This window comes from Diuraphis noxia, unplaced genomic scaffold, assembly GCF_037042655.1.
Source record: "Diuraphis noxia isolate RWA-SAM2 unplaced genomic scaffold, SU_Dnox_SAM2 contig0004, whole genome shotgun sequence".
Lineage (NCBI taxonomy): Eukaryota > Metazoa > Arthropoda > Insecta > Hemiptera > Aphididae > Diuraphis > Diuraphis noxia.
The window spans coordinates 32,383,696-32,451,583 of NW_028301714.1; the positions used below are offsets into that span (position 1 = coordinate 32,383,696).

General features: G+C 28.4%; 2 protein-coding genes across 2 annotated transcripts; one reads left to right on the forward strand and one right to left on the reverse strand.

Moving 5' to 3' along the window:
• The first annotated feature begins 21,204 nt into the window (after nucleotides 1-21,204).
• Nucleotides 21,205-24,933, forward strand: RtcB (RtcB RNA ligase). Its single transcript, XM_015521350.2, has 10 exons — nucleotides 21,205-21,383; nucleotides 21,444-21,639; nucleotides 21,814-21,944; nucleotides 22,024-22,150; nucleotides 22,216-22,322; nucleotides 22,658-22,817; nucleotides 23,778-23,953; nucleotides 24,019-24,153; nucleotides 24,240-24,404; nucleotides 24,478-24,933. The coding sequence occupies exons 1-10, from the start codon at nucleotides 21,288-21,290 to the stop codon at nucleotides 24,703-24,705; spliced, it is 1,521 nt and encodes a 506-aa protein (XP_015376836.1). The 5' UTR covers nucleotides 21,205-21,287; the 3' UTR covers nucleotides 24,706-24,933.
• Nucleotides 24,934-25,979: 1,046 nt separating this feature from the next.
• On the reverse strand, nucleotides 25,980-55,333 carry LOC107171120 (sodium- and chloride-dependent GABA transporter ine-like). The gene is made up of 12 exons (XM_015521351.2): nucleotides 54,788-55,333; nucleotides 49,507-49,984; nucleotides 35,571-35,773; nucleotides 34,843-34,977; nucleotides 33,953-34,166; nucleotides 32,351-32,621; nucleotides 28,638-28,866; nucleotides 28,111-28,223; nucleotides 27,539-27,679; nucleotides 27,210-27,410; nucleotides 26,238-26,414; nucleotides 25,980-26,159 (listed from the first exon to the last, which is right to left on the reverse strand). The coding sequence occupies exons 1-12, from the start codon at nucleotides 54,924-54,926 to the stop codon at nucleotides 25,986-25,988; spliced, it is 2,475 nt and encodes an 824-aa protein (XP_015376837.2). The 5' UTR covers nucleotides 54,927-55,333; the 3' UTR covers nucleotides 25,980-25,985.
• Nucleotides 55,334-67,888: the final 12,555 nt, after the last annotated feature.

Consider the following 67,888-nt stretch of genomic DNA (forward strand, 5'->3'; position numbering starts at 1 on the left):
TATTAAAATACACGATGAAAACTGCACTACGTATTTTCAAGAAAAATTAATGAAATTAAAAATGAACGATAATTTAATCATGATAAAATAATGTTTTTTAGTGGCAAGTAGCTAATAAAGTTTAAAAATGGTGACCACAAATAAAAACTAGAGGTATATTTTGAAAATAAAAATGGAAAGGGGGTATTGGCGCCCACAGGGCTAATGAATTTAAAGGATAAAAAAAAGAAATCTGGAAGAACTTATAGTCCTTGGAAATACACTATGATGACTGCAGTATGTATTCTCAAGAAAAATAAAAAAAGGCTAATTAGATGTTGATAAAATTATGTTTTTTAGTGGCAAGTGGTTAAAAAAGTTTGAATATTGTGTCCACAAAAATACAATAGAGGTATATTTTAAATATAAAAGTGGAAAGGGGGTATTAGCGCCCGCAGGCAAATAGTTTTTAAGGATCAAAAAAGAAATTGGAAAAAACTATGATCTTAGAATACACAATGAAGGCTGCACTTTGTTTTCTCAAGAAAAATAAATAAATAAAAAATGAAGGATAAATAGTTTAAAAATTGTATCCACAAAAATACAATAGAGCCATATTTTGAAAATAAAAATGGAAATGAGGTATTGGCACCCGCAGGCAAATGAATTTATAGGATCAAAAAAAGAAATTGAAAAACATTATAGTCTTGGAATACACAATGAAGACTGCATTATATATTCTCAAGAAAAATAAATGAAATAAAAAATGAAGGTTAATTAAATCATGATAAAATTATGTTTTTTAGTTGCAACTGGTTAAAAAGTTGGAAAATTGTGTCCACAAAAATAAACTAATGTCATATTTTGAAAATAAAAATTGAAAGGGGGTATTGGCGCCCGCAGGCAAAAGGTTTTGAAGAATCAAAAAAAAAAAAAAATATAGATCAAATTATTGTATTAAAATACACGATGAAAACTGCACTACGTATTTTCAAGAAAAATTAATGAAATTAAAAATGAACGATAATTTAATCATGATAAAATAATATTTTTTAGTGGCAAGTAGCTAATAAAGTTTAAAAATGGTGACCACAAATAAAAACTAGAGGTATATTTTGAAAATAAAAATGGAAAGGGGGTATTGGTGCCCACAGGGCTAATGAATTTAAAGGATAAAAAAAAGAAATCTGGAAGAACTTATAGTCCTTGGAAATACACTATGATGACTGCAGTATGTATTCTCAAGAAAAATAAAAAAAGGCTAATTAGATGTTGATAAAATTATGTTTTTTAGTGGCAAGTGGCTATTAATGTTTAAAAATTGTGTACACAAAAATAAACTTGAACTATATTTTAAATATAAATGTGGAAAGGGGGTATTGGCGCCCGCAGGCAAATAGTTTTTAAGGATCAAAAAAGAAATTGGAAAAAATTATGATCTTAGAATACACACTGAAGACTGCAATATGTATTCTCAAGAAAAATAAATAAAGGATAACAAAACATGACAGAATTATGTTTTTTTAGTGGCAAGTGGTTAAAAAAGTTTGAAAATTGTGTCCACAAAAATACAATAGAGGTATTTTTTAAAAATAAAAATGGAAAGGGGGTATTGGCGCCCGCAGGCAAATGATTTTTAAGGATTAAAAAAGAAATTTGGAAAACATTATGGTCTTTGAATACACAATGAAGACTGCACTATGTAAACTCAAGAAAAATAAATGAAGAATTATTAAATCATGATAAATTTATGTTATTTAGTGGAACATGGTTAAAAAAGTTTGAAGATTGTGTCCAACAAAATAAACTTAAGGTATATTTTGAAAATAAAAATGGAAGGGGGTATTGCGCCCGCAGGAAAATGATTTTTAAGGATTAAAAAAGCAATTTGGAAAAAATGATGGTCTTTGAATACACAATGAAGACTGCACTTTGTATTCTCAAGAAAAATAAATGAAATAAAAAATGAAGGATAATTAAATCATGATAAAATTATGTTTTTTAGTGGCAAGTTTGAAAATTGTGACTAAAAAAATAAACTATAGCTATATTTTGAAAATAAAAATGGAAAGGGGGTATTGGCGCCCACAGGCGAATGATTTTTAAGGATTAAAAAAGAAATTTGCAAAAAATTATGGTCTTTGAATACACAATGAAGACTGCACTATGTAAACTCAAGAAAAATAAATAAAGGATAACAAAACATGATAGAATTATGTTTTTTTAGTGGCAAGTGGTTAAAAAAGTTTGAAAAATGTGACTACAAAAATAAACTATAGCTATATTTTGAAAATAAAAATGGAAAGGGGGTATTGGCGCCCGCAGGCAAATGATTTTTAAGGATTAAAAAAGAAATTTGGAAAAAATTATGGTCTTGGAATACGCAATGAAGACTCCACTATGTATTTTCAAGAAAAATATAAGAAGTGTAATTAAATCATGATAAAATTATGTTTTTTACTTCCACATTGTTAAAAAGTTTGAAAATTGTGAACACAAAAATAAACTAGAATTTTTATAGTTTATTGAACTAATTATGATCAGAGGACACATTATTTACCGTGATTGACAGTAGTTCATATGAAATACTGGTGTAACATTAATACTTGTATGGCTTTAAAACCGTGATCCAAATTATGTCAATGTTAATCAGGTATATATAATATTTTAAGTATTAAGTATTCATTATAAAAGCTAAAAAAAAAGTATTAATAATTCACAAATATTATATTTTAGTATAAATGTTGTATTAATATTTTCCTCGTTAATTTTTAAATATTTTTCATTGTTATGTTGACAATTTCGAATACCTTGTTAGTTAGACTATAGAATTATGTTTTTTAGTAGCGAGTGGTTTATAAAGTTTAAAAATTGTGTCCACAAAAATAAACTTGAACTATATTTTAAATATAAAAGTGGAAAGGGGGTATTGGCGCCCGCAGGCAAATAGTTTTTAAGGATCAAAAAAGAAATTGGAATAAATTATGATCTTAGAATACACATTGAAGACTGCAATATGTATTCTCAAGAAAAATAAATGAAGGATAATTAACTCATGGTAAAATTATGTTTTTTTTTTGCGACTGGTTAAAAAGTTTGAAGTTTGTGTCCAATAAAATAGACATACGATATATTTTGAAAATAAAAATGGAAGGGGGTATTGACGCCCGCAGGAAAATGATTTTTAAGGATCAAAAAAAGAAATTTGGAAGAACTTATAGTCCTTGGAAATACACTATTCTCAAGAAAAATAAAAAAAGGCTAATTAGATGTTGATAAAATTATGTTTTTTAGTGGCAAGTGGCTAATAAAGTTTGATAATTTTCTACACAAAAATAAAATAAAGCTATATTTTAAAAATAAAAATGAAAAGGGGGTATTGGCGCCCGCAGGCAAATGATTTTTAAGGATCAAAAAAGAAATTGAAAAATATTATAGTCTTGGAATACACAATGAAGACTGCACTTTGTATTCTCAAGAGAAATAAATGAAATAAAAAATGAAGGATAATTAAATCATGATAAAATTATGTATTTTAGTTGCTACTGGTTAAAAAGTTTGAAAATTGTGTCCATAAAAATACAATAGAGCCATATTTTGAAAATAAAAATGGAAATGGGGTATTGGCGCCCGCAGGCTAATGAATTTAAAGGATCAAAAAAAGAAATTTGGAAGAACTTATAGTCCTTGGAAATACACTATGAAGACTGCAGTATGTATTCTCAAGAAAAATAAAAGAAGGCTAATTAAATCATGATAAAATTATGTTTTTTAGTGGCAAGTGGCTATTAATGTTTAAAAATTGTGTACACAAAAATAAACTTGAACTATATTTTAAATATAAATGTGGAAAGGGGGTATTGGCGCCCGCAGGCAAATAGTTTTTAAGGATCAAAAAAGAAATTGGAAAAAATTATGATCTTAGAATACACATTGAAGACTGCAATATGTATTCTCAAGAAAAATAAATAAAGGATAACAAAACATGACAGAATTATGTTTTTTTAGTGGCAAGTGGTTAAAAAAGTTTGAAAATTGTGTCCACAAAAATACAATAGAGGTATTTTTTAAAAATAAAAATGGAAAGGGGGTATTGGCGCCCGCAGGCAAATGATTTTTAAGGATTAAAAAAGAAATTTGGAAAACATTATGGTCTTTGAATACACAATGAAGACTGCACTATGTAAACTCAAGAAAAATAAATGAAGAATTATTAAATCATGATAAATTTATGTTATTTAGTGGAACATGGTTAAAAAAGTTTGAAGATTGTGTCCAACAAAATAAACTTAAGGTATATTTTGAAAATAAAAATGGAAGGGGGTATTGCGCCCGCAGGAAAATGATTTTTAAGGATTAAAAAAGCAATTTGGAAAAAATGATGGTCTTTGAATACACAATGAAGACTGCACTTTGTATTCTCAAGAAAAATAAATGAAATAAAAAATGAAGGATAATTAAATCATGATAAAATTATGTTTTTTAGTGGCAAGTTTGAAAATTGTGACTAAAAAAATAAACTATAGCTATATTTTGAAAATAAAAATGGAAAGGGGGTATTGGCGCCCACAGGCGAATGATTTTTAAGGATTAAAAAAGAAATTTGCAAAAAATTATGGTCTTTGAATACACAATGAAGACTGCACTATGTAAACTCAAGAAAAATAAATAAAGGATAACAAAACATGATAGAATTATGTTTTTTTAGTGGCAAGTGGTTAAAAAAGTTTGAAAAATGTGACTACAAAAATAAACTATAGCTATATTTTGAAAATAAAAATGGAAAGGGGGTATTGGCGCCCGCAGGCAAATGATTTTTAAGGATTAAAAAAGAAATTTGGAAAAAATTATGGTCTTGGAATACGCAATGAAGACTCCACTATGTATTTTCAAGAAAAATATAAGAAGTGTAATTAAATCATGATAAAATTATGTTTTTTACTTCCACGTTGTTAAAAAGTTTGAAAATTGTGAACACAAAAATAAACTAGAATTTTTATAGTTTATTGAACTAATTATGATCAGAGGACACATTATTTACCGTGATTGACAGTAGTTCATATGAAATACTGGTGTAACATTAATACTTGTATGGCTTTAAAACCGTGATCCAAATTATGTCAATGTTAATCAGGTATATATAATATTTTAAGTATTAAGTATTCATTATAAAAGCTAAAAAAAAAGTATTAATAATTCACAAATATTATATTTTAGTATAAATGTTGTATTAATATTTTCCTCGTTAATTTTTAAATATTTTTCATTGTTATGTTGACAATTTCGAATACCTTGTTAGTTAGTAAGAAAGGTTCTATGCAAAGGTCACGACCAGTGATGATAGACATCTATCATCACTTGAGCTCAACTTACCATTGTGTATAGGTACCTAACCTAAACTAACCTCCTAATGACTTAATTAACCATCTACTTGTCCGCGGGGAAGGCAGTGCCGTAGCCAGGGTTAGGATTTGAGGAGGGAAAAAGTGTATACAGTACTATACACCCAATACCCCTCGGGAAGGCTGACTACGACACTGGGTTTAATAAGTATCAATCTAAATGATCGTATAAAAATAAATGCTATTTGGGTAACGCGTGACAAACGGATGGTTAACTAGGACACTTTGAATAAAAAGATCCTTAGTTGATTTCCGATATAAGTGTTTACTTATCAAGTTTTTCTATTGATTGTTAACCTCTTAGAAATAGCTCTTATTATTAAGATGTTGAGCCTCTTGAAATATTTTTCTCCCTACCAGATTTTTAGGACTTCGGAGCAACTACTTCTTAGATAATATATTTCCTATGGATAGAGCCATACCCATTTTTTTTTTATGTATATAACTTTAAGCAAATATTTATATGACAACGAGTGTCTGGCCGCGATGAATATGCATAAATGAGTATACGTGAGGGGAACTGTTGTTAACACATCCATAACACACTCTATCAAGTCATAATCAAAAATTGTCATCTAAACTCGCAAGTATGATTGGATGTAAATTGTACAAGTAATAACTAATAATTATTAAAGATTTATGAGTTTGTATTGTCTCCGACTTACAAAAGTCCTGTTGAAGAGAATGAGAGTGCGACATCCTCATTAAAGCAAAACAACTTTTGTAATATTACTACGATAATGATGTAATATCTAAATTATTTCCCCTTCCAACACACTAAAATTATAGTTATCATGCTTTTCTGGGCTCAAAAACGTTGGGTGGTACTATAATGGTAATTTAATTTTTATTTTTATATGGTACCTAATAAAAACGACCCTAGACACCAGAAATTGAATTATTACGATTTTGAATATTTTGTTAAATGAAACGATCTAAAAAATTGTTTACACAATCTTTTCTACAGTAAAATATTATTATTTATTATTTCAACATAACATTTTGCTGTGTGATTGGTAATCTTTACATCACAGTGTCTGTACATTTTTTGTGACAAAGATCAAGTGTCCAGAAGAAAATTTAATCATCTAAAATATCTCAAATTACATACTTATTGTTAATTATTATTATTGAAAAGTTATAGTATGAAGTATAATATCTCATATAGACTTAAACAATGTACAATTGGTTTCTTATTATTTTTATTATTAGATAATATACTTTTTTTTTTTAAACAAATCCTTCGGCAATTATATATCCATATTGCGTGTGTTTGTTTAGTAACACGTGAGTATGTGGGGTAAGGATTCGTCACTAAGAACCCAGGTGGTCACCCATCCAGGAGCTAGTGACGCCAGGCGATGTTTGACCACGGCAAACCACCGCGCCACACCATACCCCAAAATACAGTATACGACTAGTGTGCTGTGCATATACCAGGCCAGAGGCAACTTTTTTGTTTTCAAGATAACTGCATAACCTGATTTTACTGTTTGGTTTTAAACACATGTAAATAAGATGAGGATTCGTCACTAAGAACCCAGGTGGTTGCCCATCCGGGAGCTAGCGACGACAGTCGATGTGTTGACCTTTAGGTCCAAAATTGATTTTTGTAACATATAGAAACCATATCTATTATATGAGATAATTAGTACATGTAAGTCTATTTTTCATCAAGTTCAAGAATGTTTTTTTTATTTTTATAGCGGATAATAACAACAACACGTATGCCACTTAAAATATTGAATACCTAGTTTGTAAATACATACGTGAACAACAAAAAATTGTTTTTTATTTCTAAAATCTTAAATTTAAAAATTCCATTAGACTAGTCGAAAAAGTATACAATTAACACTAGTATAGATTCCAACACTCAACTAAAATAATACTTTAAAAATGATTGTATTTCTCAGAAAAATTATCTATCACCAGATCTTATTTCTTCTTTCCAACATTAGAGATTTGGATTAATTTTTAAAAAACTAGTAATATAAGTTGCTTTCAATTTCATAATGAAATTCTTTTAACTCTTAATCACCTTCAAAAGTTGTTTTTCTTTTATCTGGACAAATTACTATTACAAATTTTTATTTTAAAACATTTTATGTTTTTATAGCAAAGACTTTATATGCATTTTATATTTTTTTAATTTTTTGTAAGCTTTATTGTATGCTTATTTCTAGATTAGTAGGTACACTTTATTGCTCATTAAACTGTAAATATCTTTAATTCTGTTTGTTGGACTTTAAACTAGACAAATCAATCAAAAATTCCTATATGACTTAAAATTCTTATAAGTCATGTAATTCTTCATTCTTTTTAAATGGGAATCCCTATTTTAAATATCATTTTTGGATATCATGAAATTCTCATACAAGGAAGGGCTCAATATGATCATACCAATCTAGTATGTTGGACTACAAAAAAAAATTTAATTTTCAATAATTTACAAAATAAATAATGCCTTTGTACACTATAAAAAAACCAAATTTACTGGATACCAAACCAAAAAACTAAGAAGTATAAATAAAACATAAAAAATCACACAGAGATGTTTAGATTCAAATAAAATAAAAATATATTATAACTATATTATAGTCCAAATGATGACTAATAATAAATAAAATATAAGCCAAAGAAAATTAAAACATTTTTTATAAATGAATTAAACACATAGATGTTTATATTCAAATAAAATAAAACTCTATTATAACTATATTATAGTCCAAATGATGACTAATAATAAATAAAATATAAGCCAAAGAAAATTAAAACATTTTTTATAAATTAATTAAACACATAGATGTTTATATTCAAATAAAATAAAACTCTATTATAACTATATTATAGTCCAAATGATGACTAATAATAAATAAAATATAATCCAAAGAGGATTAATACAATTTTTATAAAATAATTAAACACAGAGATGTTTAGATTCAAATAAAATAAAAATATATTATAACTATATTATAGTCCAAATGATGACTAATAATAAATAAAATATAATCCAAAGAATATTAACACATTTTTTATAAAAGAATTAAACACAGAGACGTTTAGATTCAAATAAAATAAAAATATATAGTCCAAACATTGACTAATAATAAATAATTAATTATTAACTATTATAATACAAATAATTCTGATTTAAATACAAAAGAAAATAAATAATGATAAAAAAATAAATGTCCAGAAATAACAACAATGATCAAATAACAGAAACAAACAACAAAGTTTACTTAACATAAGTGTTCATAATCATGGGCAAAATAATTTTTTCAATAATATCAAACTAATGTTTCTTTTTCAAAAATAATATCGAACTATAAGATATTACCTTTGTTATATACACATAAAAATGGTAAAGAAAACAGAGTATCAGACGGGCTATAATACAATAACATAAATACAAACGATAAAAACATTGGAATCGACAAATCACTTAATTAGGTACGAATGTACGACATAAATCCATCAAATTCCAAAGATCAATTTTTCATTTACAACAAAAGCGATTAATGAACGAAAATATAAATAAAAACATATTGGAAATCACGACAATTTGTCATAATAAATAACATATTATATTATCAAAGTTGCACACCATATTATATACAGATTATAGCATTTTTTTTCCTAATGCATGATTTTGAAACTTATTTTCCAATAGATATTATACTAATACCAGAAAAAGCATGCCTTACAACATATAAAAATTATTAAAGAAACTAAACGAAATAAGGAATGAAATTCCGCAAATAATAAAAAAAAATGGCACAAATTAAACGAAAAAATTATTTATACAAAAGTCACGGAATAGTATGCTTTAATCCAGCTGACCAAGAATTAATAACCTAACCTAACGCCTAAACTAGTATAAAAATACAGAGGCCAATTTAAAGTAATTTAAAATTAATAAATATCAGAATTAAATTATAAAGTAAAATTAATCTTCGATAAAAAACTAACTGAAAACATCATTCATGTTAGAAGAATAAAATCATATTATTACAAGTTAACCATACAACAAAAATACAAATTTAACATACTAACCAATTAAAATGTCATAATTTACAGATTTCTACAAGACTACAGGTACCTAAATATAATACTAATAATCTAATTACAAATCAATGTTCAAAAACAATAAAATAAAAATTTTTAATTTATAAAAATAAATAAATGTAAGCTACAAGAAATTAAATGGATTATCCATTCAGATTTCAGATCATAATCATGAAATCCTTATACAAGTAAGGGCTCATCTGATCGTATTAAACCACTACAAAATCAAAATTCTAACTTTCAATAATTTACCAAATGAATAATGCCATTGAACACTATTGCCACAATCAAGCAAATATTCCAAAAGTCTAAAGAAAAAGACAACAAAACATCAAATAAGAATAATACATTAGAGATTCTAATATCCTATCTCATACATATTAAGTAGGTACTTCATAAAAAGACGTTCGATATTCTACTACATAGGTACCTATTACCTACAAGTTATCAAGAGAAAACATTTCTACGATAAATAATTATGCCAGGAAACGCTAGATGCTAACTTCATCATAAATATAGACAACAACAACAACATAATATACAAATATTAAAAGTCATCTTCACAAATCTTACTCAATTTATTTCGCATATACAGCATGAAAATGAATTAAAAAAAAAAAAAAAAGACTAAAGATAATAAATTTAAAGAAGACGTAACATTTTAACACTCATCACAGCAACAAAATGCGTTGATAAAACCAAAATCAAAAACATTCAATGAAACATCACCATACTAACCAATACTAACTATACTAACCATACTGAATATTTTGAGAATGAGAATTTATAATATTAAAATTTTTTTACTTATCAACCCACAACTCTAATAATTTTTTTATTGAGCATTACAATACTTTTAATAATAAGACTATTAACTATAATATGTTTAATGAAATTGTAAATTTGTATATAAAAATAACATTTGTTATTTTAAAGATAATCTTCATTTGATTGATGTGATATTTTAACAAAATGTGTAATGACAAAGTCATACTTTTTACAAGACTTATAATAATGTAAACAATCAACAATCAAGAGCTTTTTTGACTTGATAACACTTAAGAGGATGTCAGTGCATTTATTTTTTTTCTCTCTGACCCACGCACAACATAGCAAATATTACGTTCACTATGATCATAATAATTTCTAAAATTAGAGTGAAATGGCCTCTTTTAAAATTTTAAGATACTTATGATTAATACCTAGAGCATCTTATAGGCTATATTTGAAGCGAGTTATGAATACCTTAAAATAGTCATAACTCACTTAATAATTAAAGTATAATAAACCTATGATATGCCCTACATAAAAATCTAACCATTCATTTTTATCTAATTTTAGAAATTATTAAGATTATTGTGAACAAAAAATTTGCTATATTGCGCATGAGACGAAGAAAAAAAATTCCACTGACATCCTCTTAATCGGCCTAACCAACCTTCTCTTTTTATTCTATCCCATAAGTCGAAGGTTGTAAACCTTACCTAACCTGGTAGTATCACTCAAAGGGTCGAGTGACCTTTGCAATATAAGATCCTTTCCTACATATTCAGAATTGTTAACATAACTATTCTACCTAACTACCCCCCTTCCCCCACCTAACCTAATCCTCTCTCTCAACCACTACCCCTCTTTCTTCCTAACCTTACCTATCACGCCCTCCCCTTCACCTATCTCACCGTCTCTCACAACCTCTCACAATTCTCTCTCGCTTTTTGTTCTGTTCCCCTACCTAACCTTATCATCTCCCTTTGACACTACCTCTCTCTCACCCTATCACTTTCACACCATCCCCTCTCCTATCTCTCTCACACTCACTCGTCTAACGTTCCCCCTCTATCCGTTTTTCTCACACTTGCACCCTCTCATTCACTTTATCTCCTTATCCTTCATCCTATCTACCTCTCTCACTCCCTCTCACACTATCCTTCACTCACCCTCTCTTTACAAGTCACTATAATACCTATCATACCTAACCTAATCTAATCTAACCTTACCTCACACTATCTATCTCTCGTACTATCCCTCCTTTTTTTCTCACCCTTTTTCTCTCGATTTTTCTTCTGCTTCTCTACCATCTCTCTACACTACTTCTCACTATCTCTCTCTCTCTCACTCTCTCTCTCTCTCTACACTACTTCTCACTATCTCTCTCTCTTTCTCTCTCCACCCTATCTCTTTATCCTTCTCTGCCCCCACTCTCACACTCCCAGTCCCTATAGTACCTACAGGTCATCGTACCTGATAATTGGAAAAATATTTAAATATCATTGAGGAAATTATTAAAAAAAAAATTTTTAAATATTATACCTGATCAATTTCCTAATTTTTATCACGATTTTATTGATAACTTGAATAGTGTTATACCAGTGGTTAGAAACGAATAATTTAAAAATTGCAAGTAATCTATCCCCTGATCAATTAATAAATTAATAAAATAAAAATAAACCTACTGAAAAATAGAAAATCACTTACCTAATATCTGAATCTACTATAAAACTTCATCTTTGAAACATTGTTAATACATTTCACACAGGCTTCACAACGAATATGATATTTAGTTGACAAATCTTCACTGACGAATACCATCTCTGAAATTTCAATAAAATATTCAACAATATTTTCTGACCTATTCATTTTAGATTCTGAACGAAGTGATGAATGTATTGATTTTACAATGATGTGTGTGTGTTTTTTTTTTTTTTTGTGTGTCTGTACAGCATAACTAGTCGAAATAATGCTTCAACTTCAAAAGTTGGGTGTGATTTCCGATATAAAAGTGAATATCCTTGGTGCATTATGGAGGTCAGAAGTAAATATTTTCCAACAGTTAAGTTTTCAAAAAAATCGAGAAAAACAAAAAAAAAATGACACAAAAACGGAATTTTTACGCAAAACCAGTTTTCGACCAAATCGATTTTTTTATATGGTTGTAATTCAAAAACTAATCACTGTAAATACTTGAATTTTTCACCAAATGTTTATGTTAGTGTAATCTATGTATAGTTTAATTTTAGAGTTAATTATAGACCACTGAAATTTTAGATTTTTCTGGGTGTCGATAAAACTTTTTTGGCCCAATAAAAAACTTGAAAATGTAATACAAAGTTTCTCATAAGTTATTCTTATAGTGATTAAAAAAATATAAGAATACATAGGGACAATTTTTTTTATAAGCGTTTAAAGTTCAAATTTTTACGAAATCTGTCGAAAAACCGAAAATTTGCAAGCAATTTTGAAGTTAAAAAATCAAAAAATGTTTGTGTTATATAACTAAGGATTAAAAATACAACACTAAGTTTTCCATACGTTTTCCATCAAGTAGCTATAGAGAAAACTCAAAGCATCATTAAAGGAAAAATTTTAAGTGCGTTTGAATTTTAAATTTTTACGAAATAGCGTAACGATAACGATTTATCTTCAAACGATTTTAAATATTTATCATTCAAAAAGTATAAGTCGTAGATACTTGAAAAATTTACCAGTTATTTAGATTGGCATTTTCTTTACACGATTTAATTTTCAAAATATTTTAGCTTTTTTTGAGATATTTATAGATAACTGAAATTTTCAATTTTACTGAAAGTGTTTCGATTTTTGAATTCAGTACGTTATTCGATCAGAAAGTGAATCTAGTTGGTGGTCAAAAGTATTCTTAATATTTTTGTAAACAATCAGGATAAACAAACTAAAAATTAAGGGAAAAACGGGAAATTTTACGCACAATCAGTTTTCGATTTTGATTTTTGATGTAACTTTAAAACAAATTACCATTGATACATGAAATTTTCACCGAATGTTTATATAAGTATATATTCTAACCACCATAAAACTTTCAAAAGTGTTTGACTTAAGTTGAACTATTCATAGGTATATGCAATTTTCGATCATTATTAGTTTTTCTTAAATTAATATCGATAAAAATTTATTTTTTGGTTAGAAAGTCTTGAAAGTTTAATACAATGCTCTTAACATATTGTTACAATAGCAGTTGAAAAATAAAAATAAATTCATAGTCACAATTTTTTTTGATAAGCATTCAAATTTTGAATTTTGACAAAATACGTAAAAATCACAAAAATTCGCAAGTTGTTTTAAGCTAGAAATTCATAAAAATGTTCTGTTTAAATCTAAGATTTGAAAATTTAATACAAGATTCATTACAAATTTATCAATCTTTATCACAAAAAAAATGTCTCCCGGAAATTCAAATTAAATTTTTATTAACATTTGAATTTCAATTATTGACAAAAATTCGTCAAAACCGTGAATATTTGCAAATTATTTTGTAGTTCAAAATTTATGATATTGTTTGTATTTATATCTAAGGTTATAAAATTTAACATTAAGTTTTCCGTAAGTTTTGTTTCAAATAGCTATGAAGAAAATTTGATGCGTCATTATATGAAAAATGTTTTGAGCGTTGGAGTTTTAAATTTTGATGAAATCGCGTAATGATAACGATTTATCCTCAAACCAGGTATATGTATATCTATGATAATACAAGGTATTATGAATTATGATAACTACATGCAATGTTTTTGGAAAAATTGATTAACCATGCCTTATGCAAAATGCGTCTTAATTGAAAAATAAAATATTTGTTTCAAAATAGAATATTATATGATAATATTTAAATATAATATATCCTAGACTGACAAATCATCTCCGTTCAGAATCGTTTTTCGTATACCTACAATGATACCTATCATTGCATTCAAATTTAACCTTCCCTTGTCAGAGGTCCACCCCACCCCCTAATGTACAGCAGAGCGACATCCACTTACCCGCTTTTTTTATCATTATAGATAATATATATAGCTAAACAATCCGTTTAATGTTGTTATGTGTTTTGATTATTTTATTCAAGAACTTATTAATTTTATATGACTATAAAAACATTATACCTACTGTATGGCTACTAAAACTATCTAGTTACTTATAGTTTGTTTATTTATTTTATTTCAAGAATTCATGAATATTATAATTATTATTCTACTCGTATATTAATTTTTGAAAGATTGAGTTTTAGAAAATGAATAAAAATTCGATTGCAATAAATTAGAGTTTGGTTATTTACCTACCTAACCTTACGCAATTTCATAATAAATAATAACTGTACACTTTTGATGAAAATACTAACTCCTGTGTGTATGTATTAGGTAGATACACTATTTTAACAGATATTTATTATATGCATGATAACTAAGTTATAATATATTTTTCATAACCGCTTAGTTCACCACCAGTGATCAATTCTTTTAGCCTTTAGGTCATAGGGCTTTATAGGTGTACCTACAATGTAATAACTTAATAAGTACCTATGATATTAGATGTAAGATAAAGAATAAAGGTTATAAATAACTATAAATATCTATAGTATACATAATTTATTGAAATAAAATATATTTTATTCTAAATTCCTGACTTCTAACGTTGGATTTCGAACAAATTTACCATTTACGAATTAAAATTGATCCCTATGAGTTTTGGAGACTGGAGTTATCAGTTAAAACGGATATTACAATTAAATAACTAAACAAAAATTGAAAAATGTCGATTACAAAGACATACATAGGTTATAATTATGAAATTATAATTATTATACGTCTGGTAACCTGAAAAACGACGCAGCGCGTTTATATTATTCGATCTCGCGTATTTCTTAATTTCGCGCTTAGAAATAAAATATGTGTCAACGATACTTGGAACTTGGGAATATATGTTTCGTGACGTTAAATATTTATTTAAAGCCTTACACAAGATTCAAGCCTCAAAAGAATATGAAAATAATCTTACCTCAAACATCGACTCTTTTTCGGGGTTTCGGTGAAATCCGAGACGTGTATGGGTACACTCCGATACCGACGTAAGAACGCGTCAGATACTTAATTGAAGTCTGAAAATATTATTAATTATGAAATTAAAATTATACGGAATAAAGAATATTTTTAGTTCATGTTTGCTCTAGTGCTCATTGAAATTATAATTTTAGAATCTTTAATCGACTGCCACTTCTGATTCTGAAAAGACAATTGCCACAGATTATATTATGTTACGCTAATAGGATAAATCCAAAGATATGTAATATTTCAATAAAACTTATTTTACCAAGGAGGTTCACGTTTATGAATAATTTTCATTTAAATAATTAAATGGGATATAAAAATAACCAAAAAATATATGTAATTTTAAATTTAAATTATAATATAATATATTATTTTTCTTAGCTTATTTTTGTTTGATTATTGATTACGATCATGCTTCTTTTATGCATTACAGGTATTATATATCTAAAATAATCCGATTAATGTTTAATTTTTATCTTCCCTACATAGTTATAATGTGTTGATTTATTTTTTTTTAAATATTTTATTCAAGATCTTATTATTTCTTCACTAGTTCACTAACCACAACAAGTTATCCACTAAAACTCGGATACCTACCAGTTCGTTTTTATTTTAATAACGTAAAGATTAATTATAATTACTTGTATTAATGTTTATTTATTTTACTTCGATAATTTTTAAAAATATTATTCCAATTTATTATTTATTAATTTTTGATATATTGTGTCTTTTTTAGATAATAAATGCAATTTTAATAAATTATTGAATTAGGTACTTACGTAAAATATAAAATAACCTATTTTACCTATTCATAAAAAAAAGCTAGACATAATTATTTTTTAAGAAAAACAAAATTGTTCAATCTTATATAAAAAAAATATTTTATCCTATTTAAATAACTTACCATTGTATCAGTACCTACATATTTTATTATATCATTATTGTAAATAAGTGTAGGTAACTAATGGCCTTTGTTTTCGATGATGTTTAAAATTTATATTTAAAATTTATGCTCATTAAAAAAAAAAATATATATATATATATAATTGTTTACCTATAAATCTGTAAAAATTTAATTTAATTTTAAATGGTTTAACTTTTAAGCAATATTAATTAAAAATATAATGTATAAATAGGTAATAATATATTAATCTATGTCAGTTGTTGGCTTATTGTATATATTTTGTATAATATTACATACCATAATAAATACTGAATGCAATTCATTATATTAATCATTTTCTGATAATTTCTAAAGTACAAAACCTTATCAACCATAAATTTTAATTTAATTGTGTTATTGTTCTATGAAAATATTAACAGCTATTAAAAATGCAGAATTTAATATTACAAATAAAGTAATATTGAATGGTTAAATACTACACCTTCAGTAATAAGTACATGAATATGAGAACAGTAATTAGGTACTTAGCAGCTACAAAGTAGCAATTTTTTACAAGCTATATTATTATAATATTTTTTTAGACGATTTACCATTGAAAACCACACATGACACATTCAAACAAATCAAATGAAAGTTCACAAAATTTCATTGAGCTAGTAGGTGCCAATGGAAACTTAGTGTAATTAAATAACTGACTCTAATAATAAATAATTATTTTATCTTGATCTCGTGTTTATATGAACTTTATGTTACAACACAGTTTGTATTCTGTTTACAGATTTAGATAATGAAGATTTTGATGATAGTATTAAAGACAAGGACTGGAAGGAAAATAAAAGCTCAGGAACATCATAAGAAAGGTCTAAAATCAGAATTTGATTGATTTTGACATTTGAACTAGTACAAGGTGTCATAGTAAAGATTTTTGTAACAACTTTAATAAAAATACTATCAGTCAAATGGTTTTATAGAGAGATATTAAATTAATTAAAGTTAAAAAAGAATTCCCTGATAAATTGTTTTTACAACAATTTAAACAACTTATGGGCAAGCAAATTATCAAGAAATTATAGTTTTAAAGAAAAAAGAAATTCAAAAATAAAATTATCAAACATACATTACATATGAAATTTGCATTTATTGAAAAGCCTGGAATCTTACAAATAAAAGAGATTTAATTTTATCGCGCAAAGAAAAACTTATTCCAGATACTTATTATCATTTTTATAAAAACTTAAAAATATCTGAAATTGATAATACTTATAACAAATACTAATAAAATAATAATAATAATAAAAAACTATGAAGCTGGTGATTAATTTATATAACAAAATTAGACTTATTATTTATTTATTTTCAAAGCTATAGGTAGCATAATATTATTAAACATAAGGCCATGATAATTATAATGAGTAACTTTATTTTTTACATTGTATTTCAAACAAGTATTACCTATATTATTAAAATAATAATAAATTATTCAAATTCGTACATAATGTTATACTATTGTACTCTTGTTGTTCAAAAGCATTTGATAATTGTATAGTCAATGTCAGTTTAGAATATATATTTTTTAATTTGTCATATTATTTGTTACTTTGATACATAAAAATAAGCTTATTGGCTTAAAGACAAGTAGTATTTTATTTTTTTTTGTGTGTTTTATAGAAAATTATTTACAACTACAACTACAACTATTAAATGATTAATTTTCATCCCTATATATATTACCTGTACAATTATAAATTATAACACAACAATTTTAATCAAATTTCAAAAAAACTAACAGTTAATAATATTTTATTATTCATTAATAATTGAAAGTTCAATACTGCCATAATTGGATATATGACACAAAAATAAACATAGCTTAAATTCAATACTGACATATTTTGGTATGTCTGAAAATCAATTTCTGTATGCAATAACGCCACATATCAAAATATGGCAGCCTTGCATTTACTTAAAAAATTGTAAAAGGCCATAATAAGTCTGACTTTTTGGGTTCAAGGGAATATTTTATTATATTTGAAAAAGTAACAATATAAAGTATGTTTAAAGTATGTTTAAAGTGCCTATTGTAGTTTTTAGTTTCAAATGCATAGGTGAAGAACTCTTTGCAAACATCACCATTGTAAAAGTGTACGAACGTGTACCTCAATTCTTCTATAATATTAAGCCGTAAAAGAATCGGTATTAAAACAAACTTACCTTAAATATCAATTATTTTGGGCTTTGTTAGAGTCCGCGACGTGTATGCACTCCGACGCTGAAATGGAAACGCATCAGATACTGCTGAATTGAAGTCTAAATATAATGTGATTTATGAAAAAAAAGATTTAACGGAAAACAGGATGTTTTTCGTTCATGTCTACTTTGCTATCTAATTGAAATGTTAGAATCTTTAATAGACTGCGTCCTCCGCGACGACTTTGACAATCGCCATGGATTATATTATATTAAATCAATTAGATAAATACACAGATATATATAATATTATTATACAACTTTTATATCAACGATGTCCGTGTATACAATTTGTTCATTGAAATAATGAAATGTGATAACTATACCGAAATAATGTATAACTTTAAATTAAAATTATGTATAACAATACCTATACTAATTAAGTACCTATAACTATTATTTTAATTATTTTTTTTAAATTTATTTATTTATGGACGTATGGGGATCGGCTAAAAAATAAAATTTAAATAAAATTCAGCCTTCCAAAATATTACCTTTCGTAAAATCACAAATGCCCCACCCTTGGTCTCTAACATGACCTTCCACAAAGACCTATAAGTATAAAAACAGTAGAAGAAAAAGCTGCTATTTTATATAAACGATTTTATAATAAATTAGAAAATCACGAAAATCCTCTAATAAAAGGCTTACATTTCCTGTCACTTCCTGGTATTCCCAGTCGCAGGCTGAAAAGGAAATAGTGTAGGGATAATCTAACTTAATCCTAATAAGTTGTAAGAATCACATAATAAACAAGCTAATGACTATACTGATGGGTGGCTTCTTATTAACGTAACCCCGTAATGTTTTGTTACCCTAATCTCACGTATACTTATCATGTTTAATTGTATAGATGAAAATAGAATATATTTCTTGTAAAAATAAATGTTATTACTGATTTTTAAAGTTATAAAGTGTATGCATTAAATTTCCGTAAATGATAGTTGCCAAACTGAACCGTAGGTACAAACTATAGTTCACAAATTCATAAGAAGTAAAATCTACAATATTTCATGAATATACGATTTATTTATACCTATTTTAAGCATATTTATTTTTTTTTTTTTTTGGTTTGGGGAAGTAATACGAAAACTTTCTGTTTAGAATAAAATGTACGCGTGAAATATAAATTATAATTGTTGAAATTTAATCGGCAGGTACATACAGTTGACGAAATATCATTGGTACACTATACAAATAATGTTCAATAATTTCACACTTATATTATTATTTCCAGTGGTTTAGGTAATGGTTATTAATGAAAATGTCATTAAACACGAATTATTCATAAATCCAAATTTTGGCTTAATCCAACTTGGTCAGTATTGTAAATAGAAAAAAAAATAGTCTATCCGAATATTATGTAGAAAAAAAATGTTTTCATTAAAAAAAATAGTTGTATTGCGCATGCGCACACAAAAAGTGTTAATAATTCGAAATTTATCTGACATATTATGTATTTAGGTACTCCCTATCACCACCCCAAAACCCCGTTTCAATACAAGGCCGTGCACATGAGATATTTATTATTGTCTTAAATCGTGATCACATATATCACACTATATCATGAGATTTCAGATTTTTGAAAGGGCTTTGCACAGTTACACCCAAATATTTAATCAGAACCCTTAACAACCTTAAAAATCAAATACCTGAAACCAATATAACCCGAATGGTTCTATTTTCAAAACACCCGAATTAACCAAAATTTGAATATGAAACATTCAGATTTCCCTGAAACCCAAATCGTTTTTTATTTTACAATTTTCATGTGATATATATTAGCATTTTGTATATACTTTATATGGCTAATTTGATTTTATAATTATTTGTTTAGTTAATTAAAACAATATTGGCACATTTTGCTAAAAAAAATAACTAAAAAATAAAATTTTTCTTAACTGCTTAACACCAATATATTAACCTTATTTATAACGGTTATTGATTATTAACACCAAAACGTTTGTTTAAATTGTTTATACTGATGCTTAAACACGTGAATATATGCAGCATGCCGAAATCCGAATAAATCATTCGGGTGCCAAGCACGCTGAATTTTTGATTTTAATTACAATAATAATACATTATTATGATATTTAATTTTTGTTTGCCACTAAAATATTTTAAATTTTAATCATAAACTTAATAAAGTTCTTTTCGAGGCGCCTAATAAAATAGCAGCGATAAACTCAACTAAAAAGTTCTCTTGAAGCTATAATTGACACGATGTAGAGAAATCTTTAACAAAGTCTTTAATATTCTAAGGTCGTGGTATGTAAAATCTTAATGTTATTATGAAATCTGACGAAAAATCACATACAAGCGCCCTCTACAACCATTATTATAGCTCAAAGCTAAACTCTTATACCATGTCACCACACTAGGCACACTAATGATAATAATTACATAATAATTAATTAATAATTCATTAATTTATTTTAAAATATGATAATTATTACATGGAATATTAAAATTCAAGGGATTTTTAAACATTGATGTTATACATTAAATATACATTATAGAGGCGCTAGATGAATTTCTTTTAATTCTTGATAAGAACATCCAGAGCGCTGTCATATTCTGATTCGTCTTCGTTGGGCAACCATGATAGTATCACAGACTATATAATCTCTGATACCTAGTATCCATATCCATGGTATGGTGGTATGTACCATGTAGTTTTTATTTATTCTCTGATTATTATGATAACATTGAATTAGTATAATATTTGATTTTAGATATTAGATAATAGATACTTCTCATAATATAATATTTTGATTTAGTACTATACTTTCATTATAGTCATAGTGAAATTAACGTAACTATAATTGTAACAAAATGGTTGTAAGACCATATAATGAAGAACTAGAATATCTAGAAAAGAAATCTCCATTTAAATGGGAAATAAAGAAAGGATTTCAACCAAATATGAGAGTAGGTGTAAGGATTTTGCTTAATATGTTTTTGGTTTTAATTAGAATTTCTTTTATATAGGTTGAAGGAGTGTTCTATGTTAATAAATTTTTAGAAAAACTTATGTTGGAAGAATTACAAAATGCATGTCGACCAGGAATGATCGGTGGATTTTTACCTGGTGTTAAGCAAATTGCTAATGTGGCTGCATTACCTGGCATTGTTCATAAATCTATTGGACTTCCAGATGTACACTCTGGTTATGGATTTGCTATAGGTAGCTTTAAAGTAGTATCTGTTTTATTAAATACCTAAGTCAGTAGTTGAATTTCCAAATGGTTCTTACTGGGCTTTTTACGTTATAGTATACGTCATACAAATTGTAATAACTGTTTATGTATAGTATTAGTTTTCCCTTAGCATTAATTGTTCTTTATAATTTTTTTTTTAGGAAATATGGCTGCATTTGATATGGATGATCCTCAGTCGATTGTTTCGCCTGGTGGTGTTGGATTTGACATTAATTGTGGTGTACGATTACTCCGGACAAATTTATTTGAAAAAGATGTCCAGCCCATCAAAGTAATACTTTAATAATAATTTAATTTATCGAGACATTATCATATAATTTACCAATTTATATTAATCCAATGCTATTTAGGAACAATTAGCTCAAAGCATGTTTGATCATATTCCGGTTGGGGTAGGATCAAAAGGAATCATACCAATGAATGCAAATGACTTAGAAGAAGCACTTGAAATGGGAATGGATTGGTCTCTAAGAGAAGGTTAATATCAGGTTTTATAAATTAAATTTTTTTAAATTATTTAAAAAAAATTATATTTTTATCAGGTTATGCATGGGCTGAAGACAAAGAACATTGTGAAGAAAATGGTAGAATGTTGAATGCAGATTCGTCTAAAGTTAGCATGAGAGCAAGAAAACGAGGTTTACCTCAAGTAAATTATTAATTTAAAATATTGCATAGTTTAAGTCAGGTATTTCAAACTCAAAGTATTAACTTTGCTGAATATATTGAATAGATTACTATGTGGACTGCGCATAAAAGTTTATCAAAAAAATAATATTATATTCATTACTTACAATTCTATACAATACTTATATTATTACAGTTTGTTAGAAGGTAAGACAGGAAAGTAACATAATGTTACCTTTCTGAAACATGTTGTGATAAAATTAAAATTGTATAATTTATTTTTACCTCATGTTTGAGATAACTGGTTTAAGTGTTAAACATAATTATTATTTTTAATATTTATATGCTTTTTTATAGTTAGGAACATTAGGAGCAGGTAATCACTATGCAGAAATACAAGTAGTTGATGAAGTTTATGATAAATGGGCAGCAAAGAAAATGGGAATAGAAAATGTTGGTCAAGTATGCGTAATGATACATTCTGGAAGTCGTGGTTTTGGACATCAAGTGGCTACAGGTATATTATAATATAGGATGGGGGTAAAATTGAATTTTAAGCTATGTTTAAATAGTATATTAAAATTATAAAAAATATGATATGAATTTTATAATAGACTTTTTTCCTTAGTATGTTTAGATGATATATTATAATATATATAACTAGCTTTTGAAAAGAGCTTTTGTCTCTAATAAATCTTAATATTTCGCAAGTCATTTTTTATTAAATTTTCATATTAATAGTCTAGATTTAAATGCTTTTCCATATTTTTTCTAGTGGATTATTTGATATGCAATGTGAGCACATTATGAGTTCTATGACGTGTTTTAAAAATTATTATGTTGTGTTTATTTTTACAATTTAATTAGTTTTTAACGCCTAAAAATATGTATTTATTTACATTTCTACATATTTACATAATTTTATTTAAGTTTTTATTTCTTTTCTAAGTAATAATTTAGTGTCTTCAAACAAAAAAAAAACATAAACAAAATTTTAGTTGACTGTTTTCTATAAATTTTTATTTTTATAAGGGCCATTCTTACAATGTTTGGGTTAAGTGTCCATTAACAGCTAACTGACGGTTATTGAGATTTTCACTGGTAGAATTCCACTGGTTAAGTGCCCATTTACTTTAACCAGACATTGTAAGAATGGCCCTAAATGTCTCATTTCACATTATTTAAGATCGTGCAGTTATGCTAATATTAGGAAGTTACAGCTCATAATTTGTAATACATTATACAAAAATGTTGAAGCCCATATTTTAAATTTTGATGCATAGTTCAAATAAAAGATATTTTAAATTTATATTGACTGATCTTCAGTGTATCAATATCCAAACTCTTAGAACAGTTTTGAATTAAAAAATAATATATTTACAATTTATAAACTAAAAAGTAATACTGATATTTTTAAAAATATACCCATAAATGATTACTGATAGATATTATATATTATAACTTATTTTTACTTAAGATGCTTTACTGGAAATGGAAAAGGCTATGAAACGGGACCAAATTGAAGTTAACGACAGACAATTAGCGTGTGCCCGTATCAACTCTAATGAAGGTCAAAACTATTTAAAAGCCATGTCAGCTGCTGCAAATTTTGCGTGGGTGAATCGAAGTTCAATGACATTTTTAGCACGGCAAGTATGTATTGTGACAATAATATTGTAAATTTGTTTATAAACTAATTAGTATTTATTTTTTTAAAGGCTTTTGCAAAACAATTTAAATTAACACCAGATGATTTAGATATGCATGTCATATATGATGTATCTCATAATATTGCAAAAATGGAACAACATTATATTGATGGAAAACCAAAACACCTATTAGTGCACAGAAAAGTATTTAGATCATTGGTTTATATAAATAATTAGTTACTGTTTTTTAACATGATATTTATTCAAAATTGTTTTAATTATTGTTTCAGGGATCTACAAGAGCATTTCCGCCTTATCATCCACTTATTCCAGTTGACTACCAACTAACCGGTCAACCAGTATTAATTGGTGGAACTATGGGTACCTGTTCATATGTATTGACTGGGACTGAACAGGGTATGAATGAAACATTCGGATCTACGTGCCATGGAGCTGTAAGGGATTTTTTTTGTTTGATTTACTTATTTATTTATTTTAATATAACTAATGAGATGTTATTTATTTCAGGGGCGTGCACTGTCAAGAGCTAAATCTCGTAGGAACTTAGACTATAATAATGTATTAGAAAAATTGCAGCAACAAGGAATTTCCATTCGAGTAGCTTCACCAAAATTGGTAATGGAAGAAGCTCCAGAATCATATAAAAATGTTACTGATGTTGTGGATACTTGTCATGAGGCAGGAATTAGTAAGAAGACTGTAAAATTAAGACCAATTGCTGTTATTAAAGGATAAAAATAAGTTTTTTTTTACCTCTATAATCTATAAATTACATCTAATTATATGTAAATTTTGTATTATATGTTCATAAATTACATCTGTAATATTTTAATAACAAATATTAAATTATGATCTATAAATATTAAGCTATACATATCTTTCTATCTAAATCGCTTAGTAAAAAAAATAATAATTTAAACCATAATTTTTTAATTTAAATATACAATTCAATTAAAATTTGTACTTCAAATGTGTATTGTAAAAAACAATTGTACCAATTTCTATACTTTCCCTATCTAGACACTGCCGCCAGTCGTATTTGTATAAGAAAATAAAAAATTGTATGATAATGCATTGTCAAAATACCACCAATTTCTAGTTACTATAAAGTATAGCTATTAGGAATGCCAAGTGCAGCATTGGCAATGTAAGCTGTACTTGTAAAACCGCCTATTATCAAACACATTAAAAAAAAAATCCCTGGAATAATCACTTGTAGGTACCTGCAATAATAACTTCCAATACAGTTATACTTAAAATGACTACAATTATAAAATGTATCTGTTTTCTGTTAATAAGTTTAGTTGTATCCATTGAAACCCATACTTTTTATTTGACTGAAGTGTTTAGGCTTGTAAGTTATCAACTGTTATTTTTTTTTATACATACTAACTTACTGATAAAAATACATTTTTTTGACCTATTTTTAGAACTTAGTCTTTTACAGCAATATAATTATGTCAGGAAGTTAGCAGATAATTAATATCATCTATATAATATGACTATGAATAAATGTCAGGTAATATTAACTGCACATTTATGTTATTAATAAGTGTACAATAAATGATTTACCTTCAAAATTCAAAATTGTATTATAAAAGTAACAAAAATAAAATCTAATCTGTGATAATATGGTAAATAAATAAGTTAAATAAATTTTATTAGCTGGTAATATTTTTAAAACTCGTATCATTTATAATTTAAAATATGCATTGAATTGATTCGTAACTACATAATATTAAATATTTAAATATTATGTTTAATGATATAAAAAATAAAGTAGGTAAAAGTTGAGTGTTATATAATACATATATGGAACAATGAGTTGTATTGTGATATTCTGTGGTTGTACCTACCTGTTGAGTGTATTATATTATAGTTGTTGTATGGAATGTGTGTTTATAGTGTGTTACAGTGACATACGACAGTATATTAAAATTTTATCTATATTTAAATTGCTATTTTTGAAAAAACTTAAGGGTATAATTGTGAACAAAACTCGCTGGTAATTACTATCATAAATTATTATATATTTTACTATTTTTAATAGTTTCTGGAAAGACAATAACAGGCGGTATTTGAGGTGCTTTGCATTCTATTAAAGTAGCCATTTCCTTTAAATTATCTTTTGATGCGATTGGTATCTCACCAAATTCATTTGATTTGGGCTTCATTGATCTGTTCAGTTTCTAAAAAAATATTATAACATTAAGTCATATCATTTTTTTCATCCACAATAATAATAATTTTGTAGTTTTTCAACTTACTTGGTAAAATGTCATCCCTTCGGAATGTAGGAACGTATAAACAGACATGATGGGTATGCATGCCAATGAGATCATAACCATGGACCACCCTATCATGTGGACCCAAGTGGGAAAACTCCGAGTGCCATTCATATAGGTTGGTGGTTCATAGTCTGTTAAACTGAAAGCCCATACAAACTAATAAAACAAGAAAAAAACATATGATAAATCAAATTAGTAGTCAGCCATTTAACTGTGGTCATTAAGAGGACGTTTCACCCGCATGTGTTGTCTCCGTTTTACAAATGCGTAACATTGCAAAAACTGTTTCGCGCGGGAAAGAACCGAGAAAGATACAGTTATAACTAAGAAACGAAATTTTCATCACATAAAAAGGAGAATTTTGTCTGTGCAATATCGTTTTTATTTTTTCGATATCAGAACTACAAAAAAGTTATTCATGCTTAAAAAAAACGCAAAATGAAAGTATTATAAAACAATAAGAATTATTTTGTATAAGTGATATCGAAAAAATAAAAACGATATTGCACAGACAAAATTCTCCTTTTTATGTGGTGAAAATTTCATTTCTTAGTTATCACTGTATATTTCTCGGTTCTTTCCCGTGCAAAACAGTTTTTGCAATGTTACGCACTTGTAAGACGGAGACAACACATGCGCGTGAAACGTCCTCTTAAGAGGAGGCATGGGTTACAACTGTTACAAGCATACCTACTATAACGTATAAACCCAAAGGAAAAAAAAACAATTAGGTTTTATTTTATCGATATTTATTACAAATTAAGTTATAAATTTATAATATTATTATCTAAGTGCATTTTGTTTTTGATTTAGGTGTATCATCGGAAAAGGCCTAATGGATAGGTAATTATCCTTTTAACTTTATATGGCGAGGGTTGTGCGGGGGGCTTGTGATGACTTTTGGTTAGTACACATTTGAATATCGGTTAATATTATGATACTATAATTTACCATTAATGAAAGAGGAGTAGTAATGTACCAACTGAATTTGAAAAACCACAACGGTTTTGTTCCCGTGATTCTTTCGATGTCTGCTACTATTTTATTACCACCGTACATCCAGGATACCGCTATCACTTCGAAAAAAGCAATGTAAATCACAGACCACGTAGAAGTATAATAGTCAATTATTTGGAACAAATATGTACCACCCTGTGAACAGCACGTAAAGAAAATCGACGAAACGATCGATATAATTCGGTTGGTCGTGTTTGCACTTTGCAGTGTAAGTGCGTAACAAGTACGCGTTAATAGCAAAAAACAAATAACATATTTTAGACCTGTGTGACGAGTGGAAGTCCGAGTAGAAATGAAGCAAAGCAGACCACCAAGACCAAAAGTTCGTGACAGATAAGGTATTTTTTGACAGCGCGTGGAAATCCATCCTGTATGGACGTCACGATGACTTCCACGATGGCGAACTGAAATTAAACAAATTAATATAATTACCAGCGATTATTTATTTGGATTGTACCTATAATTTAATTATTTCACTGCAGTACCTACGCACCGTTTCAACGTACCTAATCTGCAGGATATTTTGTTACGCAAAAGTTATAGAGGCAACTTCAGCGTGCGTTTTCACCAAAACCCCCCTCCCACCTCAATCAACTATATTTGGGCATTTTTTTTCTTGTAACCCGTTTGATTGATGAAGATAACAATTCATTTTAATTCGTTGACAGGAATACATTACGTTTGCAGTCTTGCAGACATTTTAACAGAAGTTACACATACTAAAAGGATATATTTAAACATATACATATAGGTAGGTATTACTGTATAAGGTACACGTCGTGGGACGTGGACATGAAAGCGCATGACATTGTTATGAATTTATGACATGAATTACCTCGCTGTTCAGGGCCAGACAAAACATCATGAAGAACAGTAACATCGACAGGTACGTGGAGTACGGCATACTGGATAGCACTTTGGTGAACAGAATGAACACGATTCCTGGTCCTGCTCAATGCAATATAAAATAGGTAATAAAATAAATCTGTAAACTATTATCATTGGTTTTTCAGTCACTTATTACTACAAGGTTTGTTGGTAAATTAGACAACAGATACGTCTTATAATATTAACAATATCGATGTGCATTGTATATTATATATTTGTATATAATAATACATTTTTATTTTAATAATTTATTTTATTTTCTTCTCGACATAATCTCGATTTAATAGTTTTTGCGTTTTTAATTATCTAGGTAGGTTATATGAATTTTTATGTGGAAATATTTTTTTGAGTAGGTAAGTATATTTTTATGTGCTTAGATAACACATAACCAGCGATGGATGATATGTACTTAAAGGTTTTATTATTACTATGTAATTAAAATTAATTTTATTGATATTATAAAGTGTCATTTACCATCCGGTATGACGTCTTCCACAGTCTTTCCGTATTCCTTGGCCATGTTACCCAAAGTGGCGAACGTGAAAAGTCCAACTGCAAAACTCGATACTCCGTTAATGAGCGATATGGTCACTGTATCCACCATAATATTGTTGTTGTAACGGTTGTACGAAGAAAACGAAATTACCAGACCGAAGGCGATACCGATGGAGCTTAGGTTTTGACCCACAGCGCTCACCCAAACCTAAGTAGTAACTCATATGATATTATTAGTGCGAACAAATCAAAAAATTTAAATTCTGTATTGGATAGAAACATAATATTCTTTTTGACGTAAATTTCGGAATAGACTAAAAAAAGAAGAAAATAATAATAAAATAGAATAACTCTGTTATACATAGTTATAGTAAGTAGACATGAAAATGTCAAGTTCTCTTTTGACTGCATATAATATGATATAATAGAATGGATCATCCAATCGAATTAATGATATGTATTTACACTTTACAGAGAATGAGAAAACTATGATTTAGGTAAGTATTTAAATTATTTAAGTAACTTAAATAGTTTACCTGTAATATATATTATGTAGGTATTAGTGTATTACATAGTAAATAGTATGTTAATTAATTAATTACTCTGTATTCACTATTATGTAATACAATTAAAATTCATATAAAGTTACGTTTATATTGCGATTTTGAAATATTTTTAACTATCGATAGAAGATAACGTTTATGGGCTATGTGCCTTACGTCAGTATAAATTTGAAGTCAATAAAAAATGGTTTGAATTTAAATCACAACTAATTCTATATGTTGTAAAAACGTAAAATAAATTCTTTAAAATACCTATGTTAAATTTACTTAAAAATAGCGCATGTTCTTTGCAAAAATCGTCAAATTGTGTGTTAGATAGTAAATATTTTGTTTCAATGTCACATTAAAATATGTAAATTCTACGAAATCTTAACTTAAAGCTGTCATATATATTTAAATAATGCTACGTACAATTTGACTGCGAAGTACGAGTCCTTGGAAATTTAAATATATATATATCTACTTAAACAGTAAACACATTAAAGTTCTAAAGATGTGTTGTACTTACTATAGTTAATGATTTTTTTTTACGTGTGGTAATTCATGTATTAATTTTTTTCGTATTAATTAATTTTTTAACACGTATCGATGAGAATTTAAAAAATGTATGCTGTTGAAATATTATATCGTAATATTGTTTCATATAGTTTAAAATATTCGATTGGGAATTATTCTTGATTTTCTCTTAATATAGTGGATTCCTAATAAAATTACATCAAAAGAAATACAATTTGGTACATATATTTTTACCTAATAAACATATTAATTATAATATCATATTGTATATATGTCAATATGACATATGGTTATATAACGTATATTTTATACTAATATAATAGGTACTAAGCATGTGTCGTGTGGTTCGCATAAATTATAATGTTTGTAAAATTGTAAAATTGTAAAATGAAGGTGTTAAGATTAGTGAAAAGTAAAATTTGTTACGTTACCTATCAAAATAAATTGTAATATTGTTAAATTGATTTTTTTAAGTGGTTTTATATCTAAAATTCTTATAAAATATATTACTATGTACTTACAAAATATATTAATTTAATCTAGATATGATAAACTCTAAACATCTCAAATTTCAAGGATGACTTGTCTACCAAAGTATTAATATATAGTAGTATTAACGGATAGGCATAATAATCATATAATTATACATGTTTTATACCAGGTTATCTAGTCTAATTTGTATTATTAAATCGCTGGTATAAATATACAACATTTGTGTTATTTATCACGCATTTGGATTAATAATTATAACTTGTAAATTATTTACTCAGGTCTTATCATGGACGTCTGAATTTTAAGGTCACAATTCTATGCAAAATATTCAATGTTTATAGTGTTTATACATACACTCAAATCAAAACATCAAACATGCGTAGGTAGTTAATGTTCGAAAGATTATAACAAACATCGACTAACTGCATAAAGTTTTTCGTTCTTTAATATTTATCTATATCTACATATTCACATCAGAAACACATAATACTTCACTTAAAAGTACCTTAAGAGTACCTATTATAATAAAATATAGTATATTTACTTTTTTAGTTTACAAGCTTTATAAACAATTTTAATATTATATATTTATGTTTAATGAAAAGTTTTCAATTATGCGGGTGTATATTATTTATTATAGCAATCGTATTTTCTCATATTTTAATTTACCTATATAATTATTCTAATTAGTTTTGTCACGGTCATTATTATTGTATGCTGTGACAATTGTTTTAAAAGTTATTTAATATTTTATTTGTTTTTTTTTTTTTACTTGGAAAAATATTTACTAATGGTTTACCTACAGGCTATAACATCATCGCGTTTGAAAGAGTAAATTACTTAATTACCATTATACCTAAAGCTAATTTCTAAGAAAACAATGATCAATAACATTTGTAAATAATAATTTGAATTGGGGCTTAATATTTTAGGAGTAGAATAATACAATTAATGACGAATGACGATTGACGTCTGCTGAGATGATAATCATAATAATCGAAGCGTTTTGACGTAGGTACTCGAACAATTTAATAGTGCATATTATACAGAGTACTATATAGTATAATATAGTAATATTAAAAAACTCGACGATTGAAAGAACCGATGATTTCTTAGACGAGGAAAATGAACTGTCGACGACGGACAGTAAAATGAAGTTCATCGAATGGATTTAGCGGACGGAAACAATTTTCCTCGTGTAATTGAGATGCCATAATTAATTTATATATTTTTATAGTATATATTATATCACAAGAATTACAATTTACAAATATTACTTTATTAACTTATTATGATCAGACCTTGTCGTCTGACTGCGTGAGCTAGAATGACGCGAGCACCTACATATTTAGTATTAACTACAAGCACTGAAGCGCCTGCTGTACTTGTACATATAGGTAGAACGATGGTTTAGTAGTTACCTATATTATATCGTCGTAATATAATACGCTCATTTAATCCTGCATTTGTTTGATTTTTACTGCAACAATAACATCTTGAGTGGTACTGGTCAAAAAAAATAATAATAAAAGCAGGACATTGTACATAATAAATACGCAGACCTTATTATGATGGTTGGAATGGCTGTGGAGGGAGAGGGTCAACGGAAACCAATATATTATATTATGCCATTATGACGAGATGGAAATATTTCACTGAATGATTGTACACCGACACATCGTGATCGGGTTTTTTTTAGCTACCTACATACCATACGTTTTCGTGGTAATCGAGATCGTATAATACTACAGACATACCGAACATCATATCGTTAAATAACACCAACCATACAATATACAAAACATTTTTTGAAACGAATTTCGTCTACACAATTTGAAGATATTATTTCACACAACATTTTTAAAGATAATTACATTTTTTATCGTTATGATTTTAAAATTATTTTACTTTTTTTATAGGACAAAATAAATTTTAATGTCACATTCCAAAACTGAATATTTTTCTAAGAATTCAAAATTATTTTTACATTATTTTGGTTATCAGTGAACTCGTTTCATACAAATAAAAATATTTTCGTAAAGTATTTAATAATTTTCGAAATAATGAATGAGTATTAATTCTTTTAAAACAGCCACCCTGCATTGGGTGTTCGACACAAACCTTCGAGTCCAAAAGCAGTTCCCAGCGGAGTTTGAACAAGAAATATTCGATACCGATGTCAGCGCCGTCCAGCATCAGTGACCGGACTAGCAGTACGGCTAGCATGGCGAACGGCAGAGTAGCGGTCAGATGCAGCACGCGGCCTGACGATTCGGTGCTTTTCCACAGCTTGAAGTACACAACGGTGGACACGACCAACATGCACACGGCCAACTCCCAGCGAACGTTGCCCAATGTGTTCGGGTCCTTTGCAATCTGCAGCATTTTCACGCTGCACGATACGATAAAAAATATTATAGAAAAAACAGTACCCAAAGTATAAAAATCGGGTATTTTTAGGGAATATCTGCTCGGATGGTGCTATTACGGGTAGTTAGTTCATATTATATCATACATTTTTGGGAAAGGTTAATACTCCTGAAGCCACTCTTAATTATTGGTTTTGGAACGACTTCGTTTCATATACCTCAGTCATTCGGAAAACGTAACCCTCTTTAAAGTGAGATATATGTCGGAGACTCTCAAAATTAATAAAAATACAATAAATAATAGGTAGTTTCATCGTTTTACGAGTATACATTTGTATAATTGTTTATTTGTTTACAAGTTGGTATACCAACAATAGGTACATTATGATGGTACATGATCAAAACTAAAAACTAAACTATGATACCGCTTCATGTTTTATAATTATTAGTATCGTTTGGAGATTGAAATGGAATTCACTTTAATAACAATATTATAAGCAATAACAATATTCATGGCCACCGTGAAGAAAGGAGGAAACTAAACAGCACGACGATTTAGCATGATCTAGCAAATTTGCAATAATCAAATCGAAATATTAGAAATTATTATTCATCATACTCAATAGTTGGGTCTTTGTTAATTTACCGATGATTAATTAATGAGTCAATGGTTAGTACATACACATAATAGGGTTTTTTTCACTCCAATATGGCCAAGCTATATAATATATAAACGGAACGAGTTAGTTATACGTCAAGTCATAACCTCTAATCACCTTACAGCAGTATTTAAACTTGTGATTAACAATAATCAACCATCTGCTGCAGCAATCGTGTGATTTCCTACCAAGTGTCCAAGTCCTGTAAAGCTGTACCTAATAGTGACGTAGTTCTTGTGGCAGCCCGAGTTTGATATTATAATAATCTATAGCGATCTAATATTTAATGCAATAAACACAACTATAACAATTGTTATATCATGAGATTTTCGATATTCATGTTTTACATTAGTGGTCGTCGAGGATAGATACCTGTTATAGCAACGTGTGTTTTTTTTTAGTATTTTTTGAATTTTTTTGTAGACATGCCATTATGTCATAATATACAATCGCAACATAATTATAAATATTCGAAGTTCGATTGTACAAGCAGGTATTAACTATTAAGCTTAGATAGTAGATACTACACTTAATCCATTATTATGTTACAAAATATATTTTATAGCATAATATATAGTATGATCATACATAATAATAATGTATATATTATAATAACTTTTATCCTATCCAATACAAATCATCTATTCGGTTGTTCCTTATGTTATAATTATAATCATATTAAGTTGAATGATTACTTGTAAAACTCTTCGGCAGGACTTCGGCCGTCCAAAGGCCTAGTGGTGTTAATGCCTGCTATCCAACAGCGGTCAGTGTTCCACCGGTTGTTGCAGTGCGCCCACGGTGGCTGGTCCTGGATTGCTGAGAAGAAATAATACAGAGTGTATGCAATGATCACGTTGTAATAGACGGATACGAAAAACGACGTCACCACGCTGGATAAACCAACACCTTCAAAAAAAAAAAAAACGGAAATCGGAAACATGTTAGTCATCGTTAGTTGACACGTGACGAGTATTTAAGATATATTATTGTAATGATGTATCATACGTTTAGTTGCTAATAAATAATAATTCGTAAAATCATATTAATAGGCTAAAAAATAAACCGAATGTACCGCCCAGGGATGTAATATTGAGTTGGCATTTATTATGTTTTTATGCAAACACTTTTCTGGTTAGACTTTAGACAATAGTTTCACGAGAAAACGAAACTTTAAACCCTTTATGATTTATTTATATTGGTGTTTGGAAGTTAAAATTACTGATCAATCAACCATAAAATATATATATATATATAAATGAGTAGCGAATTTAAAAATTAACTTTCTTATTTTTCTATGTTAGGTTTTTTATGCAAAATGCAACTAAAATATTAGGATTTATATAAGTAGGTAGATATATATTATATAATCGTATTATTTATTATTTATAAATAAATAAATATAATATTACTTGATATTATAAAACTTGGCCAAAATATGTGCTTATAAAATATAAATTTTGTTAAGAATAGTTGCTAACATTTAAATATTATACATAGTTAACATATTGAACGTATGCGGTATATATATAAATATCTTATAGAATCAAACATCAATAATATAATCATCAAGATATTGACTTACCTTTTAGAATTGGACAGAGTTTTGATATTGCACTAATTGGTCCTCGTTTAGTAAACTGTCCAATAGCCAATTCTAAATATAGTAATGGTATTCCACAAAATATCATCACCAAAAAATATGGTATCAAAAATATACCTAAAATGAATTGTTAATGTGTAATAATTATTATAATAACATTACAAATGCATTAATCTCTAACAAAAATATATATTAATCAATTAATGACATGTATCTATAAAAGTTGCAGTTAAAATTAACCAAATGGGGTAATGGGGTACAACAAATTAAATGACAATTATAACACACAACAAAATATAAAAGCGTTTCCTTTCGATTTGGAACACTTGAATTTTCTCTACCATCAATTAATGTATTGTCTCCATTATAATTCGTTTAAATGACTTAATATTTTTTTAATTTAATTGATCATTAAAGTTCTTTGTTGTGTTTTGCTTGTATATTTGTTGTTGTTATTATTTTTTTTTCGTATAAATATTGTCGACATCGCCATTTAATTCGGCTATAAATTTAAAACAATAAAAACTGCAATAGTAAAGCTCCCGCCATCATGAATTAATGGCTCCCTCGGTCTATGATAAATTGGCTTCTTCCTATATTAAACCTTTAGTGCAATCATTTCACGATAAAATGTCAGTAAATTTAATTTTAAGCTTCCTGGTGTAAATCGTAAATTAATTGACATTTTCACAGAAACTTAAAAGGCTCACCTCCGCCACTTTTGTGGCAGTGATATGGAAACCTCCACATGTTGCCTAGGCCCACCGAACAGCCCAGGCATGCTAAAATGAATTGGAGTTTATTACGCCAATAGTGAGTTCTTGTCCTAGACCGGAAATCCGATAACGACTCGGCAAGTGACCTGGAACAACTGCTGCATTCTGTAAAATCACCGTCGTCTTTCTCAATAAATCTAGAAAACACATTAGAACAAAATGATATTTTAGTTATTCAAAATGTACATGAAACTATTAATTCAAGTTAACTTAATATCATAGTAAGAATTAGTAGAAATACAACGATAAAATGCATTTTAAAAATCATATATATTATAATTTTGTAAAATTAAGGACTTAGGTATATATGTTATAGTTACAATTACATTTAATCTAAGTAAACTTTAAGCCAGTCAGTACTCAGTGGTGTACTGTTATAACCACAAATGAAACCTATTCGATATTTTTTTACATCCCCCCATCAAATTTTTAATTTTTTGTGTGTGTGTACTTAACTTGCTACTCTTTATTATGGATGTAGTAAATATCCTTTAAAAAATCAAAGAAAAAAGAACGAGAAGAAAAAATTAAAATTAAAAAACATAGTAAAACCAGTACTATTCCTTGCTTATAATCAGAAATTGGATTGAATTGAATAGAATTATGAAAAATTTAAACAGTCAATATATAGGTGCCTATAAGGATATTATGCGATGGGTAGGAACTCGCTACAATTTTTGATCGTCATGAAAATAATATATGTATTTTATGTTTAAACGGGGAATGTAAATTACTAAATAATAGATGTAGAACCTATATAGTAGGTATTTTGAATACCTACGTTAACCAAAATTATACTTATGAAATATTACATGTTTAGTAATAATTATTGGTTGTTATTATAAAATTGATACGTTGGTTAGTAAAAGTTAAAGTGAACATTATTTTAATCTTTTATTTCATGTAGTCAAAAGCAGTACTTATATTTAGAATGTACAATTACTTAGACCCGGTCATCTATTAGAAACGATAAAATTATACTTGTTTACTAGGTAATTTGGATTTAATGTTTTATATACAACGATGCTATAAAAAAATGTTTTTGAATAAAGGTAAAAAATATCAGTAACAATTCTCATTTTTTTATATCAACTTATTGTAATAATAAAGTACCTAACTTAAAAAAGATGTATACATTTTCTGATAATTCAAAAATAAATATAATTGTCAAGCACTTAAACATTTTATTTACCTTACATCGTTGACCATGGTCAATGAATTGTACTTTACAATGCGTAACTACAGGATTCTATATTACACCTATTTGAGAATATGCAATTTTTAATTCGAATAAATCCGTATGAGTCAATTTCTATAATTACTGATACCATCACTATGTTACCTTTCTAATAAATAAACGAAATAATGAACTAAATGAGTACAATATCACACTTCTAAAATGAGTTCAATGCCATGAAACTCCCGCTAAAACTTAAAATCATTTCTGTACATCAACGTTATATGGGAAAACATTTTTCTCTTCTTAATCATTGAAAATATTTAAAAAATTTTATTAACAACGATAACATTCACAGATTTTTTGCGATTTTATCTGAATTATCATAATATATTAGTTGTTACTTATTATAGTTATTACTTATTAGATATTAGATATTACCTGTGTCCTATATACCATAAAATAATTGATGAAAATTAGCTTGTAATATCACAGAGAAGCAGTTTCCAAAAAGTATTTGTAAGTCAATCATAATAGTCAATAACTTTCATTTAGTTAAAATTCTTTTAATGGGGAAGGATAAACATTTATTCGTGTGTAATTTTTATATGCACTTCAAAATGCATTCAGTATTGCATATAGTTTAAAACAAAAACACATAAAGAAATTAATTTATACAGTAATACTTAAATAATTAATTTAAAATATCATTCAACGGAATCAATAATAAATTGTGGTGATGTAAGGGATATGCTGCAATATTTTGCAGATTACTTAAAGACGAATAACAATAAATTTAATTAAAACAATAAACAAACGCTTTTAATATATTATAATAACGACTACACACCTATATACGGTCTGACAGGATGAAATCGGTGTATAACAATGTTATCAATATTATCATACACAATATAGTAAGATAATTAATAATTGGCATGTCCGTTTAAAATAATAATGTATTCCGATTAGTATTAGTTTCCCGTTAATTCTACGATTACCTAACATTAAACTTTACATTGTTATTATGACGCTAAAAAAAATTTAAAAAATTATGTACCAAGCTAAATAATAAATTAACGATTATTGGATGAATATTAAATATTTAATTACTTCAGAGAGCTAATTATTTTAGTTTAAATTCGAATAGTAGATTTAATATCAACCACTTTACAAAATCTGCATCATTCGCACACTGTATTATACAAATTTATACCGCGATTTTATTATACAATATTCACTATATTGAAAATTGTATTATACAATATTCACTAAAGTGAATATTATACATTAATTATTATACTATTCAATGCCCAATATCTCGTATTTAATATGTATACGCGAGACATTGATACACGTGCGCAAACAACATTGATAACATATTATACCTACCTCTAATGAAAATATAAAACATACTAATGTATTTTTAAAATTTAAATAGTTATTTTATTAAAATAATACGATTGAGTTCGAAACGAATAAAACCGAATCGTGGAAGCCGTATAACGGGTTAAAATGCTAATAAACTGTACTTATGTGTTATACAGCTGGTAGACATGTGATATTCGCCCAGATTCGTTTTGCAGATAATTTATAAATGTGTCTGTCTATATACTACAGGTCTACTGCAAAACGAACACAATACATTTGATCTCACGGATTGGCCAATGCCAATAGATTCCTTCCTATTCGGTTATTTTTTTTTTTTTTATACCGAATGGCGATTAACGTTTAATCGATAATATTATTATTAATATATAAACACATAATATTATTATAGTTATTATAAAAACACATAAATTACAACAGGTTCATATAGGTATTAGATCGCCCACATTCAAACGGAGGAGTCACATAGTGGTTTAATTGCGATTCAACCCGCCTCACTAGAATTCGATCGCACCTATAATGACGTGTTCTCCCTAACGTATACCTTTTATATCACGTTATTATTTTATAAGTAAGTATGCAATATCCACCTGTCTCGGCGAACCACCCCGGTCGATGCGATTTAGTGCGCAATAATAAAAAAAACATGATTTACCTGTGTATTTGAATGTGTATTGCGATAAACTGATTTATTGAGGTCTGTGTCAATGAGTATAAAGGTAAGTATAATTATCCGTTATAATAATATATTTACCTGCAATCGTGCACGCCGGTCTGAGTAAAAACAGGTGACTGTAAATACATTTGACTTATTGATCAAAGCAAGTAATAAGGCTATAGCGAGTTAAGAACATTAGAATTTATTAAAAAACATCAAGTATAATGTAAGGAGCAACTAATTTCGTAATTAACTTTTGACTTAATGCATGTAGAGGTACCTATATATTTTACTTAGGTACCCGCACCTCGTTTATTTCCTATCTATTTTTATGCAACCGTCGATTCGCGAGTTAAGAATATATAAAATATAATTATAGGTACATTTATATTTTTATGTGACATTTTTGCATGTATGATTTATGTTACATAAAATCCATAGATACTTTCTCCTATATTTATTTATGGCTAAAATCTTAAATAAATTAAATCTAAATTCAGCATAAATTAACCTAATATATCATTTTTATGATTAGAAAATAGCATTTTTTAACTATTGATGAAGTTATACCATTTAGTTTACACCTGGGTGGTTAAAGAATTGATCAATATTCCTATTTATTTTTCATGATGACTTTTGATATAAATTAGTCGACCATCGTTGAGGTGAAGACTTTAATATAGGGAAATTATACTTGGTTAAAGAGTTCTTTATTTACAACAATTGCAGTCGACTTGGTATAAGTTCATAACATAGTTGTTTTTCGAGTGTGTGATAAGCCGGTCGGATACATGAAACGCTTCCGTGACGATGATCATTATAGAACGTTCGTGTTTTGAATCCTAAATACCGCACGTTCTGAATGTTGTATCGTGTATATCCGAACAGTACTTTGATAGTATAATAATTATAGTAGGTATACGTTGGGCGTGGAGTCGATTACAGTGAGGGTGCCAGGGATAAAAACGTCGCGAGTGGATGCATGTAAGTCGGTACACATTCTAATAATGCAGTTATGATGCTTACGTGAATCTCCGATTACACGAACGTTATAACGCTGAGCTGTTACAGGGTGATTCATCAGGAATGCTAATATTTTTCTCAATTACTGAATTTATTTTAATTCTGATTTTTGGAACTTTTATGTTTGCTCGAAGAACAAATTTTCAAAAACTCATATTTTTATACCATTTAAGGATTGTCTCCTGTGGATGATTTTGTAAATCATTTTTAAGAATTATCGTTCATCATCCTTGGTATAGTTGAAATTTTGAATTTTATAGGTAGCTCTATATGTATATATAATTTTTAACGTATGTATCAAAGTATTTTCGTTCAAAAAAAATTGATTATCAAAATACCATGTGCCTACTTCAATGTTGTATACGTAATAAAATTATATAATATCGTATAGGTACAAGTGCGCACGAAGTGTGACGCATTTTAGGTATTCGTGTACGCATCACAATATATAAATAATTGTTCTAGACTGTCGTTATTATTATTATTATTATTATCATCACCATACAGTGTTTATGAGTAGTTTTATTGACAGCACACTCGCCACCAATGTTGGGCGTACCTACCTAACTCGTATAACATTTTAAGATATTATATAACACGGAGGTCCCCGAGTATACGCAATTGAAGTCTAGATACAATATAAATTAAAATAAGTAAAATAACTTCATAAATATAATTATAAGTATTAAAAATGTTTGCGAAGTGCTCGGTTACAGTGGCCCTCATTTCATTATAAAATAATATATTATAGTAGGTAGGTAATAAATATGTCGTTTAATACACGAGGGCATATTCAAATATTGTTATTAATACAGTTACGTTTCCATAATTTTTTGAAAGTATATTAAGCCCTTTTGAATATCCGAGTGTGTTTGATCATTCCCGGTCATGGGCATTTCAAGAATTACCAATGATGAATATAAGAAGTGGAGGAGAGTGTCAATGATCACAAAATCACTTTCAGCAAATTGTTTTTTTTTATACAAATTTTTAGAAAATCAATAAGAATCAATAAGTTAGATAAATTAACCAAATATTATAGGTATACTTAGTTACCAATTAAGTTGGTTGTGCGTAATATTATTAATAGAAGCTATAATTCTAAAGTGATTCATCTGAAACCAGATTCAAACTTTACCATCTGCAGTTGGTGAAAAAACTCCAATGGGACCACCACTTCAAGATTAAAGATTTCCCTTTTTACTCGCAAATTGTTTGAAAGTTGAATAAATAGAACAGAAGTGAAGTTGGAGACACCGCTGATTTTCAATGTTATAAGGCATAAATTAGTTAAAAACTTAAAATTCAACTTTTTACATTTCATTTTTATTAATTTAATTAATATTAACTTATTTCAGAATGACTTATTTTCAATCCAATCCAAATTTCGTTCATGTATGAATACCTAATAATAACAAACTCAAAATGATAATTCTTAAATTCAATTGTTGTTACCATTTATACTACTATACGTAAGTATATAATATACCCACGTATAGTCTTTCTACAATAGTCAATATTACGATACCGAGAATAACTCGAGAAACGTAGTCGGATACCACTTCAATTAAAATAGGTAGGTAGATAACAATAATAATAGTGAAAAGAAGAAGAAGAATTATTATAAACTCGCACTCACACGTTTTCGATAGGTGATGCCGTGATGGCGAGTTTTTTTGCCCCCGTGGCTGTCAATTATTACTCGGATTATAAACATAATATATATTATATATGTTATACATATACTTGACGTTTATTATTATTGTTATTATTATTAACATGCTACAGGTACACTGCACCCGCGCGTGGATCTATTCAACGCGTCTAACGGGATGACTGAGCGCGAAACTTTTTGTGTCTGCTGGAATTCAATACATTCAAATTCGATTCGTATTGTATCGCTTGCGGAACGTATACGGCGATGTTTAATGTGCTATTATTTTTGCGTACACCGGTCCCGATTGTCTGTATCTATGTCTATGTGTGAATAGGAGTATAGGACACGTAAGAAAAATAACATACGGTCAGACTCTCAGACTACACATTGGTGTACGTAAGCGACTGTATTTATGACCTAACCTCGTGCCAAAACGATTGACTCCGCACGCGATTCCCGGATGCAGTCGCAGCGATCTATTCAATTTCATATAATATTAATAATAATAATAATAATATAATGTTATACGCGGCCGCAATGTCTGATAAATTGTGCACATATTGTGTGGGCGCATTCGCGCATTCGTCCGAGATGTTAATATTATGTTATATATTATAACATTATTGTGTAGATGCTCTGTAGAGTGAGGCCAAGGGTGAAATTACCATGTGGTTATAGGTTTACAAATAATACAAATGCATTTTTGTTCTTCGTCCTGAGCAGCGCTTCACCTTCCAAACACTTTAGCGTTTGACAAAATGAAATAAGAATAAAAGACTAACGAGATTATCTACACCACTAACCCGCTTTATTAAGTTATCCATATTACATAAATATATGTATAAATCAGCATTTAAAGGATATCCAAATTACATAGGACGAAAATTATTTAAGATCTCAATCAAATATGACCTTATTCATTTTCACTATACATACTGGCGTAATGGATACGTGTATGACAATTTAGCTAAATAATAAGAATGCTTAAAATTATAGGTCGAAAAAATATTCACCTGGCGGGACACACTATACTTAGTATTTTAAGTTATAAATACATTTTTTTACTATTTATCATTTTTTTAAGAATACAAATCATTACAATTCTAATATTTCATTAAATTAAAAAAAAATTATATATAAAATAATAAAACAATTAGTTAAGGTCAATGACCTAAACAATTTAGTAAGTACCCACTTAGGCGAATAATATTTTTTCTCCAGAATTTAGAGTTATTTTGATATTAAAGGTTTAAAAAAAAATCGAATTCTATTTAACGTATATTTATCCAATGCCTACAATAATCATAATATGCCATGTATACCTACTACTTATGTTAGTCAGTCACTTAGTGTCCAATGCCAAACTCAATTAAAACAATAAATTAAACAAACATAATTTTTGTATATTATTCAAATTTTGTAATATCGTGCTTAACCTTTTAATATTTCAAATGATGAAATGAATCTATAATAATTAAAACTACATTACATAATATATTATAGTAATTATTGTCCTTGAAATTAAAATATAAATAATTTTTAGTACAGTAAAAAAATTATTTTTAAAAACTTCAATTTAATGAATTTCAGAGTATTTTTAAAACCCTTAAATTATAACCAAATATTAATATAAATTATATATGAAATCCTATTTAGCTAATTTCTCTATAGGTAGAATATTTTTCGTTATCCACAGTCTTCGTGATATGAAGGTTTCATTCACTGTGTAATCAACATTTTTATCTGATAATTAATTGTTTAAAAATATTTTTTTTATACAAGTTTTATATAAGTTTTTTTAAAAAATTTTTTTTTGCAAAAATCAACAAAATGTTATCCTTTTTAATGAATGAAATGATAAATTAATGCACACGTGTAAACTATTGATTGAAATAATAGGTACGTGGAATTCAAATCCACTATATAAAATTATATACCTACCTAATTATAGTCGTTTGTTCAACATTAACACACACTTAATTTTTAATTCAATTTCAAAAAAAAAAAAAACTATATACGACGATATATATACTATTTAATAGTTTAAATATAAAAATACCTTTGTATATATGTGAATAAAAAAAAACTTCGAAAACTTAGTTTTTTAGCTATTTCTATGAGTAATGAGTATGTATGACACTTAATATAATATTGGTATTATTTATTATTGACACACCCCGTATAATATATTAATATACCTATTTTATCCTTATGCTTGTACTTTATATAGGTATATTTACATAAGTATTAAGTAATAACCTAATACTTGCTGTTAATGAACGATATTGGAAAAAAATTTACTTCCGTTCAGAAAATCACATATTTGTAAACAATTCTGTTTTTAGAAAAAATGAATATAATAGCTTATTAATGAATGGAAAAAAAAAATAACAATTATTTTGTGACTACTGTAGGCCATTGTAGGTCATATTTTGAACTTATTCGATTGTGTTTTCATAATTATAGCTTATTAGGTCCCCGGATACATTTAATCGAAAAGAAAGAACTTAATTACACTTGGAAACAAGCTTGTTCAGGTTTTAGATCCGGATCATCTGCCGCCCCTCCATTAAAAATTTCCTGTACATCACGTGTAATATATTTATACGTGTCGTGCGTATTCGCAATTTCTAACCTTGGATTGTCCACCGTGATAATGACATCTTTGTACATCCGTTTTTCGAAAAAAAAAATAATAATAAATAATAATATAGTGCCTATGGTTGATGGCAAGCGTAAATTATAATCGACAAAAGGCTGCATAAAATATTTCTCGTTGACAAGGTCCGTATTATTATTATTATTATATTAGTAAGTTCAAGGTGAATACTGGCATTGACCGCTGCAAAACGCGGTTATAAATCGACTGATATGATTACGGTTGATCCTTTCGGGCGCAGACTTAAATTTTAGCAATAAACTAATAACTAATCACTATAGCTATAGTTTACAATTACCTCGAGCATAAAGAATTAGACAAATAGTAAACACTATATTTAACATATTGGCATATTATATCCCGACGAGTCATCATTCCCGACAAGCTATATCTATAAACAAATCTCAATTTATATTGATAGGACTAATTAAAAATCACGTAGAAATTGTTTTTTATGATTAGATTATAAAATTAAATCTAGATAAATATAGAAGACAATTATTTTTCAATTTTCAATTTATAAGAATAAATTATAAACCTAGTCATATCTAGTCCTTTAATAGTTTAATCAATTAGTTATAACTGTTACTTGTTTAACATACCACTACTAATAATTGAGTCCTAAAATCTCACAAATAAGTAATGACATTATATTTATTTCAATCTGCTCCCATGATTTATATTTTATAGAAAAATAAGATGTGTTAAAATCTATTGTCATTCGTATAGTTACGTGATGACTGATGATTATTATAACATTTATAACTATATGATTACACTTTAGAAAACAAAGAGCTGAAGGTATTTTATAATAATAAATAATAAACAGTATAATATTATGGATATTATAAATTATTTAAAAAAAAAAGTGGGTATACCAATTAAAATAAAATAACAATATATAGGTAATTTAAAATATGTGTATCCTAAATTAATATTATTGTGCTCCCAGTGGCCATTGTTGCATTGAGCTTAATTATTAGGGAAAAAAATTTAAATAGTAGGTAATAGAGTTTTAAAGATGTCCTTTATTCGCTCAAACGTTTCACTATTTTTTTAAATTCACTAATACATCTATAATAATATAAATGTAAGGAAATTGTAATTGAAAAATGCAGACTCGATAGGCGGCCGAACTCATCCGAGACTTTCATTGCGAGTTCTACGAAAATGGTTGATGATGAACCAGTTGTAATTAAAATCAATCGCATCCAGTCTTGTCATTAAAATCGGTTTGTAAACCTTAAAAAATGTAAAGTTTACTGTCTCACTCCTCATATAAACCGTGTTGGGTATGCATTTTTGAATTGTTGTAATCGTATATTAACAACTAACAATATATAGGTAATAGGTACCTATATAGGTATTATAATGATATAATAGTAACGAAGTATTCAACGATATTAAACTCTTATAGTAAAATATCCACATAACGATAAAATGTATAAATTATTTTATTATATTATTATTGGAGTTTGGCTGGTACGATAATAAAAAAAAAAAAAAAAAAAAAAACGTCAACAAGGTGGCAATTAAATTACGGCATGTAAGTATAAATGCATGATATAACGTGTGCATAAGTCCTGTGTGTATTATCGTAATAACTCGTTATTATTATCGACTGAATCACATGTTGGTGGGAGAGTATGGAGTGACGCGTTTTACATATGAGTATAGGTACATATATACATATATATCCTTTTTATTTTATTGAAAATGCGTGTATTAACTTACTAAAATGCTTTTCTGTTTTAATTTGTCACGGTGACAGTACTAAATAATTTTATACATTACACGTCACATAATCGGTTTGTATACATATTTATAGGAACCCATTGTGAACTTCGAGATAAGACACGTTTCCCCTCCCCCAGGAAAAAAAAATACGAACTTATAATTTAACAAACTTTGATTATGAAAATCAAACTTCTAAAAGGATATCCGAAATATTAAACCTGGAATGAAACGAAAAATATGCAGTTCTTATTTAGGTATCGAATTATACATTTATTATCGATTGTATTGGGCTTAATATTTTTATTTTTGCTGTACTGTGCATTAAGTATATAACTATACGAATATTAATCATTAATATATGGCATAATATATATGTTGAAATAATATTACTTTTATTAGCTTACATTTTTTTTAGTCCTCTGATGTTACTTATGGGTAATGCTCATACCCCCGTATTATACATCTGCAATATCTGCATGTGATTACGTGAATATCTATTATGCAGGCACGGTACAATGTCGTGTACTCGTAGCCAGTCGTAAGTATATAGGACATGGGTGTATTTTACACCTATACTCTAGATCAATCTATATGGTATATTGATATCTATATGGTCGGAGCACTTGTACAGTTGTACATATGTGTGTATTAAATGTTTATAATTCGCAAACAATAGGTTAGGTTTATTATTACTTCACTACTATTGTGTTTTATGACTACAAAAATAACATATAATACACGCATACGTATTTACGCGTGTTAAAGCAACTAATTTGCGAGAATTATATTTTATGTGATATAACAATGTAAATATAACAAAAATTTTAATAGAAAAAAAATAAACATATTTGAATATTTCATTACCAAAAAAAAAAAAACGAATAAAATTTGTATGGGCATTTTTACTTTTCTAGATTTACGACTACTTAAAAGTCTGAAGTTTTTAGTTATCAGAACATTGATTGTTTTTTTTCTACAAACAATAGATAGTATTGTATACAAAGCTACCTGTGCCCTATGGTACTTTTCTTAAAATAGCTATATCAAATAATAGTAAAAACTAAACATCCTGTATCGACATAATTGTGTGAATACTTTTCAACAATAAATTGAGACGGTGCAATATACATAAATATATAATAATATAGCAAGCAATGTGAGTATCATATCTGATAATTTCGTTCCTACAGGTTAGGACTCTGTTTCAATTAATTTTAAAAACTGTTTCAAACACATATAACGAAGTTTATTAATAACAATATTCGTGTATGTAAATAGGAAATGTATACGTAATTATGAGAAAAATAGTCAGTAGGTATGACCTGATAAAGTCCATTTGATCCCTAATGTCTTTAAATAAATTGTAGAATTCGAAAAATATTCAAATATATTTATAATACCTATAATTTATATTCGAACCTTTTTTGAAATTATTTAAATAATATAATATTGTTCTTATTTGTATCAAGTAATGCGCGTGTTTTCATTTAGAACAAACATTAAACTAATTCTGTGACTGTTTGCTTGAAATTAAATTACACTGTTTGAATGGAACAACAACAGATGGATGTTTTATATATTTATAGCTTAATAAGTATATTATATATTATGATCTTTAGAACTATTTACTTTTTGTAAGACAATCATATAAAATACTGAGCAACGATTGAACAATGAGCTCATTTGTTGCCTTATTGGGCATAGGTATAACTGTATAAGAAAAAATGACGATAACCTAACTACACATCAATATTATCATCATAATTATTTTATTAGGTATATACAACTAAAACGTGTCGTCAATTATTTTTTTATCTGCGTATAGATATGGTTATATTCTGATGACCAAACTCTTAGGATTTTTTTTGTTCGACACGCGTAGTGTGATTGTACCTCTATACCTATATTATAATCGTGTTACATATTTTTCACATACACTTAGTAGAGATTAGTATATGTAGACACTTGCAATTTAGACGATAACATTTAAATACAAATGAATTGATACACTGATTTCAATGAAATTGTTCTAATAGATTTATTTTTGTGCACAGACATTATAATATTAATATAGTACCTATATACTACGAGTATATCTACTGTGTAATAAATTATTTGCAAATACACAGAATAATAGACACGTTGTACCGTGGCGCTAACTGTAAACGCTCAAGTCTTCATATAATTCATAATAATTGGTAGGTAATAATAATAATAATATGCTTATTGATTATAGTATACAATTTATATTGTGAAAGACGGTTTGCTTTTCGTTGTTTCCTGGCATAACAATTATGTTAATCGATCGCAGTAAGTCGGAACTCGGTGCATAAGATTAACGCAAAATAAAAAACTGGTTGGCGAAATAATTTCGATATGCATAATAATTACCGCCGGCTGGTTGTCGTGCCCAGGGGTCGTCTCAAACGCCATTAAAATGGGCGTGTATATGAAACGTGAAAATAACGATATGTATACACACGAGCCCACAAGAGTGCCGTTGTATAAATAATAATAAAATAATATTCGAAGAAAGAGCTTAGTAATTATAACGACAAAGACAGAACGAGAGAGACTCCAGGTAAACACGAGGCCAGATCCAGGGTGGGGAAACAGGGGTTCCATCCACTGCGGGCATGATATTTTCTTATTTTTTTTTTTCTAGTAAATGGTATACATCTTTTATTTTGCTTTTTGGTTAAGTAACAAATCAAATCAATGTACGTTTTGTCATCTCCATTATATTAAAAACGAGATGAGTACGATGTAAAAATTAGTTTTACATGGAAATCGACTTTAAATGCTTATATTCCAAAATAAAATTTTCGAGATCTTTAGAAGTGTTAGAAGTGTTAAAATTTAGAACTATGTATTTATATAATAATAATACCATACATAAAATTTCAAATTTGTATATCATTTTCAGAATGATTTATTAGCTAAAATTTTCAAAAATTTTCAAAAAGTTTACAAACTTTCAAAAACTATGAAAAATATTTGTTTAAAAAATGTTGGAAATGAGAAATTTTTCAATTTACAAGGTAAGTACCTTCTTTTTAATATTAAATCAAGGGCTGTAGCTGTATCGTTTAATATAATTTACTGGATAAGTATATTTAGGCTGTTAAATATTTTTGTACAATTCAAATTATTTGATTATTAATGAAAGCGAACACTAAAGATTACCGGTAAATTTCTCTAAATAAAAATATATTATTAATTTAATATTTATAAATATTAACCATTAAAAAATTACGAATAAATTGTTGTTGTTGTTATACAATATTGTTTGTATAAATATAATATAGTACCTACTATACTAATTTACCTGTATAGTGTATGTGAAAATATGAAATGTGACATCAAATTAATTTTCTAGTTTAGGATATTTAATCAATTAATATGATAAAATATCTTATTTATCAATTATTTCAACGAACATGGTCGTAATATTTTATTATCCCCCATGCGCGTGTTAAAATTGTTAGACCTACAGAAACTCTTTACCAAATAGAAATAAAAGTATTAATAATAAATGCAATAATATAAAGGTCTGATTGTATATATTACGTTTGAGGGCTGGCCAAGTTGAGCAGTTCCGCGGGCGATGTGGGCACCTTAGCGATGGTCAGCTTCCGGCCGTCCGTCGAGCCCATTCCGATGGACGCCAATGACCGGACGGACACGGCATCCGACCACGACCGGAGCGGTGACGCGTCTTGGTGCTGGTGATGGGCTGACGCGTACATACCACCGCTGCCAGACATCGAGTTGTGGTTCGCGGAGCCGATGGCCATCGCGGCCGCTGAAGGTGAGCTTGGCTTGCCGAGCGACCGCAGGCTGGGCGACAGCGCCCCAGCCGATATGGGCGACAACGCCTGCGGCTGGCCACGGTACGAACCACTTCGTGACACCGGATGTCGGCGGCCCCTTCCCACGCCACCGACACCCGCACAACCACCTTCGCTACTGTCGCTTCCGCTGCTGCAGACCGCCGTCGTCACGTACTTCCGTCGTGGTTCTTGTTGAGCAGTTTTGACACCGGTTTCTGTTGGAAAACCCAAAATCGTAAATATTACACATTATATTTTCTATATTGGATATAGTTATTATTTTCGTGATAATTTTTATTATAGGTAATAGTATAGGCAATAGATATACTCAGTACACAGAGAGAACACACCGCTGTCTGACAAAATACAACGGTTCTTCTGTGCATCCCTTGTACGTGACGCCATATTAATTATTATAGAACCGGTTTTGATAGCAGTAGGCGTCACTCAGGGATACGCAGAGCTGGCGTGTTCTGTTACTGGACAGAGTATATTCCATAGTCTACCCGATAAATGTATTTTATTGTTGAATGCTGGCAATGCTGCAGATCCGAATAACAACATACTATCTTGGTACTCATATAATATTATTTAATTAAATTTTTGATTTTAGTAGTGATATTCATACAAGATAAAGAGTTTGTAAGTTGTAAGTAGGAGATTAATAAGTATCAGTTCAATGTCAAAATATTTTTTAGACTAGTTTGAATCCTGGTGTGACAATATTATATGAATTAGCCGTCCTGAAATAGTGGTGCATCATTGGCAAGTCGTCGGTAACTTAACCTATCCATTGGCTGAAATCTGGGTAAGAGACTTAGGTTGGGCCTCCTAATACGAAATTAACTTTTCCTGTTAAAAACGTTAAGAAAATAAATTTAGTACTTTAAATGTATGAAACGGTTACGTAAAGAAATGGTAATAAACCAGGTAGGTAGATTTATATTAATAATAATATAACCTAAAAAATATTTTTACTGAGAAAAAATTCATACTTTCCCATGAAAAAATTGTAATGTGAACGCGAATTACAACCGCTATAGCTATTATATTAATATATTCTTGAAATAAGCTATATCCGATGTAAAAATTAGCTATATTAACTTAAGTATAAAATCCTTAAATTTTTTAATTTAGTATTTTTTAAGATTTTTTGGTCACAGAATGATGTCCAAATATTCTTGGTCTTGAAACCTATATCAGCTATTCAAAAAAAAAAACTGTTTGTATAGGTATTTTAAGTTATTAGCTCTCCCCTCTCCAAATATTTTAAACTGATTTCTGTTTATTGGTCTGTATACATATAATTAAATTAGGTATGTATTATGCAATAATATATAGGTGCGTGGTATCTATAGCATTGATATATCATAAGGGGTGAAGTGCATCACTTGGAATTACAATATATACCTATTACCTACCTAATTAAACCACATCATTTTTATATTGTATAGCCAATGAAGTAAATACAACCAAAGGAACGGTGTTGTAGAGACATTTTGCTATTTCAACCACAACCGGTAGAGCACGATTAAGCATAGTATACATTATTAGCAACACAATTGAGCATAGGTAAAATATTTTATGCGATGTCGCCATCTTTACTTTGCCAACATTTTGTAATTTATTATTACCAAATTTAAACAAGCCGTGATCCGAGCCCAGCGTTATCGACTACGTTAACGAATAACGATTAATAAGTTAGTTCTCAAGCAATTTATATAGTGGTCATTATAGATCTGGCGTTTTAAACATTTAGAATTGGGAAAAAATATAAGATTATTCAGATAAATAACAACTCAAACATTATCATAGAAATAATTCAATTTATGTTATGTTCGATCACCTATAGGCTATAGTTGTGTCGCCAAAGTTTCAGTTAATTTTTTTCATGTAGATTTTAATAATATAACAATAATTTTATCCAAAACTTTTAAAACCGTATTACAATTTGAATTATTATACATTTTTTTCTATAATAAAATTCAAAATTTAAGATGACAACCTCGCATAGTTATTATACTCAATCGTGTAGGTTTTCTTTTGTATGTCTACATCCTTTGATACTTTGACAAATTTGTTCAATCGTGTCGTAAAAAAGGTGTTTTATGCTGTGTTGTAACCACCACAACCACATCGCTGGTGTTTTTCGCGTGGACCGCAAACAACCTCCAGTCGTGTATGACGTGCATTTTTATGTTTAACTAATAAGTGGAAATATTTTTTTTTTTTTTAACTTTGATACAATCTGCGTTGACATAGTGCGTTAGACACTTTCTGTTAGAATTTTTTTACTAAGAAGTGTATAGGGTGAACTGATTAATAAAGCATGATTATCACACTTTTAAAGCTTATTGAATTCATTCAAATTATGATTATGGGAGTTTTTGAGTATTCTTAAAGACCATATTATGTTTAAACAAAGATTTTATGTACCATTTAAGGGATTTCCCATGGCATTATAGACTTATTTTTAAATTATTGGAACTACCCTTATTGCAGTAAATTGTTATAAGGATTTTTTTGAAAATGTTGACGTATCTAAATCGAAATTCAAACGAATATTTTCTGAGCTGTTAAATTGTATGTACCTTTCAAGAATAAAATAAGTTTTACATTACTTAAATAGTCCTGAATAATAATGTTATGTAAAATATAAAATCTACGTGATATTTATTCTTATTATTATTATAATTGAATATCCTTTGCAAATTTTATTAAATAATTATAATGATAATTAATAATCACTAGGTACTTATAACTTTCAGATTATTTTATCTTATAAATATGTTATCACCGTCAAATATCCTTAGTAGGTAAGTTATTAATGTTTAATAACTCAAAAATTACTAAATCAAATATCAACTTGTATTTATAAATATTTAAAAAAAATCTACATCTAAATCAATAAATGGTTCTCATCTAACCAAAAGATTCCTCTTAAATTACATAAATGAAATCCAAAGCTTTGGAAATATGGCTCTTAAGTATACTTAAAAATCAGAATTTAATTTTAAATTTATTACTGAGGGAAAAAATTGGGAAGGAATACTTGATGAATCACTGAATGTAGTACAATGCTTAGTAATACTTGATATTATATTTACTCAAATTGAGTATATTATGTCATATGTTCTAAATTATTAAATAAGTACCTACCTACGTTGAATAAATATTGTGTGGTACAGTTTATAGATAAATTTAATTTATACTCTAGAATAAATAAGAAAACATCTACATTAAAATTTATAATTTGATCTGTAATTATATGGAGGATTTTCTAGTAATATATTATTTTCTTAAAATTATATTATATAGATATTATGTAGGTAATTTTGTTTACTTCGCAAAATAAGTTATTAACTTAAATCAATATCCTGTTAATAATTATTAAATTTAAAATTTTTTAAGGGTACTCTTGCGTGGTTGCGTAAAGATTTTAGATAACTGACTATTACCTATATATTAAATTATTATATAGGTATCCATATATCCATTATCCACGTATAGATAACAGTTCGTTAATGTTGTATGCAACCGTCAATCTGACATTGATCTGATTGACGATTGATTTTTTATTGTTTTAAAAATATCTAAATTTAATGGAGATGATGAATGAAGAGTATTATATTTTATATAAGGTCCCTCCTTATAAAAAATAAGCCTAGCTTCTGGTCTCTACAATTACTAGAAAAATAGTAAAAACCACCAATACTTTGAGGAGTTGTATCTCACAAACCAATCAACGAAAAATAAAAATGTTAATACGTAAATTTATGAAAAAAATTGTTTTATTAATTCATCATATTTTAATTATATATTTCCATTTTAAAATCAAAAGTTGATAGTGGTTTCACCAATAAAATATAAGGCTGAAAAAAATTTAAATATTATACGGTTTTAGAAAAATATGAACTTTAAAATTAAAAAAAATTTTTTTTTTAATTTAATAATTTTCGTGATAATTATAGTGTACCCACTTAAATGGATCACTCTGTATAATTCAAAAATATAGTATTTATGCACAAAAATAATAAATATTTAATAAAATTTACCAAAACAATGCAATACCTACCTAACCTAATATAACCTAATATATTTCTATTATTATGAAAGTTATTAATAATTATAAGCAACTAAAAATTGTATACTTAATATACTTTCTTAAAAATCAAAATATGAAAAAGCATGTAACAAAACACAAATAATATTAATTTTGTAATTTTTAAAATAGGCATGAGTTATAGTAACTGAAACACGAAGAGATTTTTTTAAATTTATTCTATGCGCGAAGACAAAAAAATGTTTACTGATGCCCTCTCTCAAGAGTTAATGAAGTACCAAAATATACTTTATTTTGTACAAACAGAATAATTAAATACTTGTTTTAATTTTAAACAGTAAAGTATTGTTTGAAAAAAAAAATACGTTATTTTTTGATTATAATCAAACATTGTCAATAATTATTGTTCAACGTCAAAATGTTATTTCAATATAAAAGTATGAATGTGAATGAACTATAAATTCACATACCTACTATTTTACTTTAAGATAAATTTGATTAAACTGTTCATTGGAGTAAAATATATGTGCCAAAGAACCCTATGTAACCTAACTTAATATGAATTATAATACTATTATATATTATTATGTGTAGTTGATGAGTATAACAGAAAAATGTCATCTGCGTGTGCTACATGATCTGTCACAATTCACAATACTCGTTACCTTTTTAAAACAACATAAGTAACGAAATTACCTCGTGATTATAATTTTATAACCATAGGTACCTATACCACTTATTCTTTACGGTTAGCAAAAAGTGTCGGCGTGGAAATTAAATAATAGAGACTAAACGTATCGCAGCGATTTGAAAAAAAAAATTCATAATGGTATTATAATATTATCTAAGTATGTATCGATGTATTAGTATATTATATTATATACGGTGCACCGCTGCAGTTCGAGACCTTTATATCGAATTCGCGAGATGCAGTTCTGCACTCGCCTCGTCCTACCTTTGGCAAATTTCGCTCGGGGTTCCGTGACGCTAATGGGTGGTATGAATATTTTCGTATGGACTTCCGGGCTCCATTTCCGGTCGGCGGTGGTGTCGACCACATTGTTGTTGATGTTCCGTTTGAGCCCGGCAGACATGGCAGTAATATAGGTATTCGTGTAACGATGTTTCTCGGTAGATGCGTATTATACTTAAACGTGTACGATTTAATAATAATATCGTACCGAACACGACGATGGTTTCGTATGAAATAATTGCGATTCGTCGTTAAATTTATAATATTGGCTAGATTGTCGGCACCCCCGTTTCGATTATCACGATTCGATTCACTCGTCTGGCACGCGAGGACATGACGTCTCCCTGGGTTATGTGTATAATTATATGGACGATCGTATTTTGTATAGCACTTATTTTTTTCTGGATACGGAAAATCTGACGTTCAAAACAAAAACGTCTATAATATCATCATGATGTCGGTGATCGATCGATGTTAACGCGAGGTACGACGATTGGCGCGATGTACGCCGGACTGCACAGACGGATCGACACTCGGGAGACGCGCGTGAGTGCTCGTTCCCCCCACCCACCGACACGAGATAGATTATATTATTATTATTTATTATATTTCGTGTAATCGCTCGAGCTCCGGTTTCCATTATCATCGCACTCGTCGTCGTATACCCGCAGACGTTATTGATTATTGGTTGTTGGGTGCGCAACCGGTTGCCGGGTAAGGAATAAATGATTTTTTTTTAGTGTTCCGATTTTTAAAATTCGCAAATCTGTTAGCCGCGAGCTCCCCGGATTTAGTTCCTGCGGGCACACACGGTATAATTATTTCAATGTGTAGAAAGTATCCCGTGCAAATCGGTGGTCAAACGACGCCGCGAAATTCGAAATGCTATATAAACACTCATCGTCTGCAGCAGTCGTCCGAATCATTAATTATCGTCGTGTATGATCCACGCGTTCTTCGGCGCACCAACGCCGCCCCTGTAAAATACCTTTATATTGTTATCATATATAATCATATAGAGAGTGTATAGGACATTTAGGACCACATTACGACATAATAAACTTCATGACGTATCGCATATCGACGCGATAATCATAGTTTGTGGTTACGATTTCCAAAGCACTTTACCCATGACATTTGAATAAAATAGTACGCAAACTATAATATATGAGATGAATATAACATGTGATATTTATATGGACAATGGACGTATATATGAATTCTTTTATCGAAGAAGAAAAGACGATTTTTTATTCAAAAATTATATATTAAAGTCTTAGAAAATATTTTGATTTTTACATAATTTTGTCATTACCTATATAAAACAATATGATTTTCGAAACATAAACTATATTTTATAGTTTTAGTTTATTTGTACCGTTTTAATGAAAATATACTTTTTAATTCCTGATTGTAAAGCAGAATATTTTTTGGTGTACGAATTTTGGATGAAGAGTATATAATATAAGTATGAGTTATAAGTAGGTATTCAAAATATTTATGAGTGGAGTAAAGTGGTTCAGGAGCACTTCGTAAAATTTTGGTACATTGCTCAACTTATTAACTGCACCCATTAAAATGTACCTAATCTATATACTCCAAATAATATCATGCTTAAGAATAAAAATTTAAAATGTTGTGTTTCAAATAAGTAAAAACTTGAAAAATAATAATTACTTAAAAATATGTAAAATTTTTTTTAAAAACGTTAATATTTGTTGGAAATGTTGAAATATTAAATGTTTTCTGTGAAATGAATCGTTATTGGTACATTCACATTGCGCATTGTATAATAACCATAATAAATAGGTTTAATATTATATAATAATATATTTAGTGATTTAATTATATCATCAATGTACGTACAAAAATGAGTTTAAGTTGATTATTTTAGCAGTTAACATTGACCATTATATCATTATCAATTTTCGCAAATTAAATGTTTTTATACATTATTTGAAAAAAATTTTATACGCCGCATTCCATATACAATAGTGTAGGTATATAGACAACTATAGGCAACAGTTCAGCGTGATGTAGCATTGTAGCAACAGTAAAAAGGTATCCTGTCAAATTTAGGATGCATTCATTTACCTAATTCAAATTTTATGTAAGATTATTAAAAGATAAACATAAAAACGGTTACAAAAATTGTTGTGTTTATACACAATGATAGCTAAACATTTATTTTAATTTAATTTAAAAATAATGTTGGACATGGAAAAAGTTTAAGACCAGAAAAACTTTCTTATGCTATCTATAGTAGGTTCCGGATGTACCTCAATGTTATAGAAGAGGTCACTACATGTAATAATGGATGCCTTAATTTGAACTCAATGATGAATGTTGTGCTCAAAAACGGCAAGACGTGATGACAGGCACAAAAAAAATAACATCTTCCATTGCTTCAATTAGAATCTAAAATAATGAAAATTAACTTACATAACGAGTTTTCATTGTTAAAAGAGCATACCCGTACAGTGCACATAGGTATGTAAACATAACATATTATTATAATTTAAAATACCTATATCAAATATGAAATAGGTATGTGCATTTTCAAAGCTTAGGGCTGTGGTAACTGGTAAGCACTATATTACAGGTGAAAATTTCTCTCGTTGCACAATTAATAATGTATATAATACAATAATTTTATGTTGAGTATAGGTTTAATAATGTATAAACAGTACACACATAATATAATAAATTATTAAGTGAATATACGGGATAATAATCGTATTTTGCACTTAAATCCATTTAGTCTAAAACACCGCGGAAACTACTAGTATACTACTAATAATCGTATAAAACCAAATGGCACATATAATTTATAAGTATTAATGTATTATTATTGGTACGCGGAATTACACACATAAATACATTCATTAAAATTATAAATCCAATTACATTCATAATATGGATACTGCGCATTACTTCAGATCTGACCGTTAAAGTAAGGATGTTTCGTAAGTAAATAATAAAATTATTAGTTTGATTAATATATTTTAAGAATGATTTTAACGTACAAAATATTTGGGTATCTAATACGCAATATTTTCATATTGGGTTTGATAGTGGTTTCATTTGAACAATTACAAAATATTGAACTATTTGAAATAAGAAAATATAATACTATGTTTTTGATTTAAAAAAAAAAAATTAATTTATAGTTTCTATTTTAGCGATCTTGTCTTTGTTATCAACCGTTAAACCGAATTGCTAATAATATGATCAGTTTTGTGGATGAATAACTAGGTGTATAGCCGTATAGGATCACTCTGTAGATGGATACTGAAACGCGTTTGAAACGTCGTAGTCATTTAGGTTAGATTTAAACGACACTTGTATTGATATATTATAACTTTATTATATTTTCATTTTATTTAAGACAAAAATCATACAAAGTATAGCATGAAATAAATCAATAAAATAACAATTATTGGTGTATTTTTATTACAAGACAGAAGTGAAAAAAAAAATTAAAGAAAGTAACTTCAAATAATTACCATTATCCATGTAGACTTCGACAGACATTCAATGTAGTATGTATAAATCCTTTTAATTAAAAATGTTATATTTTTTTTAACAGTATAGTTCTTCATATATTTTAGAAAATTATCAGTTATCACTCAAGACGTATTATATAATATAAGTCGTCAGCACAAGTTTTAAACCGGAATGTACTGAAATATTTTAACACGACGGGTGGGGTTCTACTTAATACTGTAATAAATTATATCATATTTTTTTGAAGAATTTAGGTCATTTCTTACCTTGTAACCGATAACATAAAATACATATTAGCATTTTATATTGCCTACACGTATAAGATGAATTTATTACAATGTTATCTCAAAATATATTTGTTTGAAAAAATTATCATTTTTTTTTTATCCGTTTAGTTATCTTTTCATAGATAAATATTGCAAAATTTTTATTTTTCCAGATAAGGTGTTCTTATAATGCTAAATGTATATATATTTTTTTATGTATAATATTGATACATTGTATAAATAGAGTAAATTAAATTAGATAAGCGTATATACATTTTACAATGGACTAGTATTTAAATATTTCATAAGATAAAATCACCTTATTTATAAAATAAAATAAACTTAAATATTGTTTAAAATTTAGTAAAAATACTAAAAATCTTAAATGTTAAACTGTAATTATTCTCAACTGATACTAACGTGTCTTAGATACAAAGCGAGGTACGAATGATTTTTTTTTAAATTTTTACATGGATCATGCGTATCATGAGATTTTTATTTTGAATTTAAATATGGGTATTTTAAGCCTTTTAATACATTTTGTTTAGGTACATAAATGATGAATTCGTCAAATTTAGAATATTTATTGTACTCTTAACAGCTGTTTTACTTCTGTATCATGGCCAAATGCGATATTTCGCATTAACCACATATCATGTGTAATGCCTTACGGCATAAATGTTGTAAATAAATAAAATAAATACTATGTGGTATTCATTGCACTGTACAAGAAGGATACAACAATTGTACATCACATATTATTTGTATTGTTTATTATACAACTAAAATTTGATCTGTATTTGAGAAGTTTTAAATCGTGAAGATTTCGAAACTTCCATTTTATTTTATTGAAAATATTTTAAAGAAAAAACAATTTGACGTATTTTGCTTTAGAATTGTTTTATGGTGAATTTTCAACTAGAAGGTTAGTCTAGAAGGTTAATTTTTTTTCTAAATAGGTTAGGTTAACTTTTACTTTATTTCTATACCTATACTAGTAGGTAAGACGTATCAATTCAATCCAGTATTAATAACTGCAAGCACATGCACTCATTACAAATACCTACACATTTATTATTACTAGATTGTGAATACTTAACTCATTAAAAAATAAATAAATAATTTAGGTAAGATGTACTTGCCTAGCATAAGCTAAAAATAATTTTAGCCTCCCTCCAACTTTTATAAAATCTGTAATTTGCTCCTGAAATGCTCACAAATATATACCATCTATATTATACCTAGTATTTTTTTTATAATTTAATGTTATTTTAGTACTAAGGTACCAACTACTAGATTTAGTTGAGTTAGTAAGCTAGAGTACTTTGACATTAAATTATTTACACCAATCAAACGAATAATAATTTATTAATGCGAAAAACAAAATATAAATAGCAAATATCGTCTATTTAATTTAAGTTAGGTATTAATCATCTCCTATAACAATGTATTTTTTCCTTGAAAATTACACACATAATAATATATGATATGCTATGGATTTATGGTTAATTTTAACTTGATTTTTTCTTTTATGGAAGATGACACAATCAGTTACTGGATTTACAGTTTACTGATTTGAATGCTGGTGTTGCCTGAGACGTAAGAACATAGTTATTACTAATAAGTAATAACTAAAAAGCTATAAGCTATGGTTGTAAAAACTATATTATAAGTTATAACTCCTATCGTTTTTCAACAGAAAAAATACTTCTTGCTTGTTTAATAAAAATACTTTATTTAACATAAAATAATCACATAATATTATCAATAATATATAATACATTAAAAAAAAATCTTATTTGGATTTATCAAATTAATTTATACATGGGTTTTGACGATCAAATGTGAGTTAAAAAAAAAAAAAAAACTATAATACTATATTTATACATATAATTCGACTTAAAACTCCCCAAAAAAATGTGTTCCAGCTGTGGCCTTGGACCTTGGTTTTGACCTAATAATGTTGAACAAAAATACTATGCAGCCAATAGAAATTTGAAAGACGACGCTTGTTTATGGACAAAAAAATAATAATAGTAATAGGTATAAGAAACTAAAATGCAGACGGAAGTAAAACCCGTTTGTGGTCGATGGATGAAACGATATGGAATGAAAATTAAAGATTAAAAAGGAAGCGCGAGAGAGATAGGGGATACAGTGAAAGAGTGAGCAGTGAGGGAAAGAGAATAGAGGGAGAGAGAAAAAGACGAGAGAGGGAAAAAGCGAGTGAGTACACAATCCCTTCGGTCTGAGCCCAGAGGATTCGGAGGGGAGCCTCTGTCTATAACTTGGAACCTCCGGGTGGGACATGATGTGGACTAGACGGCGGCGGCCGGTGCTACAAAAACACAACGGCGGCAGGATGGGAGCGTTATTATTATTCCGGCCCAGCTGTCATAAACCATGTCAAAACGTGGCAGTTACGTCACTCTGCCACAAATCGTAGGTTTTCGGTACCAGGAACGCAGGCGGTAGACAGCGGCTGAACGGCTCCGAGCTCGCGCTCACGTTTGCCGCCGCCAACGTTCGATGCAACTGGCGCGGTGCGAGCGCGGCGGCGATCACCGATTTCTACACACGACACACTTGGGAGATCTGAGGGACGGAATTTTGAACGCAACGAAATGCGGGATCATCACATGATGTAGGTGGAATAAACGAAAATTATTAAGCAACCTACTACGTTTATTATGGAACGTAAATTGTCACAACGGTGACCTTTTCTACGCCTAAACTTAAATTCAAATAAATGGTGACACAGCATCAACTGCATCAAGAAAAAAAATCACCGATTGACTATCACAGAACTATCATCGTATTTACGAACGCTTACAGACGTCGTTACACGGTTGCCATAGTACGTGGTTGCTCAAGCAAACTGTTGCGAGCTGTACGCGGCGTCCCGTACCAGGATACCATACGTCACATGATAGCGTTAAGAGAGCCGTCGCACCACCGACACCGATCCTGCCGGCGTGCTTGCCACAACGATCCGAGGGGTCCATTTATTAAAAAAAAAAAAAATATTAAATAACGCGCAATACCTCCGCGCCACACCTCGCTCCAGGAAACCAGTCCGACAGACCCGTCCGTCGACGTATCAGGTCCGGTGCCGGGAGCGCTGTTCGTATTTCATAGAGCGATGACGACGGCGCGCGCTGTGTTCCGGCCCATGTCTTTCGTTTTCGGTGTCCTTCTCGTTCCGTTCAGCGTTTTCTGTTAGCAGTGGTTGTCGTCTGCAGTCGGTTGTTCGCTTGTGCGCCTATGATAACCTAAACAGGCTGTGGAGTTTCATTGTTTAACATTACGCTTACCAATTATTAACGTCTTACCAATCGATCAGAAGAGACGAGGGTTAGACTACGCTTCTATCAAATCACGGGGAAAATGTCGTCGGACCGATAAATCCATCAATGTTATTGGAATGCGTGCACGCCAATAACCGAAGAATGACAACGGGACGAGAACTAATTCAAACCGCTCTTCGTTATTGCGCGCGGTATAGGATCCTGGTCGGCCGGCGTCACGGCACCGTCCAAAACGGACCCGCGCGAATCGCGCCGTGAAATTCGGTCGTCGCGCCACCGCCGCCGCCGTGTCACGTGCGCTCAGAGTTCAGCCGTCCCGTCGCGGTCGTTATCCAATCCGCGATGTCGCCGAGTCGACAATTAGATTTTGGATATTACATTTATCGCAACTCGCACGATTCCGAGGACAAAATATGTATTTTTACCGTAGTTATCATCATTGGAGCACAGATCTAGAACATGCATTTTAATATTGTGTTTCATGATTTATTATGGTAATTGTTTAACGTAAATTTCGACATCTGCAACGGTTAAGCGCAGTTTGTTTTACGTTTAACGCCATATTTCATTTTACGATACGTTTCTCTAATTTGTTAATTGTTTATCATATTCATACTCGGAGACACTTCTTGTGGTATTTAGCCATTTACGTATTATTAGTTATAGACAATTAGCGGCACAAATTATTTAAATAATATTATACAATATCATAATATGAAAATATTCACAAGTGCATTGTCCATATTCGGTACACGTTTAAACTTTTATTTCATAGCACTGTGATTTGTATTTTAAAGGTGATTGCCAGTTTTTTCGGCGCATATACAAGCCCCGGCCTCTATTCGATTGATTATAGTAATAATCATTGTTGTATTGTTTAAGCATGACGTGAGACGTAGTGTTTTCGAGCGTACAGTGTACGGAAAAATTTTGTTTTATATAATGGACGGGTGTGTTGGCAACGGTGAAGTGACGGCCGCGGGGATCGACCGAGTTGCCGCGTACACGTTTTATGGCAAGCGGTCCGCACGAGCGCTACCAGTGCATGATCCCCTGGTACAAAGACCGCCAAATATTCACCGACAGCGAGGACGTCCGATTCGGCGGTAACGACGCCGAGAGCGCCATCTGTACGAGCATACCGTAATATTACCGCGTCCGGCCGCCAGATAACGCTGCGTATTACGAAACAAATAAATTAATATGATTTGAAGATGCGGCGCACTTTGTTTTTTCTCTTCCTCTGACCCAAGCACAACGTGTCAAACTCATGTTTAGCAAAATCGACCTTGTGTTATTACTTTTAATATTAGAGTGAATTCACCTGTTATCTAACTCCAAGTTCAGGACATTATCGGAATCCTTATGCCAGTTATTTTATGACCTTAAAATTTGTATGCATTAATTATTATATATATAATAATAATGCATATATAATTATTACAATTTAAAGATGCTTTTTTATATAACGACCATAACAATTAAAATATCGTGAAAAACAAATCTAGGGACCCAAGTAATGTTCTTAGCTTAAAGTTTGATAGTAGGTGAATTCACTATAATATTTAAGTTACAACGCAGAGTTGGTTCTGCTAAATATATTTTTTCTACTTTTTGCGTGGGTCAAAGGTAAAAAAAAATGGTGCGCTGATTTCGTCTATTTATCTTAATAATTTATTAAGCAAAAAAGTTCTTCAGTACCTATATTAATTTAAAAAGTTATAAGTCACAATTTTTTTATGTTTTATTCCAAATTACTAAATACTTTTTTTCTTACCGTCATATTTCAACAAACAATATTTTTGTTTCGTATATTATGTAATATGCTATAAATAAAATTTTAAAAATTTGTTTAAAATAATCTTTTGTAATGCTTCAAAGATTGTTTAAGATTGCATTAAATACGTAAATGAAACAACAGCTAGTTGTTCATAGTTACCTACCTGTTCAGACGTTCAGTTAAACTTGATAATATATAATAGGTTTGTGTCCCAATTATTAAAGAATGATTTATTAATTATTTAATTTAAATATTACTAAACATTTAATGTATACATATTTTGTAATTAACGTAAAACGTAAAAGCATTGAATGTGTTACAAAAAATTAATTATTTTGAATACTTAAAAATCTATTTATATACTTTTGAAAGATAGTATTCGAATACCTACATATTTTAAAGATATTTGAAATGTATTCTTAACAAGATTGTACATAACCTACATTAGGGTTATTATCTACCATACTACTATTGCCCTTTTGTGTTCATATGTGGTTATTGGTACAGTGGTATATAGTTACGATTGTTGTTAACAACTAATTATGAGAAAAATATTCTTCGGAACAATATTATCTATTTGTAAACGAACCTAATTGAACTTAAACCAGAGTGAAAATTACAGTATTACTGTATTGTCTTTAATCTATATTCAATACACCGCAGATTAAGAGTCAATGATCGATTTTCAGTTAGGTACCTATCACTGGAGATGACTGATGATTTATTAGTTATCACTATCAGTCATACTCAATAGCTTCAAACTTTACTCTTAATTCATAAAAAAAAAAACTTGATCCTTTATAAACTTAGAACCAGAATGACACAATTAGTCATTATAGGTACTTTATTGTTCTTAAGTATATCCTCGACCAAGGGTAGGAACTCAGATCGAATTTCACCAGTAGCTATATTATATAATATAATTATTTAATTGATAATGATTAAATTATTATTTTTAGTTAATAAATAACAATGTTACTTGTTATAAGCGCATCGAGATGACAACGAGTGATCAACAACCGGCCTATTGACTGTCCACTGTAGGTCAGTTCCTACTTTTTTATATTTATTGTATTATTTCACTTAAAGAATTTTAAAAATATCCTGTCAATTATTTATAAATTGAGATATTTTATTCTTTTGGGTTTCTAGACATGGACAACTATATACTATGGCACATACTATACAGATACCTTTTAGATTACCAATAATTCTTTAAAAATAATGTACCTATGGAATTATAGTTTATTTTTAAAATACGTTTAGAAACCAGGAATTTAAATTGTTTGAAAAATGGACTTTCTTAATTTGTTTTATTGTTTACGTAATACATACTTATACATTTTATTATAAATCCAGCGGAGGCTACTTAGAAGATGATTTCTCACTGTGTCCAGCCTACTGCCCCCCTGGTCTTAGATTTTTATTTTCGATCAGTTATTATTTTCGTGTTTGAAGTTTTTTCCAAATTTTTTAATATTATTGCACGTTTTTTGGTTTCATTCCTTGTTTAAGGTGTATTGAAAATGTATCGAAATAATCCATTATTTTTAATATCTGATAAAATCGATGAATCGGTTTTAAAGCTTATGTTATATAGGTGATAAGGTCGCTACGATACTACACTATATGACACTACAACGACGTAATGTATCCTATTATTCCTACTAAATGAATATCGAAATGTTGCCCATTGTTCGAGGATTTTTCTGCTCAGTAAGTGTTCCCCTCTCTTGAAATTCTATAGACGGTGCACTGTTACTGCTATGAACTAGACCGATGAAGTGTTGACGACTTAACAAAAATATTAGTTAAGCTACTGCTTGTGATATCGATTACGGCGTGTCATGTGTATTAACTGTAAGTATAAAATAATAAAATATACAGCAAAGATTAGAAGCAACGACATATCCACATCAAATAGGTATACTAAATACATATTAAACATAAACAATATCACACTATAAAATATGTACCCATGCGATTTTTAAAATATAATTAATATACAGTTATTTTTAAGATAATATTGTAAATTCACTGGGTTATAGTTTTATACATTATCTAGATCCAAGGTACCTATATGAAACCGATAAAACGAGTATAGAAACGCGACATAGCTACAACGTGACGCTTGCAGCTGAAGGTACTGTTTAAATAAAAACATATACATACTCTCATTCTATTTATTTACGCGCATATGATATAATAATATATTTATTCGATCGTTAATTAAGCAACATATACATTGAATGGTAAACAAGGTAACGTTGATCCAGAATAAAAACACCATAATAATATATTATATATATTATGTATATCATACACACAACGACCCGATCTGACTTGACTTCGATAAATATAACCACCGTTTTGACTTGTCCGGTCAACTTAGATCTAAATCGTATGTATAATATACGTGTGTATATATATATTATATATATATATAATATATATATATATCTGACATTGTATGGGTGAATATATTAATAGCCAACACATTATTATATAGGGTTTCAGATAAAAAATCAAAAATCAAAATGTCGTTACAATAGTATAAAAATGTGTTAAGCAGCCAACAGATTATAAGCTTAAAAACTATAAAACACACTATTAGGAAAAAAAAAATTAAAAAAAATTGACTGAAACTGCGAGGATCGTTCCTATATCTATATTCTATACTGTTAAAATGAATCACCCTATGTGTATAACTTATAGGTATTGCACGTATACTTTGATACCTTCGTGCGAAAATAAGATTTTAAAAGAGATATGCACTCCCTGATTGCGTGCAAATAATTTAATGTCTTCAGCTGCAGACGGTGAATGCAAGTGCAGACGTGCAGTTTTGATCTGCCCATGTATATGTATATAAGGACAACGACAAGGTGTTAATGCACATTTATCCGCGATGTCCCGTAAATATATTTTTATACATTGGTAAAAATATATATTGTTTACAACTTGTTTCATTTATAAAATGTATATAATATAATATTATAATATAATATAATATAATAATAATAAATAATATAAAAAATTTCATTTAACACAAATCCATTTATAGAAATGCGTTTATTCAACACACTGTTCAAGCGTTGATATAGACTATAATAAACTTAGTTACTTATGCATCTTGATTGAAATATTATGTATTGAATTTATGATGTATGTAGATTTTCACAGTAGGTTCCTTATTTTTATCATTTTGCAAAACAACACCGTGCTATTTTTTTAAAAGGTACAATTTATAAATGATGCACCTATAGTAGTACATATTATTATAATGCATTAAAATTGCAAATACCTATATAAGATCTGGATGATTGCTCGTAATAAATAACAATATATAATTATCTATAATGTATAATGTAATATTATTAAAGGAAGGTATCTATTTGTAATTTATATACAAGCAATATTTTTTAATGTTATTAATAATATGCCGGTAGTAAATTAAAAATCAAAACATATGCACCTATACCTTCATGTGTAACGGGGTAGGTAGGTGGTAAATAAATAATCCCTCAGGCCTTGATAACTATTATTGTGGGTTGGATTAAGATAGCGAGTAGGTGTACATCGTGTATATTTGGAGTATCTACACGGTTATACCTGTTGTTGTTGTTGTAGACGCCTTAAATCTCAATTGAACGTTTATTTTATTTTTATTTAGATATCGCTTCTGTAGTGTATCACTTTATAGCTATATATTATATTTATGGTACATTGACCATAACTCTAAAAACATTTTATTATAATTCAATATTTTTTTGAATGTTATCGTGAAAATCTAAACGTAAATTTAGATAATATTATGTGATGCTTTTAATTGCACCTAAAGTACCTACATAGTACATAATAAGTGACAATAAAAAACGAATGAACGTTTAATAAATAAATTTCGAAATCCTAAAAGGTTATCAATGAAAGACATCCGAAATAGAACCTTTCTGAAGATAGATATTGAATGTGTTTAAAAATCTAAGCGTAATCAACATATTGTTAAAATATCTACAGTGTTTAACTATATTGTTATGTAGAACATGGAAAATGTAAATTGTTATGAAATTATTTTTTTTTTGGATATGTGTTTAACCGGCTTAATTTCGTAGATATGCCAATATTAGTGTAGTTATGATTTTTTTTGTGGTTGGAGGGTGTGATATTTTATTTTTAAAGGAGGTTTACTTGGATCCCTTTAATGGCTTAAAAATTTGGTATT

What these genes read in the sequence shown, in the direction of transcription:
- RtcB (XM_015521350.2), top strand. Translation starts at nt 21,288, where the DNA reads ATGGTTGTAAGACCATATAATGAAGAACTAGAATATCTAGAAAAGAAA. An exon ending in GATTTCAACCAAATATGAGA is followed by an intron (nt 21,384 to 21,443) that starts GTAGGTGTAAGG and finishes TCTTTTATATAG; the next exon opens with GTTGAAGGAGTGTTCTATGT. An exon ending in GAAAACGAGGTTTACCTCAA is followed by an intron (nt 22,323 to 22,657) that starts GTAAATTATTAA and finishes GCTTTTTTATAG; the next exon opens with TTAGGAACATTAGGAGCAGG.
- LOC107171120 (XM_015521351.2), bottom strand. Translation starts at nt 54,926, where the DNA reads ATGTCTGCCGGGCTCAAACGGAACATCAACAACAATGTGGTCGACACC. An exon ending in ACTCTGTCCAATTCTAAAAG is followed by an intron (nt 34,167 to 34,842) that starts GTAAGTCAATAT and finishes TTTTTTTTGAAG; the next exon opens with GTGTTGGTTTATCCAGCGTG. An exon ending in GTCTGGCCCTGAACAGCGAG is followed by an intron (nt 27,680 to 28,110) that starts GTAATTCATGTC and finishes GTTTAATTTCAG; the next exon opens with TTCGCCATCGTGGAAGTCAT.